This window comes from Gymnoscopelus microlampas (genome assembly GCF_963454915.1).
Source record: "Gymnoscopelus microlampas genome assembly, chromosome: 18".
Taxonomy (NCBI): domain Eukaryota; kingdom Metazoa; phylum Chordata; class Actinopteri; order Myctophiformes; family Myctophidae; genus Gymnoscopelus; species Gymnoscopelus microlampas.
Genome location: NC_139955.1, coordinates 4,024,053 through 4,096,141, shown reverse-complemented (window position 1 = coordinate 4,096,141; position 72,089 = coordinate 4,024,053). Strand labels below are relative to the sequence as shown.

Sequence of the window (72,089 nt, the reverse complement as noted above, 5' to 3'; positions counted from 1 at the left end):
ATGAGTTCGGGGACCAGTGCGTAATGTGGTTCAGCCCAGTTTGTGGTTTTTACAGTTTGATGATGTTTTTTATTGGACAAATGAGCTGATGGAAACAACGTTAAGCTTTTAGGAAGGAGCCATCATCCTCATAATCATCACCATTTGGTTTTAGTGGTTATTGCTTTATCAGAACCATTGCTTATGCTACTGCATTAACGAATCCCAAACCGAGGGCCGTGATTTCAAGTGGGCCCACTAATAATTGGCAAAACTAAGATTGTATTGCTAATGTAACATTAAAGGTAGGGTAAGTGATTTGCTTTGGTTAAAATAAGTGTTAAATAGCTCTATATTCTGATAGTACTCATTGCTATAGAGTGTTTGTTCAGTATTAGGAGTCTCTCCATGTCTCTCCACCTCTTTATAAAACAGAAAATACATTTTCGTTTAATTTCCATTTTTTTCCAACCAGGACAGAGAAATCAATCAGGATACAGATTAAACAAGTGAAATTGGAAGTGATGACACTAAGAAATGAGCTGACAAAATTTGAACTGGAACACTATACAAATTAAGCTTAAAAATGGGTACTTTCTCCTGATTGGCTGAGATTTTGACACCTACCGAAAAATGTATTTTCTGTTTATTAAAGAGCTGGAGAGACAGGGAGACTCCTGTTACCGCAAAAACACTCTATAGCAATGATTACTATCAGAATATAGTTTTTTAACCTTTTAACAAAATCCTTTTTGTTTTAACCAAAAAATATCACTTACCCTACCTTTAATATAATATATATTATTATTACTTTTTTTTGTCTTTCTTTTTTTAGGTGAAAGTGAAAGTTTCTGTCTGTGGATTTTATAAATATCAAACCAACTAATTATTAACAAGAGCTTGCAACTAAATAATAACAATGGATAATAAATGGATCCATTGGAACATTGGTCATTTTTTCCATTTCTTCTTTGGACATACAAGGTTTCCCCCCGACAGTGATAACATGCATGTAGTGGGATGGGAGGTAGATTCTTTTTTACAGTCAAAGCCTAAATCAAAGTCATTGTACTCAGAGCTACTGTAGGTGTGACGACACAGCTGTTGTGAATGGAACTAATCGATGACACACAGGATACATCAGTCATCACCACACACACTGATGCAGAGCCACTGTTACATCTGTTCTACCCTGGAACTCTAGCCTCATTTTGATCCAACTAGTACCTGTGGTTCTGTATAGCAGTGATTCTCAACCTTTTTAATTTCAAGGACCCCCAGTTTGATATGCATTAGGCCACGGACTCCCATTTAATACAATCTTTAAAAATCTACTTCGCAATCTACTCTATAAAATCTTCAGTGTTCATTTAACTCTGCCAGTTGGACCCATATCCATCTTGGTTCCATTTGTACACTCTCAAAGTTGCAGATCTGTAAGGATCAGTTTTTGGAGCCGTAGTGGTCCCCGGAACAGACGTTGAGATTGAGAACCAGTGCTGTACTGGTAAGAAATGGTACACAAACGGTCCCTTAAGTAGCCAGCCGTGGTTGCCTCTGGCTACGAACGTTATGTGGATGAAAGCATTGGTTGTGCGTCGCATGTTGTAATCAGAATGCATCAACCAAGCCTTATAGTGAATAAAGATAACAATAATAATTTTATTAAGCGAATAAACATTTTATTTAATTTTTAGCTTTTACATAATGGTTTCATGTGCTTTATTAAAATATTTAATATCTGTTGATCTGTTATGAAGAATATCATAGAGCATCTTGTGGGGACAGAAACATATCTTACCAGATCTCGCGAGAGTGCGTTGCTAGGATAGAGATAGGTCGATAATAAATGTTCTCCTAAATACCATTTTAGTGTCGGAATGTTCAGAAGATGTGTGGCTTGTGAGGGCTGGGTCCAATATTGTGTTCAGTGACCATGGGGGCTAAAGGGTGAGAAGTTGTGCTTGCGTTAGCCTCGGAAACCCAGCCTTTTTTTTTGTTTCAAAAGAAAAAAAGTCTGGGCGAACGGTGCAGGAACGATGGTCTTAGGACCTTGTTAACTCCTAACCAACCAGAGTGCAGAGGGGCGTCGCTCTAAATTTGGTGACGTCAGCCTGCTCCGTGCACAGACCGGGGGGGGGGGGGGGGGGGAGGGGAGGGGAGGCGGGGACATAGATTGGTGAAGCAATAGGAGGCGCCGCACTGCTCCGGGCGCCTGGGTTTGGATCCGCCCTTTGAGACCATGGATGGGGCTCGTTCTCTCAGTCTATGCTTGCGTTCACTTCTCCCATTGGAATTAATAGACTCACCACCTACAGTACTGATGGTCTCCTAAAGGGACAACTACATATATCACACAGATACAGGAAGGTTTCTGTTGTTTGTCTTGACTGCCAATCAGATAATAAAGCTAGAGGGGTCAATATCAGGTCATGTGTTTGTTATTTACCGTGTCGCACATGAGAATGTCTTATTGCAAGTATCATAAAAAGCAACCAATCCATTGTATGGGCTGCCGTAGACAACCATACCAAAAGGACAACAATAATAATAATAATTAAATAGTTTCCTGAAGGGGCTCAGAGTCAGACCTGTAATAATACTGGAAACTGAAGCAGGCAAAAGTAAATAAATAATAAAATAAATATCCAACGAGTCATTGTGTGTATTCCTTTTTCACATGCAGAGGTTCTAATGGAAGCAACTCTTTGCTCTCTTTGGCTTGTTGCAGAGGACAGTATAGTGGAGCCAGGAATCAGTCAGCCACAGCGCCTTCCGCAGGTAAACGGAGAAGGTTGTTGGCAGGGACGGAGCAGCATGTTGTGGCTCCGTCAGAGCTAGAGGATTCACCTGAAGCCCTGCTGTGTCCTGGACAAACACTGAGGCCTGCGAGAACAGGACCTCCATTAAGACCAGTGCCCACACCAGTCCGCAGCCGAGCTGGGCAAAGTGAGACGTCCGGAGCCCGCGGGTCTGCAGGGGCCAGTGACATACGAGGGTGGCCTCCAAGCCCAGGAGCCCCAGCAGAAGCAATGAGGCCAGATGGTGAGCATCTAGGAGCCACTGACACAACACATACACACTCTGACATGCTGACATCTCTGTGGTCTTCACTGGGCCCACGTCCATCCAGGCGCACACTGTGGCCCCCAGCCTGAGGGCCCCGTACAGCAGCAGCAGAGAGTCGGTGAGGGCCAGCTGTCTCAGCAGGACATTGGAGGGTTTGGTGGAGATGAGAGGCGAGCGGAGCCATGACAGAGCCTGCAGACTGTATATCGCTCCCGCCACCAGGGGCAGCACTGCCCCCTGAGGAAGCAGCAGCACTGTCGCCAACTTCAGCAGCAGAAAGCGTCGGAGCAGGACCCTGGGGGAGGAAAATGACCTTCAGTGGTGTAAAGTAACTACGTACATTTACGTAAGTACAGTTTCAAAGTATTTTAAATTAACTTGAGTATTTCCATTTCTTGATACTTTTTACTATTCTACAATATCTCAGAAGTGAATGTACTTTTTCTAATTTATTTGACAGGTTTAAGCTACGATAGCTATAACTTAAACTTTGAATAGGTCTCAAAACTCAATTGGATGGCAGCGTCCACACCACAACTATAATGACAACTACAGTATAGTTATGCATGATATCATTTGGATCACTCCCTGAGCGATTTTATGAAAGATAGAAGTATTGACACTAGCTGGCATTACCTCAGGTACAACTATCTCGCCTCCTTGTAATTCATCATCAGAGTCAGATTATCCATATATCCTATTTATGCTTCTTTAAGCAATGGATGGAGATCTCTCTCTAGTCTCTGCCTCTCTATACCGCCCCCCCCCCCCACCTATAGAGAGGTCCAGTGTGAAGCATGTTTGTTTGTGTGCTGATTAAGTTTAAAACGAGTATTACGCCGTCTGGACGGCATCTGGAATTAGATTCAAAACGGAATAGCTCTGTAATTAAAATCAGCCTCTGTAATTAAAATCAGGTGTGTTTGGAGGAACATGCAGCTATGGGAATCACACAGGTGAATGAAATCAAGATTCATATTTATTCATAAGGGTCTGTATGTGAAATGAAATGAGCAGCAATGTTGAAAGTACTTTAAAGGTGCTACATTGATTCTACATTCTGATAGTAATCATTGCTATAGTATGTTTGTTCAGTAACAGTGGTCTCACCGTCTCTCTCTAGTTCTTTACTAAAGAGAAAATTCATTTTCTGGTCAGATACCGGTTTTATCCAATCAGGAGAGAGAACTCATACGGGAGACAGGATAAACAAGTGAAATTGGAAGTGACGACACAAAGAAATTAGCAGACAAAATTAGAAGTGAAACAATATAAAATTATCTTCTGATTGGATGAAATTCCCACCGTAAACTGTATTTTCTGTTTAATAAAGACCTGGAGAGAAGGGTAGACCCCTGTTACTGAACAAAATATAGCAGTTCTATCAGAACATTTGAACTTAAACAGTTTAACATAAAACTTTACACTATACAGGACCTTTAAACTAGTACTAGTTGTTGACACATTGTTCTTATTGTCAGACAGACCAATCAATAGTTTTATATATCAAGTGACAGTGTTGCTATAATACTCTGTCTGGTGTGTGTGTGTGTGTGTGTGTGTGTGTGTGTGTGTGTGTGTGTGTGTGTGTGTGTGTGTGTGTGTGTGTGTGTGTGTGCGTGTGCGTGCGCGCGCACACACGTCTCCGCAGTGTTATGCTACAATTAAACTGCTCAGGCATAAGCCTAGGCAAGCAAAACAAGTATCTATAAATTCTTTTTACTTTTACTGCTGCTATTTAACATAACAGAATGCACCTCAGATAGAACTCTTGCACAGCACATCCTCAGTGTTAATTTAACTCTGAGAGTGTGGAAATGGACGCAAATGGACCCACAAGGTTCCATAAGATCTTACTGTACAGATTCATATAATGAGTCAATTTCAGCAGAATAAAGCAGTCCCAGTAATCACATTTTATAGCAGGATGAGTTGACTGCTCAAAAACACGTAATAATCTTGGGGTACAGTTAATCAAATTATTGGTTATATTAATTGGTTAATCGATTTGGGGGGACTGAAATTTCTCTTTTTTTATAAAACAAATGCCGTAAATGTAGCAAATATACAAGCTCACACACTCACAGTGTGTTTTATCATAGTGAGATTATAGATTGTCTATTTTTGCAGCGTTATGCAACATTTTTGTATGACATGTACAAAAGTAGGGCTTAAGTGGTTAATCATATTGATCGACTTGTTCGATCTTGTCAGTTCATTCACATATATAAAAAAAACTAACAGATTATTACAAAATATATATGCTTCACAAATATTCGATTGCTTCACTAAAAAGTAATCGATAGAATAATCACTATACAAAATTAGTCGATAGCAGCTCTATAATAGCGATCATGTAAGTAAACAGTAGTTTGACCAACCATGAACAACACTCACCTGTGTGAAAGTATCATCTTCTGTTGTCCCAACGAGGCTGCTGTTCTACCCTGTCTGGTTGGGCTGAGACTGTCAAACTGGCTTTTCTGTCTTCTGGTAAAGGTTTATAAGCCCGACTGCTACCAGTACCTGCCTGTTGCTGTGATGTCATCACGTCTGCTCCCCACTACCTGCCTGTAGGTGTGATGTCTTCACGTCTGCTGTAGAGAGAGAGAGAGAGTGACACAGTCTGACTCACATGGATCAGGAGATTGTCCTGTAGGACATGACATGAACACAATGCTGAACCAATGTCCACACTTCCTAGAAAAGATAATGTGGGTATTATGCAATACCTGTTGTACTGAATAACAAAATAAAATAGACTTAGATTCTAAAATGAGTCATCTGTACTGGGTCTGAATGAAGGAACATAATGTACACTATCAATAAATATAAGTATACATGTATGTACAGTCTATCAGCAGTGAATCATGCATGATATGCATCTATGGCCATTGCCTACTTTGAGAGCTATGTGCATAGGTGCCGTTCAGACGGTCCCGAATGTCCCCCCATTAGCAATCAACTTGTCGATCTCACCGACCACTGGTCTATTTTTTTTATTTTTTATTACCCGACCGCTGGTCCTGCACCCCACCGTTCTAATTGTGTTGCGCAATCGTCGTTGTGTATTGGCTGCATGCTCGCCTCTCGCCGCAATGACCATTATGTTAGGCTACTGGCGTGCAGTTGCTCTGTCAACTCGACCAACTAGGTGTCAGACAAGCTAATACACAACAAATAGTTGTTCTTTGTAAACTGGCTGTGGGCGTGAAATAAGGGGGTCTCGGGCTGCAAGAATCAAGTGTTGCTATGATAGACTGACTGACCAGGGATCAGATTACTGCAGCGCAATATAGGTTAAAGTGAGATCCGAAAGGGCACGCACAAACTATACCTCTGTGGAATCAAAGTGCACCGTGGCATGTGTGATCATGGATTAGCCTACTTATTCATCGAGGTAAAAACATGCAATTTAATGTCATTGTCTATTATAGCTGACATCTCGCCTATACTGTGGTAGATCAGCATTTTACGTTTGTCAGGTCCATGCTATACATTTGTATAGCCTACACTTCGGAGCTACACCAAAACTGACAGTGAACGCCAGTGTGACGTAATCTCACGACAGCATGACATCACATCCTACCTATAAATAGGTAGGATGCACCAGTTCGACGGCTTCCATCCTCAACACAACCCACGCCGACGACCCTTTACACAAATAAACTGCTAACTTCATCTCCTGCGATTTCAACTATCTTTTCACATTGTACACCACTGCACACTCCCCACAGGTCTGCCATACCAGGTCTGAGTAATCACAAAGTGGGTTTTGGTCATTGGAGAGGTGATGTAGCCTGGTAAACCCTCCCTCCGGAAATCTCATATCCATTTGATTTCAGAAAGGAGTCTGGTCTGAAACGCCTTTCTCCAATAATCGCTCTGCTCGCCGAGCCGACGAGCCTATCAGCGTCGTCGCTCATTGTTCTGTGATTGACAGCGACAGTTGGCCAATCAGGTGGCGAGTTCGAGTGAGCCCGAATGAACCCGAGTGCAGCCTGAGATCCGCCGACAAAAGACGAACGGCAGCCATTGTTGTTTGTGCGAGTGCCTTCACTTCTTACTTTCAGTTTTATAACGCTTTCAAACTTCTTTTTTGAGGCACGGAATTTACTTATAAGATATCGTTTGGATAGAATTTAGTTGTTTAACTTCATATATGTGGTCAATTAATCATGACAGAGCCTATTTAAAAATATAAATTTAGAGAACCGGCAGGGGCGGGGAGTGACACGCATGTATCCCAATAAGGCAACCTATTTTCGGCATGGCCGTCCCAAAAGTCCCGTTGCGTCACATAGTCTGGAGCTCGTCAAAATGAACTGCTCATTGGCTGAAGGGGGAAAACGATCATTGGTTGAAGGGGTTGTCAGTCAACGGTATTACTCCCGCCCAACTCCAGCCCACAGCGATTATTGCAGAAAGGCGTTTCAGACCAGACTCCTTTCTGAAATCAAATGGAAATGAGATTTCCGGAGGGAGGGTTTACCAGGCTAGAGGTGATGCACGTCACCTCTTTCTGAAGTGGGTACTTTCAAAGCCTGCCGTGGATTTAGGAGAGCACAAAACTCTCTCTCACACTGTGAGGTGCCTGTAAGGTGGCACTGCAAAGTGAACGACGCGTCACGCTAGACGTTCGGGCCACGTAGCGGCCCGAACTTCTAGTGCTATACATTTGTATAGCCTACACTTCGGAGCTACACCAAAACTGACAGTGAACGTCATGACGTCACCGTGTAACCCAACCTCCCCCCCACACACACTAATAGTGCAGGAGATAACCAAAACAATCGTTCAGTTTGTGATACAAGCATGAAATTTGGTACACATATAGCCAAAGGCATTACAAAAATAATTGGAGATGGAGCCATCAAGAATTTTCAACATGGCGCCCATGGCAGCCATTTTTTAAAATGGATGCCAGAAACAACTCTTTTCATATGACTTAGGGACATACTATGATATTTTAGACATATTTACCATATATTAGTACTTGGTAAATGTCTGTTGGATAATTGAAAAGTTGTCATTTAATATTCAAGATGGCCGCCATTTTTTAAGATGGCAGCCATCATTTGTGTGACTGTCTGATATGGATGATCTTGGTGTCTAATGAGTCATTATTTATGATGCAGAAATCAAATTTGAAACATTGGAATTGGCCAGAAGCTTCCTTCTACCTCAAAACTGGATGGACAACTGTTTCTTTCATGATAGCAGCCACATTGGCCAAAATAAAATGTATAATTGCGTGAAAATAGATCTATTATACATTAAAAAAAAATCGTTGGATAATCGACTGGTTCTTTAGAACCGGACTCAAGAGCCACTTTGAAGGCCTAGCTGGGTTGTAAGGCCAGCTAGTCGTCCTGAAAAAATGCAATCTGTGATTAACTGGGTTGTAAGGCCAGCCAATCTCCTGGTACTCGGGAGAGAGTTAAGATGTCTCTCGGAATCGCTCTGGAATGTGTCTATCTGAGAGGTTTCGAGCCTCTTCTTATAATGCCGGCTTGAGGTCCTGACATCACTATGATGATGTCAGATAGTGTCAGACGTCTCCATATATGGAGCTGCCGATGTTAGTTATAGCCAAATATGGGATCAAGACTTCAGCCCTGGACGTGATGGCTATGTCTATACATGGAGTTTCGGGGTAGGGTTCGCTGATGTCAGACTCCGTACATATGGCACGTTTGGGTCTCTATGACGACTTTGCAGGTCTATTATTTCCATCTATGGGGATCTCCATATATAGGCTATTGCTGGCAACTATGCCCTGAATGTTTCCTAAGTATGCCCTGAATGTTCGTAACAGCCGCCCCACGGTTTTACCATGGAAAAACGTAAACATTTCAAGAACATTCCTGGCATACGCCGCCCCACGGATTTCTGGTGGAAATACGTAAACATTCCAGGATGTTCCCTAGCATCCGCTTCTTTCTCCTATTCCTCCCCCTCTTTTTTTTTCTTTTTCTTTCTCTCTCTTCCTTTCCTCCTTTCGGTCTGCCATCTCGGTCTGCCATTTCGGCCGTACTTGGAGGTTTGATCGGTAATACCTCCAGAAATGTTTCCAGAACTGGTCGGCGAGGATTTGGCTGTGTCTCTATCTTCGTCTGCTCATCATTTCTGACTCATCATACAGTACTTGCAGTAGAGATGCGTCCCGCCGCCCCATGAGGAGGATATTTTGCCGCCCCGTGCAGAACTTGGAGCTCCCTCACAGTTCTGAGATTTCATACCTCAGGCTGTCCAGACAAAAACCCATCCTCTGGGAGAGTGGTCCACGTACAGGAACCCATCTGTGGTATGCATGATCTTGGTGACAGGTCGTGATCCGTCGTTGGTTGATTGTCACGGCTCTCGACCTGCGGTTGTCTCTAGACCTGCGGGTGTTCATCCTCTCCAGGCCCCTGTCCTTCTTCCGTCCATTCTCGAGATTGTACGTCATGGAGAATGTCCAGATGGGTTAGGTTGCATTGTGAGCATTTCTTGAGTAGGTCGCAATCCCTGGCCCGGTGAGATCTACCACACCTCCAGCACATCCCTTCCTTCATGATCCAGCGCCGTTTCTGAACTGTAGTTAGCTGCTTGAACCCCGCACAGGAGTTCAATGTGTGATAATCCTGTTTACAGTACGGGCAATACCCTTGGAACCTCTTGTCTCTGTTCTTCCTTCTAGACTGTGCAAAGTTCGTAGTTGTGGTATTCATCATTATGTTCACAGGTCTCTTATACAGCTGGGCGGCTCTCTGTGGACTTCGTATCCTATGTCTCTCCGGCTGCCGAACGGCCCATCGGGGCCCAGGGACGCTCGTCGTCCTGTCCAGGTCGCGCGTCGGGCTCTGTTCTTGATAACCCATCTGCTCTCCCCTACGTCGCATCTTTGTTTCAAACAAGAGCCATTCTGCCAAGTCCGGTAATGACGGGTTCCGAATCCGTTTTGTATGGGCGGACTTTTCGAATGTTACCCTTAAATCCGACGGCAGCCTGGCTAGGAGCTGAATGACATAGGTTCCACATTTCAGCTCCGCTCTCCCTGCTCTCCCGGATTTTGATAGTAAAGCAACCAACCCTCGGACCTTCAGAGCAAAGGTTCGGAATGCCTTGGTGTCTACATTCCTAATTCTGGGTCCCTGAATGAGCTCCACCATACCCTGCATCGCCACTTGATGAGGCTGCCCGAATTGCTCCGATAGGGCTACCATGGTCTTCGAGTAGGGCCGCGATGAGTCTACGTAGGTCTCTGCCACCAGGAGGGCTTCTTCCAGCTTCAGATGGTCGCATAAAATGCGGAACCTGAATCGTTCTGAGGTGTTGGGAGGGAATGCATCATCCAATGCTCCCTTTAATCTTGCAAATCCTCTAGAATCCGGATAGGCAAACACCGGTATGATGGGTACCGGTCCCCGATAGAGAGTCTCCCCTGGAGGGCCATGTCGCCGCTCAACTGGAGTTCTCGACCGGTGCCTCCTTGCCAAACCCCGATTGAAAGTTTCCCCAACTGAGATACCTCAAGAGGTATAATGGCCACAATTGAGAGGTTTGTTATTCTTCTCTATGACCGAACCAGCACATGTACAGAAATAAATAAGGCAAGGAGGAAGTTGTTTGCAAAGAAGCACAACCCAGAATCAATCCCACCGACCAAGGCTGCCCTGGAAGAGCATGTCAAAAGAGCTGTACTCCAAGGAAGCCACGTGTGGGGTCAGGTGCTGGTGTCAACACCAGAACTACCTTCACCGTGCAAATGGGGTTGGTCAAAGACCAAATCAGAGGGAGACTATGAGCCCTTCTGGACATGCCTACCAGATGCAGGCAAGTCAAGTCAAGTCATGTACTTGTCTCTTGTCAATGTAAGAAGGGTTGTGTTGGGAAGTGCAAGTGCAAAAAAGCTCAGTTAGAGTGCACTGCCCTCTGTTTCTGTGAAGGTGAGTGTGAATAGTCTTCCTTGTGAATGGTTAGACCCAAGGTTTGGCCTCACTTATTGTAAGATATAACAAATCAGCTTAGAAATTCTACAGTTATTCAAATTCTGCAGAAAAAATGTATAATTTGACACAGAGATCATCCATATCTAACCAGGCTGGAAAAAATGGCGGCCATTTTGAATTGTTGATGAATTATCCCAAAAATACATTACCAAGCACATGTGGTCAATTAATTCAACACGTTCTGTCTACAGTAGTAGACTCATAGACTCTAGTAGACTCATTAGAAAACAGTTGTTTCTGGCGTCCATTTTGAAAAATGGCTGCCATGGGCGCCATGTTGAAAATTCTCGATGGCTCCATCTCCAATTATTTTTGTAATGCCTTTGGCTATATGTGTACCAAATTTCATGCTTGTATCACAAACTGAACGATTCTTATACATTTTATAGCTAAACAGCTGGACTATAATGTCCCTCCACTTTTTCCCTCATGCCGGCGCGCTTGGCCTGTGAGTAGAGACATGCTGGAACATGGTGGAACAGGAACTACTTTAGCATCGTTGAGCTGGGCTTCTGAAGAACTGCCTCATGCTATTTTTAGAAATGCTGACTGTAATAACCACTGGAAATACAAGCACAGAAGTCCTGCCACAAGTATGAAGATCAAGGAGGAATTTGTTTTTGGCACTCGGTTCAAAGACATCCCCATTAGTGACTAACACAGCCACAATATACACTAGCACTACTAACAGTGGTTGCCAAACTGGATCAGGGCCCACTTGATTTTTTTTTACGCGTTTGTGGCCAGTACGTGCTTTACAGTCTATGGGCCACTGGTCAGATGAGATCAAAGATAACATATTAAGCGAGGACAATACTCACAGCTGACAAACGTCATGTCACTAAAACAGTTTTGGGAGCGTGCCATGGTGACATGGAGTGTTTTTATACAGTGTAGAGCATCAATTCTCAACCTGTGGGCCGGGGACCACTGGTGGGCCATGAGCATATTGCAAGTGGGGCCCCTAATAATTAGCAAAACACTAAGATTTTAATAATACAATATTCATAATAAATAAATCAAAAATTAATAAAAAACATGTGTGAACAATGCATTTTCGTTCTGATAAACTGGGATTTAGACTACACTATACGTTAGTTCCATTGATTGTGTTCTGGCCCGGAACACAATCAAACGATTGATCACTAAAATAAACATGCTCTGAAAATGCGTGCGAACGCTTGCCATTGTTTCAAGTGGGCCCTGTTCCAGAAAAGGTTGGGAATGCTGATGTAGAGAGCGCATGAGGACTACAGTATGAGGTCACGTGAAGTGTCTGTGTGTTCAGGCATGTTGCTGTGTCCATGGTAACGTGGGTGTTGTCTCCTTGACAACGCGGGTGTTGTATGATAATTATCGTTTCCTGAAGTGACTCATTTCACTTTCAGTGTGATTGACAGGACAGGTGCTTTTTGACTCATTGTTTGTTTCATGAGTGTGTGTGTGTGTGTGTGTGTGTGTGTGTGTGTGTGTGTGTGTGTGTGTGTGTGTGTGTGTGTGTGTGTGTGTGTGTGTGTGTGTGTGTGTGTGTGTGTGTGTGTGTGTGTGTGTGTGTGTGTGTGTGTGCATGCATGTTTGTGTACGTGCGTATGAGAATATATCTTGTGTGTGTCTGCCTACACACATGCATGTGTCTATAAAAGAGAGGGGGAGGTGTGTGTGTGTGTGTGTGTGTGTGTGTGTGTGTGTGTGTGTGTGTGTGTGTGTGTGTGTGTGTGTGTGTGTGTGTGTGTGTGTGTGTGTGTGTGTGTGTGTGTGTGTGTGTGTGTGTGTGTGTGTGTGTGTGTGTGTGTGTGTGTGCGCGTGCAATGCCATGTGTGTGTGAGAATATATGTTGTGTGTGCCTGCCTGTGCAAGTGTGACTATAAATGCATGCGTGACAGATTAGGTTACTTTTAGAGATGATTCATTCAGTTTGTGGGGTAAATACCAGACTCCAACATGTATCTGCATGGGACCAGTGGTGGAACAAGTACTCTGATTTATTCACTACTATTATGCACTACACAACACTATTGTCACACTACTGTGTGATTGTGTTGTATGACAATTTTAACCACTTAAACCCTACATATACCCCTGTATATGGTTGACCGGAGTCCCCCAGGGCTCTATACTAGTGTCCTTTCTGTTATTGTGGGGAAAGCTTTCGCTGAAAATAGCAGATCGACAAGCTCACAACGCGGGGGTTAAGTGGTTAAAATCTATTGATGTTTTTTTTTCTATTGGTACATGCTTCTCGTTTTTTCGATGAATCGAAAACGTAATCGATAGAATAATCGCTTGATACTTGCAGCCCTACACATGCTCACCCAAGCAAATGCGAGCAAGAACTGCTGTACCAGTATTTAACAAGGAACAATTCTGAATTTCTGAAGAAAATGTCTTGATAGACTACTACTTCCTTGGAAATATGTTTGTAATCAAATTTGTGTGGGAGGTTATGTAAACATGGCTGAGGCAGGCAGGCCCACAGCCTGACAGCCACATTCATCTGATGTTAGTCTGCTAAAACAATTGCTGTACACCACCCAATATGGCAGCAAAACTACCTGGTGACCACCAGTACACCAGGCGTTTACAATCTTTTTTTCCTTGGAGCCCCCCCTTCTTCATCTGACTCGAGCTGAGACCCCCCACACAACACATGCATGCACGCACATAAACACACAGACACACTCGTGGAAAATTAGAGACTATTTTTGACAATATAATGACCCAAAAATGTAAGTTATGAAAATGCTGACTACCTCCAAACAGACAAGACCACACATGTGTGAACTAAGTTACTTTGCCTCACTGGATGTGATGTGAGGATGTCAGATAAGATCGTGTGTGGTTTTATGAACAGCTAACGTAGACAGTGTGAGACATGATGACCTGATTGACATTATTGGACAACGTGATTTGCTAGAAACAAGTAGAGCAAAGATTGACTGGTAGATTGAGAGCTTCGGCTTCTGGCTCACAGTTTGTCACAATGTTGCACTTCAGCAAACGCAATAACACTCCTGCTGCTCCAATTCTCTGGGTGATCTTCTGCTCCATGCTCCCCTCACTCATGAACAAGACCCTGAGATGCTTGAGCTCTTTCACTTGGAGTAAGGTCTCATTCCCTGTCTGGAATGAATCGATCTGCTTTCGTGCTGATAAGTGGTGTCCATCAGTGGTGAAATGTTTTGTTAGGACTCTCTCCTCTGCTGGATGAGGTCTGCAACATGTGTTTGCAGAGACTCCTTGTTCATAACATCAATTTGAATAAGCTAGACCGATGCCCGAAGGGCCAAGCAAGTCAGGAAAGATGCAAGTTAGCCATACCTCAGGAACGATGCAAGTAGGGAACGTTGCAAGCTCTGGATAAGAGTGTCTTCTACATGTAATTGATTGTTGGGAATTCATATCCCACTCATTTATGCAATACCCGTTGTACATGCTGTACTTGTTGTCAGAGTACCCGTTGTACCCACTGTCAGAGTACCCAGTGTGGTGCCCACTACCATACGACCGTTTAACCAAATATGGAGTTACAGGAAATCAATAACTGCTGACGTCGTGTTGATGATATACATGGGAGACAGACAAGACAGATTGTGTGCATTGCTCTGTAACAGAATTGAGTTCTATTGTGTTCCCGCTACCACTTATGGTATAGCAGCGGCACAAAGCTTGGCCAATCTGTGAGGCCGATGGATTGGTTTGGCCAATCCGAGAAGCCCAGGACAGACGCACAGACAGACACATCACTGCAGGGCTTTCCACACAAATTATGAAGGAAAGAAAACACTGATTGTTCCTTATATCACACACACTGCTCGCACACACACACACACACACAAGCGCACGCGCAACTGAGAGTCGAAATTAATGATTATCAGTGGGTAATCCAGATGCAGATTGCAGAACAACAATTACGCTGTGGTCAATTATTTAATTTGGATAAATGTATTGTTCAATAACAAAGCCTCTAAGCTTCTCCTGTCACCTCTTACATAAATGACCTCAACAAATAAATCATCTTAATGGTTTATGGTTTGTTGTTATGTCAACATGTGCCCCCTCCCAAACTATTCCCCTGCATTCTGTCATTTGTGAAAATGATGCAGATTGCAGATTGTGGCGTAGAGCAGTGTTTCCTAAACATTGGGTCGGGACCAATTTTTGGGTCGCGGACCCATTTCTATGGCTCACGGGTAAATAACCCTTCTTTTTTTCTTTTTATTATGATTTCAAAACATTTCCAAAAAAACGTGTTGGGTTTCCTGTTGCTATGTACACTATATATATATGTACACTAAATTATTTTTTGTAATTTTTTAATACTTATTTGAAGTTTTTCAGAAAACTTGGATCAGGATTTAGAAGGCGTTTTTAGAATCGGCCTCAGGTCTAAATGGGTTAAGAGCCACCCGAACATAATTATTGCTTTCATAAGCAGTGAAATCAGTTCAAAGGCTTGTGTTGTTATTTCCCCGTTAACTAACAGGAAATAATTATAAGTTTAATTGAGAGCACATCGTCACTACAGGTTGTTGTTGTAGTAAATAAAGCACTCATACAACCCCTGGTAAGTGAAATGTGACACCGCTGTGCTCCGCTGTGTGTGTCCGTTGCAGCTGTTTAGATGATAGAGCCCATATTGTGAGAGGATGTGTCAATGGCTGGCCTCTAACCGGCCAGCCAATGAGGAGAAAGTGATGAGAAAGTGACCACTAGTTGCAGCCGGTCTGAACACTGATGTGCTACCTCTGACGAGCTGATAAAAGAAATGTGAAAATAGCACATATACAAGCTCAGGTGTTGCAATGTAGATGTCCTTATAGTGACGTTTTTGTCAGTGCACCAACTGACTAAATGATAGATTTAGATTTAAGGAGTGAGGGGGTGTTCCCCCAATGTTGAAATAGTCTTGAATTCCCAATGTTTCAAAAAAAGAATAATAAACTAAAAACAAATTAAAATGCATTGTGAGGTTGTAGATCAGTTACTTTCGCCACATGGCACTGTTGTGTGAAGTATAAAACATGGTTAATGTGGTTAATACCCTAAGATTTCAGCTATGAGCCTGCCTGGAAAGCAGAAGGCCCCCGGTTCAATTCCCGGCGCTGACGATGTGCCGAAGTGTCCTTAACCCATTTACACCTGAGGCCGATTCTAAAAACGCCTTCTAAATCCTGACCTAAGTTTTCTGAAAAACTTAAAATATTTATTCAAAGATTACAACAAATGTATGTTGCTATATACTGTACATAGCAAGAACCCCAAAAGGGGTTCCCGTCCTGAAAGGTATAGTAGTACAAATAGGGGTTTCCGCCCAAAATGGGTTAAGTAAGAAACCTAACCCTTAACTGCCCTCCCCCCTCCTCTCCTCTGTGGGTAGCTCTCAGCTGGGTGAAACTGAAAATAGATTTTACCCCATGTGATGAAATGTCTAATTATTTATAAATTATTAGTTTCAGGGCCCCCACCCAAATGAGGAGCAGTTTAATGTCACTATAATCCAACTGAAATTCAATTGAAATCATTGTAAAACCAAAATGTACATGTAACTGTTTGAATAATATTTTTTTAATACAGCTATGAGTTTGCAATTTTAAAATGTATTTCTCATGCACAATTAAGACATTCAGACTATTTAATTTAAAACAGAACACTTTTCCATATCAGGGTCTAATCTTACCTAATGAGCGTCCGTTTTTATCCTCATGCTGAGTCAAGGTGAGGGTCTGTAACAGGGAACCAAAACAAACTGTCCTAAATTGATTTTGAAAGGCTGTTGTTTATTTCAGTACCATTTCCCGTTGTCTCTTCTTAATGAGTTGCATATATCGTACTTAGCAAATGGAGTGCGGATACTGCGTTGGAAAATGGACCAGTCATTTAGAAGATTTGAGGGCTGTTCAGTTTTTTATCATAACTCACTAAGTGTCTGTGAAGAAGATGGAGTCGACCACACACTGCTTTAGGCCTACACCACTTCACTTGATAGCTCATAAAGTGCTTCATGAAACAGTTGTGAGGACAGCTTAATGGCTCAGTCATAGTTTTGATCCTTGTTTTAAGTCATGGGTTATTAAACATTGCTTTCTAGACAATTTTGATCATATGGTAAATGTGTTTGCATTTACATAGCACATATCCAGCACTCAAAGCACTTTACAAAGTACTGTATGCCTCACATCCACACACCAACGATGCTGCTCATCAGGAGCAGATTCAGTGGCTTCTCACACCAACGATCAGTGTTGGGAAAGTTCACTTAAAATATGAACTAGTTCAAAGTTCAGTTCACAAATTTTAAAATGAACTAGTTCAAAGTTCAGTTCATAATTCAAAATTTTGAACTAAAGTTCATGGTTCAAAAAATGAACTAGTTCAGTTCTTTTTCGTTCTTTTTTTTCCAATATATATTAGTGCGATTAATCGCATATTAATCGCATATTTTTTATTGGCTCAAACTTGAATGATGAACTGAAAAGCAGTGCATTGTATTGTATATGGAGCAGGATGCATCCAAATATATTATTTATTATTATTACTATACTTCTATTATTTATCCAATTCATTATAAAACCAATGTTATTTATTTAATTTTCTTATACATTATATCCTCTCTGGTGTACATACACAAAGCACCCTATATTTATTATTTCCAGTGGTGTAAAGTAACTAAGCACATTTATTCAAGTACTGTACTTTATTTTTAATTATTTCAAAACTTGAGTTACTAGTTACTTTGTAGATTTTACAAATACATGAATCACTTCAGCCCTATTTAGGTTTTGGCTATTGGAAAGTAGCCGATCTACAAGCTCACAACAGGAGCTTGTAGATCTGCTATTTTCTAAAGATTTTCATTCATCTTGGGGGCGGGCTGGGGGCTTGTCAAAGTGAGTGTATGACACTGTTAACATCAAAAGCCAGATGCAGAAGTCCACTTTTAATGCCAAAATAAAGTCGGGTCGGACGTCCAGACTACAATATGACGGTCATTCAGAGGTTCGGGGGCCGGGGCTACCGTCCTAAAGTCGGCTGTGCTACGACGCATCAGCCACGTTGTTGTTGTGATATCCCAAACTCATCTCGCCGTTCCGCGGTGTTTACTTATTAATTCAGCCCAGCTTCAAGTTAATTTTGTCGGCAGTGAAGCCAAGGAAACAACACCGATACTTTGGAAGAGACACAAGTCAACTTCCAAATGCTTGTGGCCGGGAAATGAGCTTCGCAGAGCGGATAAAGTGTCAGCCCTTCGCCCTGGCCGAGTGACCGTAACTGTCTGTGCTGCTCGGACTCCGCGCTCGGCGCGCTGCGCAGATGAATGTTAGACACAGCCTTGCTTTTCTTTTTTTGGGCTGATGGTGCGTTCAGGACGCCTCGGAAACACAGAATAGGATGAAATACAACATGACAAACCGATGTAACCATGGAAATTTGGGACACTCTTGAACGAAGTTGAACGAAGAGAGAACGCCGTTCACAAACGCCAGAATGAACGCGTTCACAATAACGTTCATCTAGCGGATATACAGTACGTTCAGTTCACGTTCGCCCAAAATATGAACGAGTTCATGAACGATCGTTCATTGAACGCGTTCAGGCACAACACTGCCAACGATGCTGCTCATCAGGAGCAGATTCAGTGGCTTCAGTGTGTTGCTCAAGAGGGGACCGTACCTATGTTCCCCGGGTCCTATGTTCCCCCTAACCCTAACCTTAGTGGGGGAACATAGAACCCGGGGAACATAGGGATGACCCAACGGGAACCTCCCAGTTCCCAGAAGACCGCTCCACTTGCTGCATGGCGCCTCTCTCTACTAAGTAATAATGCTCGATGTAATGAAGCAGCAGGTATACTGTATATATAATGTGTCTTTAGCAGCGGTGCTGTCAAAAGTGCAGAGAAGCGAGAGGCACACACACTCCCTTATCCTGTCTACTGTATTTACCTCTGTTGTTGACTCACAGCTCCAATTACATTTATATTGTTTGGATAAGTTGCTGTATTGACTTGTCAAACAATACTGTCTTGTTAATTATGTTACTGTCAGGGTCATGGGCGTAGGGTTAAGCACAGGCACATCCTCATATGTGTTTCCACAATGAACAATAAAACAATGGTTTGATCAGTGTGATTGAAACGTTGCACAGCAATAATCAAGGGGAACTGATAACCAGTGTGCAGTCAGACTATTCTTATAGGGATAAAAGCGATAACACAAGTGATAAGAACGTGTTATAGAGGCTAGCTACTATACTATGTTGCACGGATACTGTATACAGTGCCTTGAGATTGTGAATTGTCAAAATCTTTGAGATGCACTGATGATTCACTGTACTTGAGTAAAATATTTAGGTATTTTTGACGAATGTTCTCCCCAGAACAGGATCATTTTTAGTTGCAACAAAAAGTGTTAAAAAGTTAAAGCTGGTAAACATTGCTATAGAGTGTTTGTTCAGTACCAGGGGTCTCCCTGTCTCTCCAGCTCCAGGTGGGTCGTGTGGTATCTTTAAAACCACAGACTTACAGGTTTTACTGCACTATTGTTGCCAACAACGCCATATTGTAGTTAGTTGATGTTCCAGAGATGTGAATGAATGGTGAAGAATTAATTGAGGCATCACTCAGTCAGTGAGGTTTCTTGGCTTAGTTCCCATTTATTGCAGTACAAACAGCAGCTTCCCATGGACCCTAAGGTCCACCCCTCGGTCCTTCGGCCTCGGACTAGCACACCCCACACAGTTACAAAACACCCCATCTTATAGCAGTGGCCACATACAAAAAAAGAGGAGGTACATTTGAAATGTTAATGTCTGTATCTGGAGAGGTGATTGCATCAGTCTTTGATCCACTTGCTAATCTACAATTCGGGTGTGCCAGGAAAGAAGACATGGAGACAGTGTCCTGTGGCTTTGTTGTTCCCTGTGCTTCCCAGGTGAAACAAAAGGCAATGCTAATTTAGCCTACCCCCACCCAGCCAGGCTGGAGCCCACAAATGGTCTGAATCCACTCTTCTGTCTGCAGCCCAAAGTAGACCTGTAATCCTATAGTAATTCTAACATATGGCTTAAATGTGTACATTATGTTAGGAAATATACAACAGACCCCCCACGGGAGACACTAAACGTCTTCCGCAAAAACGTATATTTCCAAAAGAAACACAAAGAACCGCCCCCCACGGCAACTGACTGGAACACAACCAGGGCAAAAATAAAACATTCAGGAACACTAAATAGCAAACAACATCCAATACAGAATAATGCACATACAATAACCAAGATTACATAGTACAGTGACAAGGTGATTTACAAATAGACAGAAAACTCATTCCCTGATTCCACTAAGCGCGCAGGATCCTTCTGTTAGTCCTTTAAACTCCAGGATGAAATATTACACAGCCAAGCTGACAGCATACAGTTGAATCATCACTCACCAACCGATAACACCACCCTCCAGGTCACCGCCCCCCCCGCCGAGCCACCAAACTATACTCAAAGATAGCCTAATACTTATCCCTAAGCTTACACCGTACCATTCGAGTACAAATGACTGCTACCAACGGAAGTGCCCACAGTGAAAAGACAAGGCGGTGTACCCCCAATGAAATAACAAAACACAAAGTAAGCTCACATTAAATACCAGAGACCAGAAAGTAAAAAAATATCCTCACAAACACTTTCGCCATGGCAGCCATCGCTCCACAGTTTAAACCCCCATCATCACAAAAACATAACCCCCGGTCCCAGACGTGCAGTGTCCCACTCGATAATGTTCCTCTGTAGTCTCCCTCAATGTCATTTTCTCACCCCAGCCGCGTTGCCCAGTGCAGACTCCAGATTGTCCAACAGATAGCCGCATTTTACAACAGCACGTTCTACTTGCGAGCGCAGAAAATGTTAACACACTCCCCACGAAGAACCCCTCATCGCCGGTTCTACGTTCTGCTGGCACCCGCTGTCTCCCGTCCATCCTCACAACATTACCCGCCACGAGAGAACCCCTTCCATACACAGGTTCCCCGCTCTGCCGTCAGCACCGCAGTGCGCTCCTTTAGCGATCGCAGAAGATAATTTGTGCAGCCAGATGAGTCGTACAGCCATCCTAGATCTGGTCATGAGGGCCTCTCCCCGTAGATCCTCGAAAAGTTGTCGTCAAGTCGTGCCGATGTCCATAAGTCACCTTTGCAGTGGTCCCCCCACGTCGCAGGAAGATAGCTTGATCCTTCCATCCACTGCAAGGCCAAAAGTCAGACGCCCCGTCCGCGCATGTCCTTTCGCCGCCTGGCTCAGCCTTCCTGGAGAGTAGCGTCCCACTCCCCAAATAACCAAACCAACGCGACTGCCGACTTAAACGCCATATGTGGTATCTTTAAAACCACAGACTTACAGGTTTTACTGCACTATTGTTGCCAACAACGCCATATTGTAGTTAGTTTGATGTTCCAGAGATGTGAATGAATGGTGAAGAATTAATTGAGGCATCACTCAGTCAGTGAGGTTTCTTGGCTTAGTTCCCATTTATTGCAGTACAAACAGCAGCTTCCCATGGACCCTAAGGTCCACCCCTCGGCCCTTCGGCCTCGTACTAGCACACCCCACACAGTTGCAAAACACCCCATCTTATAGCAGTGGCCACATACAAAAAAGAGGAGGTACATTTGAAATGTTAATGTCTGTATCTGGAGAGGTGATTGCATCAGTCTTTGATCCACTTGCTAATCTACAATTCGGGTGTGCCAGGAAAGAAGACATGGAGACAGTGTCCTGTGGCTTTGTTGTTCCCTGTGCTTCCAAGGTGAAACAAAAGGCAATGCTAATTTAGCCTACCCCCACCCAGCCAGGCTGGAGCCCACAATTGGTCTGAATCCACTCTTCTGTCTGCAGCCCAAAGTAGACCTGTAATCCTATAGTAATTCTAACATATGGCTTAAATGTGTACATTATGTTAGGAAATATACAACAGTCACCAATTTCATTCAATCAGGAGACAGAACCCATTTATCAACTTCAATTTCATAGTGTTCTAATTTAGTTTCAATTCTGTCTGCTCATGTATTTGTTTCATCACATGTTTATGCTGTATCCTATGAGTTATCTCTCCTGATTGGATCAATTTGGTATCCCAAACATTTTTTTGTTTTTGTTTACTAAAGAGCTGGAGAGGCTGATCAAACACTATATAGCAATGATTACCATCAGAATACACTTATCCTACTATAAATGTGCAAAAAATAATAATTGGCGAGTATATTGCTGAGGACCTGAGGGAGTGCGGTTCCAGGATCGAGTCGGTTGGATAGGCGGCTGTACAGAACTGCCAATACAACTGATATGCCTATGTCTGTCTGTCTGTCTGTCTGTCTGTCTGTCTGTCTGTCTGTCTGTCTGTCTGTCTGTCTGTCTGTCTGTCTGTCTGTCTGTCTGTCTGTCGAGAGAGAGAGATAGTATATAGATGGATGGATGGATGGATGAATAGATAGATATGGACATAAAAGGGACATGGACGGACAGGTACAGAAATATTCATGTATGGGGTACAACGGGTATCGCATAACTGGGTGGGGCATGCATTCCCAACTTGCATTGTTCCTGACTTTGCATCTTTCCCGAGAATGGTCTCGTTTTAACAATAACATAGATAATGTGACGCAGTCAGTCCCTGTCAGAACGCAGATAAACCGGGTGCAGTACGTTAATCCGACAGCGCATTCCTCCGACAGCGCAGCACTCCGACGTTAACCCGCACCCTAACCCTAACTGCACGCGGATGCCGCATAGTCGGAGAAAAGGTCTGTCGGATTAACGCATGCCTCCCGATAAACCAGTCAGACGGGCACAGTCATGCTGGGTAGTACACTAGTAGCCTACAGTGTGTACATATTGAATCCAGTTTTCTGCTGGAGTTAATCCAGAAGGCTCATCTTGACAGAGCAGTGGTAAGTGATCAAGATTATTCTTTTATTTATTTAACCACTTACATTATGTACTTGACCAGAGTCCCTCAAGGCTCTGCTAGAGACCCTTGTGCTTTCACTCTACAATTTAACTTATTGTACAGAATGTTCGCCCCAGAATAGGTATGCTAGTGTTCATGTGGTTGAGATGATCGATAAACGTGTGTCATTATTGTGTTGCAGTTGCTTTATTGTGACGTTTTGTTGTGAAACGGAGGCTGGTTGTCGGGCCAGTGGCGCCGGAATAGGGGGGCCAGGGGACTTTTGGTACTGCCTTGTGTCTTGTGCACAGCGAGGCAGAGAGAGGCATTTAAAACAAGCATGTTTAGCTGTAGCGTGTCCGTAATGAGAATCAGATGTGGAGGAACATTGAGCTACAGAATGGGAATCACACAGGTGAATAAAATCATGAACAATAACATATTCATAGGGGCTTGCAGATTTAATCATGCATTACATTTGTGTTTGATGGGAAACGATTTGGATTGGACTTTTGCCTTAAAATTACAACAAAGAACACCCCCCCCCCCCCCCCCCCACAAAAATGTAAAGGTACAGTAAAACATTTGGGCTAAAAGGCTAAAGCAACCATTGTGGTCCTATGAATTCAATTCATCAACAGAGCATTGAATATAAACACATTAATACTTAGCTGTATTTACAGAGGAGAAAAAGGAAAAACGGCAGCAGTTTATGATCCCTCATTTCAATGGGATTTAATATCTATCTCCACTTGTAGATTCCTGACAGTTGCTTTTTCAGGCCAGTTTTGAAGGATGCCAGTGATTCACATCCTTTAATGGAAGGACAGGGCATTCCACATTATGGTGGCAGAGTAGTAGAATGAATATCTTCCCATGTTTGTGCTAAATTTGGGGGGTACATGTATTTCTCCTGTGGGATTAATAAAGGTCTGTCTGTCTGTCTGTCTGTCTGTCTGTCTGTCTGTCTGTCTGTCTCTGTCTATCTATGTCTCTGTCTATCTATCCATCCTATCTAAGGATATCTAAGAATCAAGAACAGAAAAGAATACTCTACAATCTGATACTTCTACTTTCTAACGCTTTATCAACCACCTGCTCCTGCTGCTGCCGTTCTCAGCCACACACTCACATGCACGCACGCACGCACGTGCACACACATGCACACACGCACACACACAGCGGATACACCCTCTTTGAAAAGCATCCTGCCTGCCCTCTCCCTGCCCTTTCCTTTCCTGACTCACACAGAGCAACATCGTGATGCTGCACATGAACGGTAAGAAACTTGTTGCATTCTTTTTTTCTTTCATGATTATTGCTTAAATTATGCAAAATAATTAATTTATGTGACATGCAACACCATTGAAGGACAAAGTGTAAATCAGGCTTGCACAGCCAAACGAGATGATATTTTTACATGAATTGAAAATGTTTCTAAAATGCATCACCAAGGCAAAGCAAACAGTTCAGCGTGTCAAATATTTGTTGGAGATTATTCATTGATTATTAATTATGTTGTTTAACATGTAATTAAGTAGTCTATATAAGTTAACGAGCCTATCTAACTAACAGATTACAATGGAAGTGACAAATGCAAGTTTTGGATCTCAGCCATGCTGAGCTGGAATGTTGACATTGACATGTTGCAAGAGTGCTCTCTTGCACAAACCGGATTTTGTATGTTAAATGGAACAATGAAATTGAAAGAAGAGGCTCTTGACATCTTTCATTTTCATGCCTCTGCACCGTGGTCAGAATCTCTGCAATGTTGGTGTGTGCCGTTCCTGCTTGGTTTTCTAAAGCCAATGAACCAACCACAAATACTGTATTTGTAGCTAGCTGAGCACATGATGTTCTAAAAGAATAGTAAGGAAATTATAAAGAGAAAATAAGAATTAAATAAACCATCAACATTCACTAGCAATAAAAATGTAGGCGTGCATTCAGAAGATCTACACTAATATGGATTAACCACTTATGCCCTATACACAATCAGATCTATTTGCTATTGTCGCTATTTTTGAATACCTTTTGAATATTTGAGATGCTGGGAAAATATAAAATACAATTTGGCCAAAATATGTACGCCAGAGTTAATGTGGTTAAAACCAGATGGATCATGACATAATCCTTATGTCATGATCCATCTATTAATCCATCTATTTTACTGCGTTTGCATGATTTTGCCGGTCCATTAGGTTCCATTTGCACACAGCCACACACTCAGAGTTAAATAAACACTGTAGATTGGGTAGTAGATTGGGGTCCCCGGAGATAAATAAGATATGGTCCATTTGGTTCCATTTGTATATCGAGTTATAGACCTGCCCATTTGGCGGTAAGAAGTGCAGCTAAACACCACAAATTCAAGTATGACTCGCACAGGATGTAGAATTTTGAAACAGGAAATTAAGAATCTTTCTTTCTGATGGTCATAACCGACACATGGTTTCCTGTTTTTAGTGAATCATGTCATCAAATATGTTTCTGGGTTACAGGGCTCGGTTTCAGATAAGCAGATAAGCTCAGGAGGTGGTACTAACCCTGACTTCTGGAAACACAGAACTCACAATTTATGCTTTCAAAATCTTTCTAAAATTATGAAAATACAGTGCAGATCTACAAGCCCACAACGCGTCGTGTTGCGATGCATTGTGAGCTTGTAGATCTCTTTTTTTCCCTATTTTAAACTTTAAACTAGGGCTTAAGTGGTTAGTCAGACAAACGGATTCAGTTGATTAAATTATTTTGCATTGATTTGATGTACTTTTAAAAAAAAAGATCAATAGTTGCAGCCCTAATTGGCACCCACTTTTCTCAGTTAAAAAACAGTTAAATGCCAATTACACACACAACAAAAATGGTGGTTCTTCAGCTTATTGTAGGCACCTCTAATTTAAACATGTTGCACAAAATCATAACTTGCTTTCATCCATTGTCTGCCTGTATGTTCTCAATGTGATATCAGTCAAAAATTTCATGCAGAATCTATAATCTTATCCTACATTATCAATGTTATCATTGTGAAGCACAGTGATAATATTGTAGAAAAACTTTAACCACTTTCAACCTGGCATCACTATTTTGGGCACGGCTTTATATTGTCAAAAATATAATAGTTTCAAAATGTTTCAAAACGTTGCAATGTAATCAAAATCCTTTTTTACATTCAAATTGCCTTTTTGAACAATTAAAAAAAAGCAGATGGCAGCCTTGCCTCGTTTAAAATGCTGTCTGAGAAGTTTATCTTACCACCATCTCACTTCTTCAGGCTACAGACTATTAACAATCTCATCTACCCACAAACACCTAATCACGGCCAGCATTTATAAGTTCCTCGTAAAAAACGCATGTGAAAGGAAATAGAATAAGGAACCAGTTTCATTTATGGATCCAATGTAGTTATTATTTAGTCACAAGCTGGTTAATACTTTTCATTGGTTCAATGCAGTATAAGTATATATAAGCCCACAGGTAGACTTAACATAAAAAAGAAGAAAACAAAATAGCAGATCTACAAGCTTGTAGAGGTACAAGCTTGCACAACATAAAATGTTTCTGCCCAACAGCAATGAAATCTTATCTCATAGTTGACTTGACAAACCCAAACAAAGATCAAAATATAATGGAAGCGGAACTTTGATCAGCCCCTATCTGACTGTGTGTGGGATAACATCCTCAAACAAGTTCATTCCAAACAAGTTCATTCCAAGTCCATTCCTCTCCCATCTGTGCTCGCCATTCCTTACTTCATTCCTTACTTCAATTTAAAGTTGTTCATAGCTCTTTACAATCAGGCGTCTTTCCTGACTCACTGAAAACGGCTGTAGTCAGGCCATTACTCAAGAAACACAACCTTGATCACTCTGTGCTTGGTAATTATAGACCAATTTCTAACCTGCCTTTTCTGGGCAAGGTCTTAGAAAAAAATATCTTTCATCAACTGGATTATGTGTATTATTATATAGCTTATATTATTTCTAAATTAAAATGATCTAGAATCGGAGCTTAGCTCTAATTGAGACAAATGCACGACTCCTAACACTTCACTAATACATAATGTTCTGGCTGTGTCCAAATCTTGTGAAATTCTGGAACGGTGTATTTCAAACCTTATCCCAGACTAGACCATGTTAGCATTATTTGGGATTAGTGAAACAGAAGGACTCTTGAGGGATGTGCTGTCTTTGGTGTCCCTCCTCGCACATCAGTTTTATTCAAAATAAATGTTTGAGCCGCTACGCTCAAACCTTTTAAATTTTATTCAAACTATAGATTCGAGCCGCTACGCAGCTCTCATATGTAGAGTTCGTGCCACATGCCGCTACAGTACAGTACGTCGCACTGCCGATCCGACCAATATGTCTGAGAGTCATAGTGTTGGGGGCTTTGTCAGAGTCCCCGTTTGTGTGTGTCCCTTTTGTGCCCATAAATGGGGATGTCTGTTTCTGTCTACCTGTGTCCCTTGTATGCCCATATATGAAGATATCTGTAACTGTCAGTCAATGTCCCTTTCATGCCCATATATGGAGATCCCTGATGTAATCAGTATCAGACCCGTAGAGAGAGATTGTTCTGACACTAGCGTTCACTTCTTAGGGCCAGGTCTTCTACATAGCCGTCTATTGGCGAATAGTGACAAAGCGGTTCTGGACAACTGGATATCCGAACTACTCGACGGCGGGCACCGCACTCCCTCGAGTCCTTGCTGCTGTTGCGCGCGCATAAGCATCTAAATAAATGTAAATACACAGCAAGAAGTGATACAAGGAATATGGGGTGCAAGGGTTGAGGTGGAGTCTGAAGAGGTGTGATTTCAGACTGCAGTTGTCAGGGGGGAAATCAAGCTCTCCAGTCCTGACTAAATATTAATGAGACTTTTATTAAAAAGCAGAAACGATAATACACAAAGGCATCTCATAGTCTGTATCAGAGCCAGATGGAAAGTCAAGAGTATCATTTAACACAGCTCGTCATTACGCTCATTAGCCTCCACTTGTCCCTGCCCAAAAGAATTAAATCAACATTCCATTAAACACATCCCAACATCCCACACATGGAGTGAGTCTGCAGACAGGACAGAGGCTATTGTATAGGAGCCAGGAGGGAGATGAGTCCTGGTGGCTTGCAGCATTGTCCTGTGTGGTAGGGAAGGGATGGACAGACAGACAGACAGACAGACAGACAGACAGACAGACAGACAGACAGGTGGCTTGCAGCGTTGGCCTGTGTGGTAGGGAAGGGATGGACAGACAGACAGACAGACAGACAGACAGACAGACAGACAGACAGACAGACAGACAGACAGACAGACAGACAGACAGACAGACAGACAGACAGACAGACAGGTGGCTTGCAACGTTGGCCTGTGTGGTAGGGAAGGGAGGGAGGGACAGACAGACAGACAGACAGACAGACAGACACAGACACAGACACAGACACAGACAGACAGACAGACAGACAGACAGACAGACAGGTGGCTTGCAGCGTTGGCCTGTGTGGTAGGGAAGGGAGGGACAGATGTCCTGTGTTAACTGATGGGATTGTGCAGGAAAGGGTGTAGGGGTGGTTCATGTCCTGCAGGTATCACTGCAGGCATCACCAGTGTTTTGAATTTAATAAAAGCAACAACCTGGGCCTGTCACGATTGGCATTGAACGTTGGAACCTATAAATACATGTTTTATTTCTGTTTGCCCTTAAAGTACTTAACATGACTTCACCCATTTTCAACCTATCTTCATATAATTGGTCCTCATTATAATATGTAATTTTTTTGGTCTATTCACTCTGTGTCTCAGAGGAGGGCTGTGGATAGTTCAGAAACCCACCCACCAGTGACATCATCGATGTCCAAGCTAATAGGTAATAGAAACTGCAGGCTTTCTATTCGTGGAAATTTAGCATGCTATGATGGAAGCCAATGTTCTCACGTTAATAAAAATCGAAATAAAAAATGTGAAATCTTGTTAAAAAAAATCATCTGCCTATCGATGATGTCACTGGTAGGCGGTTTCTGAAGTGTCCACAGCCCTCCTATGAGACACAGACCAAGTTGAAAAAAAAAGTACCATATTATCATAAGCATTAGTGAGGACCAATTATATGAAGATATGTTGAAAATGGGTGAAGTCGTCCTTTTTAAACAAAAAAGCTGCACGGGATAGATATGACAAATGACATTTAATATTCACTGGAATGACTGACAATTAAAGTACCAATAATGAAAATGCATAATGCACTAATAGCACTCTGGCCAAAATTGGATTTTTTTTTTTTTTAAATAGTGGAAAAACCTGAAAGGGCAGCTCACGTACCGCAACCCGACGTGTTGTGAACTTGTTGATCTGCTGTTTCCTATTTCCTACTTTTGAGATTGTTTGGGACAAAAAAGTTACCACTTAATTCCTTAAAAAAATAGTGGATCTACATTCTACAATCTCACAATGCATCACACAACACGATGCGTTGTGAGCTTGTAGATCACTTACAGTAACATCCTTTTGCCCAAAAACATCTTATGTACAATCCATAACAAAATGACTTTCAAAAAACACATCAAGAGATACCTTGCAAGTAACTTGTCAAGTATGTAACTGTTAATTGTGTTTTTGTTTAATTTGACTGGATTGTTGGATTTGATTTTAAAATGCTAATTTGTCTTTGTGTATTCATTTTTATTTTGATTGTTTATTTTTTTATTTTTTTTACTATTATTTGTATTTTTAGTTGTACATTTGTATTGTATTTGCTTTGTTCAGGTCCAGAAAAGGAGTAGGTCTAGGTCTAATACATAGCAGAGATGAGGAGATGGCCAATGGAGACAGAACAGTAATAACACATGCTCTTATTGGCCATAGCCCCAATGACATTTTACTGCTTGTACCTATAAGTACCCTGAATCTTGAGATCTGCACTCAGCTTCTCCAATCACATTTGTGTGTGTGTGTGTGTGTGTGTGTGTGTGTGTGTGTGTGTGTGTGTGTGTGTGTGTGTGTGTGTGTGTGTGTGTGTGTGTGTGTGTGTGTGTGTGTGTGTGTGTGTGTGTGTGTGTGTGTGTGTAAATCTCAAAACCAATGTCAGTGTAAATAAGATTGTGGTTTTACATGCATGGAGCAACAGCATTTCACATTGACTTTCACTTCAGCAGGCATTTCCTGGTATTCCAAGTATTGCTGTGTTTAGATAAAGGGGTGTAGAGAGAGGGAAGGACAAGCAACACATGGCTCCAGCTGCAATCAAACCAGAGAGGTTGCAACTACAATATCGTCTCTGTTGGGTGGAAACCTTGTATGTCCAGAACTGTTACTTTTCAGGATTCAGCAGCGTTCGCAGTTTCGTACGGCGAGATTGTAATCTCTGCAGAAACCTCAAATGGGTACGCCTCCAATCTGGCTGTGTGATATTATCTCCAGAGCCCAGTACTTTCAGAAACACAAACTAGCTGTTTTCTATGAGCACTTTATAGCAGATATGTTAGCAGTACAGTGAGAGAAAAGGGTTGTGAGCTCAAATCTCACTGTGATCAGGGAGAGTGAAGAATATCTGCTGACAGAGGACATTTTAAAGAGCAAATTAGGAATGGCAAATAGTCCGCAAATATTAATAACATAATTATTAAATATATCAGTATGTAATGATTTTAGAAACAAAAGTTACCCCCCCCCTTCTTACATGCACACACTTGTATGTTATCACATTGAGTGGATGAAAGCAAGTCATTATTTTGTTTAAAATGTCAGACAACCTCCACACAGACAAGGCTGCAACTCCCCCACCCTGCTGTGGTCAAGGGCACCTACTGACCCCCAACCTATGATGTGTCTCCTCTCTCTTCTCCTCTGTTCTGCTCTCCTCGCTCCTCCTCATCTCCAGGTTCCGCAGGTATTCCAGGCATGGCAGAGAACGACTCCATACCGTGTGAATCCATCGACGACTTCCGTAACTCCGTCTATTCCACGGTCTACTCCATCATCACCATAGTCGGTCTGTCTGGGAACGGCTTTGCCCTGGTGGTCCTGATCCGGACCTATCGGCAGAGCTCTCCCTTCCACATCTACATGCTGAACCTGGCTGTGTCGGACCTGCTTTGCGTCAGCACGCTGCCACTGCGCGTCATCTACTACGTCAACAAGGGACAGTGGAACCTGGGCGACTTCCTCTGTCGGATCAGGTGAGTGTACTACTGTGATAGTGCCGGGGTACCAGGGTGTGTCTGGGGTGTGCCTGGGCCTGTGCCACAGGTTCTCCGTTTCTCCAGGTCGCGCCATACTTGGCGCAAACACTGTTTAGGGGTCTGCCATGACAATGGTCACACCAGGCACACTGATGCTCCAATCTGCACCAACATTGGCACAAACACTGTTCAGGTGTCTGCCATGAGAATAGTCACACCAAACACCTCAAATGGCCATAATCAGTGACCATTGCTGTGATCAGTGCAATATGGGACTAGATTCAAGGGCCTTCAAATCTAGTTAATATAAACGGTTCTTTAACCCGTTAAACCCGTCTGTATTTCTTTCGATTTATTTAGCTAAGCTCCTAGCGTGTCACTTACAGTAGTGCCGCTTTGAACATTTTTTTAAAATCATGAAGATAAGTACAATTTTTTGAATATATCGTTTTTAAAACTCAAATCTTTGCTTCTGTGCGGTCTCTGGAACAAAATATTGAGATGGGGTCCGCGGCCAAATACATATCATTTTGGGGGTCCCTGACATGAAAAAGTGTGTGCACCAGTGATATAGCAACGCACGATTTTCAGAAAACTGGCAACAGCATTTGTAGAATCGACCTCAGGTCTTAATGGGTTAAAGAACCTTGGTCTGAAAGATTCTTTCTGGAACCAAAAATGGTTCCTCTCTGAACTAAGAACACATTTTGGTTCCAGTTGGCACCTTAATGTTTCTGTGTGTATATCTACGTAGCTCCTACGCCCTCTACGTCAACCTCTACTGCAGCATCTTCTTCATGGCCGCCATGTCCGTCACACGCTTCGTGGCCATCGTGTTCCCCGTGCAGAACATGCATCTGGTGACGCAGTGCCGTGCGCGCCTTGTGTGCGTGGGCATCTGGGTGTTCATCTGTGTCACCTCCTCGCCCTTCCTGATGACAGGACAACACGTGGACCCCAAAACCAACAAAACCAAGTGCTTCGAGCCGCCCGAACAGGACCGCCAGATCAACAAGCTGGTAACTGATTGATTAATTGATTGGTTGATTGATATTTGTATTGACAAAAAAATGTATATCGTCGATGTCGGGTGGAAAGCTTGTATGTCCATAACCATTGCTTTTCAGGAAATGGAAAAAAGATCCTGTTTCCACTGGATCTAATGTAGTTATTATTTAGTTTCAAACTCATGTTAATACTTGTCATTGGTTCAATATTTATGAAACCCACAGACACACTTAACCACTTTCACTTTGAAAATTATTAACAAATAGCAAAAAAAAGCGATCTGCGATGTGAGGCGTTGTGAGCTTGTAGATCGGCTATTTTTGGCAAAAAGGTAGGAAAACGTTGAAGACCCCTGATCTAGGTCTGTGTCAGGCATATGTCATGATTCTGAGGGGAACATTTGCCAAAATATTTTATAAGAGTGTACGAAGAACAGTTGCAACTCAGTTCCGTTTCACTAAGAATAGAGAGTTTAAGTGGTCAAGATCAACCTAATCAAGTTTATTGTATGCAGGTGATGCTGAACTACTTCTCTCTGGTGGTGGGCTTCATCCTTCCGTTCCTGGTCATCTTGCTGTGCTATGCAGGCATCATCCGCACGCTGCTGTCCCGCAGCGTCACGGGGGGCAGGCAGAGCAGCGCCGGCACCAAGGCCATCCGCATGATCGTCATCGTCACGCTGGCCTTCCTGATCAGCTTTATGCCTTACCACATCCAGCGCAGCGTTCACATACACTTCCTCCCGGCGTGGGCCGGCGCCAGCTGTGCTGAGAAGGTAGAACTATCGGAAAGCAAATCAAGTACAATACAATACAGTACAGTACTGAGTACTGTCCTTAAGTACAATTTTGAGGCGTTTTTTTTGTTTCTTGAGTATTTGTTTCAATATTATATAGTCAGAGGCAAATATTGTACTATTTACTCCACTACAATTACTTGAAAACTTTAGTTACAATGTTTGTGCTACATATTCGAAAATAGTCGATCTACAAACATGTCGTATTGCGACGTGTGATCTTGTAGCCAAAGATGTAGACACATTAAAAAAAAAAAAAAAACTAAATGTGACATTCTGCATGAATGAGTAATTTTACTTTCGGTATTTTGATGCCAGTAAGGTTGTATTCTTACTCAAGTAAAATTGTTGAATACAGGCCTGCTACTTGTAACAGAGTATTTCTACATTGTGGTAAAGCACTTCTTCCTCAATCTGGCAGGTGGCTATGCAGAAGAAGGTGGTGGTGACGATGTGCCTGGCCGCGGCCAACTCCTGCTTCGACCCGCTGCTCTACTTCTTCTCCGGGGAAGGGTTCCGCACTCGCTTGTCCTCCATGCGCCACTCCAGCAGAGCTCGGCACAGCGCGGATGCAACGCAGCGTTCAGTCTCACAAGAACAAGAACAGCTGAAGGCCTGAGACCAATGCAAGGGCGGGGGGGGGGGGGGGGGGGGGGGGTGCTTCCTTCTTTTGGCACGTACAGTTCGCGTTATCGCCCAACTGAGGCACAGTACATGTGAAAGGAGCGCAACAAGCCGCTGGCTTTATTGCGTTGCATGGTATAAGCATAATACAGTTATATACATTGGAATAGATTGTGCACACTTCATCTGTCTCAAAAGCTAAGCATAGTTCTTTTGTCTCCGTGCATGCCTGAATGCAGGGACTGATATAAATTACTGTGATGACAAAGATGATTGTTTAAAATATCTATTGTATTTATATGAATATGATGTAATTCAGGCATACCTCAACTCAGTCATTGGAAAAGCAGCAGTGCCGTGTTGCGGGACTGTCGGGCGGGGCAAGAACGGAAACTACGAGCAAAAAGAGGGACGCGTCTATGGTCATGCAGAGACATTTCAGCATCACTTTTACAGTGCTAGAAGAAGACAGGGAGCAGGAAGTAAGTAGGTCATAGTTCAGGGGCCCCAACGTGATGGAACAGCCAAATATTTGTTTTTCTGAGCCACAGAAAAGGAGACAAAATCACGTAAGATTCATCTTTGTTTGCACCTCCAACACACTCAGGTGACATCGATTCCTTTTCCCTATTCACACATACTAGTGTAGCAGAGTGGCTCAGAGCCAGTGGTGGAAAAAGTACTCAAATTCTTTACTTAAGTAAAATTACCAATACTGCACTATAGAAATACTCTGTTACAAGTAAAAGTCCAGAATTCAAAATCGACTTGAGTAAAAATACAAAAGTATTGGCATCAAAATGTACTTTAAGTACCAAAAGTAAAAGTACTAAAATGTTTGAAAATAGCAGATCTACAAGCTCACAACGCGTCGCGATGTGACGCGTTGTGAGCTTGAAAATCGGCTATTTTCAAATAGCCTATGTATAAAGTAGGGCTAAAGTGGTTAATGTATGTTGTATATTGTAATAATTTATACCTGCAAAGTAATTAGTAACTAAAGTTTTCAAATAATTGTAGTGGAGTAAAAGTACTGTGGTATCTTTAAGACCACAGACTTACAGGTTTTACTGCACTATTGAAGTTGCCAACAACGCCATATTGTAAAGATAGTTTGATGTTCCAGAGATGTGTAAGAATGGTTTGAAGAATGGATTTGAGACATCACTCCAGCAGTGAGGTTCGTTGCTTCGGATTTATTTCATGGAACACACAGAGTACAAACAGTTTTCCTAGGGAGCCTCAGCTCCCCTCCTCGGCCCTTCGGCCTCTGAGACACACACTAAGTTAGTTACATTTCAGTCAGTCTTTTATAGCAGTGGTCACATTTGAGATCTAAGAGGAGGTACATGTTGGGTGTGTCAGCCCTGTAAGGTGGGACCCCACCTTCTCTGGCTCTCCACATTTGCAACTGTAAAGAGCCAGGAAAGGAAAGGTGTCAGCCTTGATGACAAATGGATAGACGCACTGTCTCCAAGATAAAACAATAGAAAATGCTAAGTACCCACACCCAGGCTGGAGCCAACAAATGGTCTTAATCCACTCTTCTGTCTGCAGCCCAAAGTAGACTTGTAATCCTATAGTAATTCTAACATGTGGAAATATACAACAGTACAATATTTGCCTCTTGTAAAAGTACAATATTTGAAGGCCTACCAGGGCCTTGAACGTGCAACCTTGGCAGAGGATACCAGATCATTGTTTGGGCTGACACATGAGGATGAGGATGAAGAAGACACCCACAAAGACTGTCTTCCATCACGAATAAAAAGAGGTCATACTGATGCCATTCAACTTGTTCAACAGTTCCAGAGATACCACGTCTTCCAACAGCAGAATGTGTATGATCTAGTGTCTCTGACAACTGGTGATGTTGCTTCAGAAGATATACTGAAGGACCTTGGAAATGCTGCAGAGTCTGGCAAGCAAATTATCACTGAGTTTGTTAAAAACCGACTGGTCACAAAGAACAAAGACTTTATGAGAGGTCTGTTACAGTGACCGAGTTTGCACACCATTTCCCCCACCTGTTTTCTTCCAGTTCTTTGTGAAGTAGGATTGAAGTCCTACTTCACTTTAATCCCACTGAGTCAGGTCCGTGGATTCTGTTGATTTCAAGCTGTCATTGTTTATAGCTTTTATTGATGTTGAAACATATCTTTATTTATTTATTTAGTTGCATTGTAATGTAATTTTACTGTTTTAATTTGATATAGCAATTCTATTTTTGTGCTTTTTCTGTCTGCATTGCCACTGAAAACAAGTGAATAAATAAATGATGATGATGATGATGATGATGATGACATAGAAGGCTGTGCAGTGTGCACTGTCTAAAAGTTACACCATACTATCATGCAATAATAATGGTTAAATGTGTGTGAAATGTGTTTGCAATGAGCAGTGGTGGAAGAAGTGTAAGTAATCCGATGTTTTACTTAGTAGCTATCCCACTTATAAGTAAATAAGGCCTGTATTTAAAAAGAATACTTAAAATTGTAAAATTGCATTTGTAAAAGTGCAAAATAAAAAACATTTGCAGACTCCGGCTGTCACTCTCAGACTCCGTTGCATCCACGCTTTCATCACCTCCCGTCTGGATTTACTGTAATGGTGTCCTATTCGGGCTCCCTAACAAAGCCCTTTTGATCCCGCCCCCTTGGAAAAAAAACGTCCTCATAGAAGCACCAGACTCATATCCACACAGTGATATAGTCTGTCTACGCCAGGCTATACTGGAATATTCCAGATGCTTTGAAATAAGTCTGTAACCACTTCCATTCTGATGCAGAGCAACAGTCAGGTTGTGAATGCCCTGACAGAGCCCTTTGCTTTTACCCATTATGATGTTTGTGTGACTGCTTGGTACCAAAAAGTCCCTTTTTATAGCCCATCAATTTGGACTAACCCAGCTGATGTTGATGTGCACAGATAGGTAGAAACACTAATTACTTTCGTATTTCAAATGGTGCCTTGCCTTTCCTATTTTCGACTAATGTTATCACACAAAGATTTGGCTGCCACCCACTTTGGGAATGGCATGCATTCCCAACTTGCATCGTTCCTGACATCATTCCGAGTTGACCGGAGTCCAATGGTCTAATTTTCACAAGAACTTAAATAATGTGAAGCAGTCAGTCTCTATCAGATGCAGGCCCGGATTGGACGGTCTGGCACTTCTGGCAGATGCCAGAAGGGCCGGGCAGTCTGGGGCCACGGCCAACCCTAAAACCAAAATAAAGTCACCAAAAACCTAAAAGACACTAACATAATCCGCCAATTAACCGCAATTTTTCGGCGACCCCCGCGCTATGGGCCGGTGAAGATCACAAATGCCAGGGCCGATTTTCTGTGCCAGTCCGTGCCTGATCAGACGGCAGGTAAACCAGTCAGACAGGCATAGATGCTGGGTAGTACACTAGTACAGTGTGTACATATGTATACAGTTTTCTGCTGGAGTTAATCCAGAAGGCTCATCTTGACAGAGCAGTGGTATGTGATCAAACTTATTATTTTATTTATTTAACCACTTCAATTTTGTCCCTCAAGGCTCTGCTAGAGACCCTTATGCTTTCACTCTATAACTTATTGTACCGAATGTTTTCCCCATAGGTATGCTAGAGTTCATGTGATTGAGATGATCTATTTGATAAACGTTTGTCATTATTGTGTTGCAGTTGCTTTATTGTGACGTTTTCTTGTGAAACGGAGGCTGGTTGTCGGGCCAGTGACGCCGTAATAGGGGGGCCAGGGGACTTTTGGTACTGCCTTGTGTCTTGTGCACAGCAAGGCAGAGAGAGGCATTTAAAACAAGAACATATAATCACATAATCCCAGTGAGCCATATTCGGCTATTATATCTCCGTCTAAAACGGGGTTATAATTGGTCTTATAGTGAAAGTTTTTTAGATGTCTAGGCTTAGCCTAGGCGTTGATTAGCTGTTTTTTAAGCGTCTATATATAGACGTCTATATCATAGACGTCATCTCAACGGCTATAATATAGACGGTCTATAAATAGACGCTTACATAAATACTGTAAACACACACGCACACACACACACACACACACGCACACGCACACGCACACACACACACGCACACGCACACACACACACACACACACACACACACACACACACACACACACACACACACACACACACTCGCAGCGGATCCACCCTCTTTGAAAAGCATCCTGCCTGCCCTGTCTTTCCTTTCCTGACTCACACAGAGCAACATCATGATGCTGCACATGAATGGTAAGAAACTTGTTGCATTCTTTTTTTCTTTTTTCTTTCTTTCATGGAACCATGAAAATGAAAGAAGAGGTTCTTGACATCTTTCATTTTCATGCCTCTGCACCGTGGTCAGCATCTCTGCAATGTTGGTGTGTGCCCTTCCTGCTTGGTTTTGTAAAGCCAATGAACCAACCACAAATACTTTATTTGTAGCTAGCTGAGCACATGATGTTCTAAAAGAATAGCAAGGAAATTATAAACAGAAAAAAATAAATTAAAATAAACATTCACTAGCAATAAAAATGTAGTCATGCATTTAGAAGATCTACACTAATATGGAGTAACCACTTATGCCCTATACAAAATCAGATCTATCTGCTATTGTCGCTATTTTTGAATACCTTTTGAAATTTTGAAATGTATGGGAAAATATAAAATACAATTTGGCCAAAATATGTACGCCAGGGTTAATGTGGTTAAAACCAGATGGATCATGACATAATCCTTATGTCATGATCCATCTATTAATCCATCTATTTTACTGCGTTTGCATGATTTTACTGGTCTATAGACAGGTTTCCTGTTAGTAAACATTGAGAGGAATATGACCGCGCAGCTGCGGGGGGAAGCCTATGGGTGCGTTTGGAAATTACGCACCGGAGCACACTCGCCTATTAGTTTGTATTGGCCAGTGCGCTCACTGCCGCTCAGGGCTGTATTTTCGAACGCGCCTTCCACCCCCAGGCATGCGCAGATTGCGCATTCTGCTCTGTGATGACGTCGCTCGGAAACCCGTCTATTAGGTTCCATTTGCACACACTCAGAGTTAAGTAAACACTGAGGATTTGACAGTGTTGATTGGGGGTTCCAGAGATAAATATGGTATGGTCCATTTGTAAGGGTCCATTTGGTTCCATTTGTATACTGAGTTAAAGACCTGTCAATTTGGCGGTGCAGCTAAACACCACAAAGAATGGCTCGCACAGGATGTAGAATTCTGAAACAGGAAATTAAGAATCTTTCTATCTGATGGTCATACTTTCTATCTGATGGAAACCACACGGTTTCCTGTTTTCAGTGAACCGTGTCATCAAATAGGTTTCTGGGTTACACTAGGGCTTGGTTTCAGATAAAATTATCAGAACCTAATTTCGGCCCTTCTCAGGACGTGGTACTAACCCTGATTTCTGGAAACACAGAACTCACAATTTATGCTGTCAAAATCTTTCTAAAATAATAAAAATATAGTGCAGATCTACAAGCCCACAACGCGTCATGTTGCGATGCATTGTGAGCTTTCTATTTTTGCATGACATTTTTAAACTAGGGCTTAAGTGGTTAATCAGACAAACGGATTCAGTTGATAAAAAAAAAACATTCGCATTTTTTGCATTGATTCGTTGATTTAAAAAATCAATAGTTGCAGACTTAATTGGCACCCACTCTTCTCAGGTAAATCAGTTAGATGACAATTACACACAAAAAAATGGTGGTTCTTCAGCTTATTATAGGCACCTCTAATTTAAACATGTTGCACAAAATCATAACTTGCTTTCATCCACTGTCTGCCTGTATGTTCTCAATGTGATATCAGTCCAAATTTTCATGCAGAATCTATAATCTTATCCTACATTATTAATGTTATCATTGTGAAGCACAGTGATAACATTGTAGAAAAACTTTAACCACTTTCAACCTGGCATCACTATTTTGGGCATAGCTTTATATTGTTAAAAATATAATAGTTTCAAAATGTTTCAAACGTCACAATGTGTCACGTTGCAATGCATTCGCTATTTGTTTTACGAATGTGTGTGTGCATATGTACGGGGGTCAAAATCATTTTTTCATTCAAATTGCCTTTTTAAACAATTTTATAGATGGCAGCCTTGCCTTGTTTAAAATACTGTCTGAGAAGTTTATCTCACCACCATCTCACTTCTTCAGGCTACATACTATTAACAATCTCATCTACCCACAAACACCTAATCACAGCCCCCATTTATAAGTTCCTCTTGTAAAAAACGGTTGTGAAAGGAAATGGAATAAAGAACCAGTTCCATTTATGGATCCAATGTAGTTATTATTTAGTCACAAGCTGGTTAATAATTTTCACTGGTTCAATACAGTATAAGTATAAGCCCACAGGCAGACTTAAAGGTAGGGTAAGTGATATCTTTTGGTTAAAACAAAAAGTATTTTGTTAAAAGGTTAAAGCACTATATTCTGATAGTAATCATTGCTATAGAGTGTTTGTTCAGTAACAGGAGTCTCCATGTCTCTCCAGCTCTTTAATAAACATAAAATACATTTTTCGGTAGGTGTCAAAATCTCAGCCAATCAGGAGAAAGTACCCATTTTTAAGCTTCATTTTTATAGTGTTCCAGTTCCAATTTTGTCTGCTCATTTCTTAGTGTCATCACTTCCAATTCCACTTGTTTAATCTATATCCTGATTGAGTTCTCTATCCTGATTGGATAAAATTGGAAATGAAACTGAAACTGAAACGAAAATGCATTTTCTGTTTTATAAAGAGCTGGAGAGACAAGGAGACTCCTTTTACCAAACAAACACTCTATAGCAATGAGTACTATCAGAATATAGAGCTATTTAACACTTATTTTAACCAAAGAAAATCACTTACCCTACCTTTAACATAAAAAAATGAAAACAAAATAGCAGATCTACAAGCTTGTAGAGGTACAAGCATGCACAACATAAAATGTTTCTGCCCAACAGCAATGAAATCTTATCTCATAGTTGACAAACACTCCACTAACAAAGATCAAAATATAATGGAAGCAGGACTTGGATCAGCCCCTATCTGGCTGTGTGTGGGATAACATCCTCAAACAAGTTCATTCCTCTCCCATCTGTGCTCGCCATTCCTTACTTCAATTTAAAGTTGTTAGAGCTTATATTACTAGATTAAAATGATCTAGAATCGGAGCTTAGCTCTAATTGAGACAAATACACTTCACTAATACATAATGTTCTGGCTGTGTCCAAATCTTGTGAAATTCTGGAACGGTGTATTTCATACCTTATCCCAGACTAGACCATGTTAGCATTATTTGGGATCAGTGAAACAGAAGGACTCTTGAGGGATGTGCTGTCTTTGGCGTCCCTCCTCGCACGTCAGTTTTATTCAAACTAAAGGTTTGAGCCGATACGCTCAAACCTTTCAATTTTATTCAAACTAGTACTACAGTACGTCGCACTGCCGATCCGACCAATATAGTTATAGTGTTGGGGGGCTTTGTACAAGATCACTTGTATTTCATTTTGAGAGAACTGATCCCCCAAAAATCATGTTTTTGCATCAAGCGGTTACATTTCGCGCATTTTTGGCGCCCCCTATGGATCAAGGTGGAAATGCTTTTGGGTATTTGTTGAGTAAACCCTCGACATGTGATTCAAATTTGGGATTGACCTGACGTTTCGTTCGTGATTTTTGGCATTTTTGGTAAAACGGGCCCCTTCCACTAACTTTGGAAGCCAATTATGGACGAACCGTGAGGACTATCAAAATTCTGCTTGGAGGTGTTTATCGCATGGGTCCAGAGATCATGTGTACCGATTTTTGTGAGATTTGGACAAAATATGTGGGAAAAGGAGCTAAAAGTGTGTTTTGAAGAAAATTCTAAATGGCGGAAAATCTATCCAGACGTGGCCCAGATAGGCGTGTCCTATATAGGGAGTTGCGTCATGACCCAAGGAATCTAGGGGGAAAAAGATTTTTAGCGGTGCCAGCCGCTCTACATTTGACCGCGTGTGTGTGTCCGTTTGACCGCGTGTGTGTGTCCGTTTGAGCACGGTGTGTCCGTTTCAGCACGGCAACTTTAAACAGCCATAACTCCAGTTTGCAGCATGCTATGGAGTACACATTTTGTACATGGAATAAAACCACCAATAGGGACGAACTGTAATTACTTAAAGCCCCGCCCCCTCTGTCTGCCCGTTGGCTTGGCTTTAAACAGCCATTCTTCCAGTTTGCAGCATGCTACCAAATACAAATTTGGCATCTGGACTTAGACCACCAATAGGGACAAGCTTTAATTGCTGAAGCCCCGACCCCTCTGTATTCTTATTGGCTGGGCTATAAACAGCCATAACTCCAGTTTGCAGCATGCCACCAAGTCCAAATTTGGTTTGTGGACTTAGACCACCAATAGGGACGAGCTGTCTTACTTAAGCCCCGCCCCTCCAGTGGCGCTGTTCAGTAGCCTTGAAATGAATTTACAGGGATTTAAAGATGGAGTGCCATGATATTTTTCAACCCTAAAACCTGATCATAAGGTATTATTATTATGTAAGGATTTTTTTCCAAAAAAAAAGTGTACAGAAATTGTTAAAAAAAATGTTAGTATGTGGACACGCCTCCAATTCATTAAGTATGCCTGGTTCTCACCTTAGCACCTCCTCCACCACCTTAGCACCACCCACCTGTCCTAGTCCCTCCTCCTCCTCATGCCCACACCTGTTGTGTTATGATAATGAGGGGGAGGGTATGTTTTTTGGGGGCTCTGTGATGTCACTATGCCCCTGTTTTTGGATTGGCACGTTTGACTCTCAAGGTTTCAGCCTCCAGGAAAAAAACTCCAAATAGTCAGAGAAGACATGAAACACCATAAAACCACCAGCGGGGGCCTTAATGAAGTTCTATCAACCTCATAGACACATGAAAAACAGAAAAAGTGCAAAACCATGGCACCACCTCTTTAACATTGTTTCTCTAGTTCATATATAGCCCAATTAAATAAACTCATCAAAGGCACCGCTTCCTTCACACAGGGTGTGATTTTTATTCTACGACCTACGTTTCAGTGGTATAGGCCAAAACGTAAAGTGGGCTTTTATAGCGCCACCATGTGGCCGAATGATATATTTTTTTTTTTATAATTTCATACTAAATTATGAACCTCCCCTCCAAGTCTTGTAACTCTAGCCCTTACGGTTTCTGAGAAAAAAATACTTGAATTTGAGTTTTTTAATTTTCCCATTAAAGTGGATGGGGACATTTAATGCACTAATAAATCAATATCAATTCAACTATGTAACCAATGTCTTAGCAAAGTACAAGCACAGGATTCCCGATGAAGCCGGTCATTTTGACATATGGCACAAAATTGGGGGGAAAAAACTGTGGGAGTAGTACGTAAAAATAAAGTTTATCTATAAGAACGAAATAAAGAAAGTAGAGTACTAGTCTGCCCTGCCAAGGCAGAGTGCAGTACAGTAACTACGAAAACAAAAATCACTGAAAAATGGGTACAATTGTACATCTGTTCTTGAGGTAATTGTTTATCCCCCAACATCACAAAGGCTAATTTTACCTTTGGGATGCCCAAATAAGTCGGTGTGTCCAAAAACGTATTTACTGCTTTTTGGCTTGGCAGGGTAGTCTGGTTGCCCTATTCGGGCAACCACACTAATAACACATGCTGTGATTGGCCATAGCCCCAATGACATTTTACTGCTTGTACCTAGGTACTGCTGAATCTTGAGATCTTTACTCAGCTTGTCCAATCACATTCAAGAGCTCTGGGTCCAGATGAAATGGATAAGAGCGAGAATAGAGAGGGAGGGAGAGAGAGAATGGAATTACAGAAGTACGTAACAAAGTGTGTGTCTCTCAAACGGGAATGGAACGGTAGGCCAAAGACATCATGTGTTTTTTTGTCTTGCAAGTGTGTGTGTGTGTGTGTGTGTGTGTGTGTGTGCGCGTGCGTGCGTGCGTGCGTGCGTGCGTGCGTGCGTGCGTGCGTGCGTGCGCTCTCGTGCATGCACTCATGTGTTATACCTTACCTTCTTTGTCTCATTTTCTCTCTCTCTCTCTCTCTCTCTCTCTCTCTCTCTCTCTCTCTCTCTCTCTCAGTACGTTTTAACAGCGGGCGACTCTCGGGCGATCGCCGGGCGACATCGTCCAAAAGATAAAGAAAATCCATCTTTCATCGCCCCCCCCGCCCACTTCGCCCGATCGCCAGTAGTTGCCGGCTCTCATAGACTTTCTTTATCTTTTGGACGATGTCGCCCGCGATCGCCCGAGAGTTGCCCGCTGTTAAAACGCACTGTCTCTCTCTCGCTCTCTCTCGCTCGCTCGCTCGCTCTCTCTCTCTCTCTCTCTCTCTCTCTCTCTCTCTCTCTCTCTCTCTCTCTCTCTCTCTCTCTCTCTCTCTCTCTCTCTCTCTCTCTCTCTCTCTCTCTCTCTGGGCATGTTGTCTACTGTGATGATAGTCTCCTTGGGTCAAATGGAAATAGCAATTTTTATAAATGCTTCACCTATGAAATATAAAAGTGCATCTCAAAACCAATGTCAGTGTAAATAAGATTGTGGTTTTACATGCATGGAGCAACAGCATTTCACATTGACTTCCACTTCAGCAGGCATTTCCTGGTATTCCAAGTATTGCTGTGTTTAGATAAAGGGGTGTAGAGAGAGGGAAGGACAAGCAACACATGACTCCACTTGGATTTGAACCAGTAACCTTCTGGTTGCAAGTGCTGTATCTAAACCAATGCACCACAGAGGTTCTCACTTGTTCTGTTAACTTAGCCTGCCAAAGTTTGTACTTTTTTCCCTTTAAATTGAGCACCGAAGTCCTGACGTCACTGACAGTAGAGGGCGCATTCCGCAGGTTCATGGCTTTACTTTTAGTATTGATATCCTCATTGGGGAATCTTAGATCGCTTCATATAAGAACTGTATTCCAAAAATAAACACACCACCCTGGCGTTTTTACTCATATAGATATGATGCATCGACTGAAGGTGTAAATGTACACATTTACCCAAAGAGTAACACAATATAAACACTAGAAATGAGTCAAACAACCCAAAGACTACATTTCCCATGAACGCGGCTGCTGTGGGGACAGTGATTTCAGACCCGGAAGTAGTAGTAGTTGTGTCCACAGTAAGATGAATTATAAAAAGTGTGAATGGAGTTTCTAGGTGAAAGCGTTGTTTGAGGTGCCTAAAAACAAATCTTTGAAATGTTTCATAGGTTTAGAAATGTACTCCTCTAAAAGTTTTGGCACCTCAAACAACGCTTTCACCTAGAAACTCCATTCACACTTTTTATAATTCATCTTACTGTGGACACAAATGCTTGAACCTTTTACTTTAAAATGTTTTGTAGTTTTTGAGATATTTAACTTTAAGCGCCCAATGCATTGTCAATGGCAATGGATATAGAGCACCGAAGTCTGATGTCACTGCCAGTAAAGGGCCAGTAGAGGGCGCTGTTCCAGGGTTCTATATCCATTGCCATAAACGATGCAGAGCCACCCCCCTGACAAAAACGCCAGGGTGGTGTGTTTATTTTTGGAACACAGTTCTTATATGAAGCGATCTAAGATTCCCCAATGAGGATATCAACACAATAAGTAAAGCCATGAACCTGCGTAATGCGCCCTCTACTGGCAGTGACGTCAGGACTTCGGTGCTGTTTTTAAAGGGAAAAAAGTACAAAAATTTGGCAGGCTAAGTTAACAGAACAAGTGAGAACCTCTGTGGTGCATTGGTTTAGATACAGCACTTGCAACCAGAAGGTTACCGGTTCAGATCCAACCAGGACAGTTTTCCAACTTTTACCTGACTCTTGCACCTTTATCTGATCTTTCACTGAAGAGCGTGCAAGAGACCAGAGAAAGTATGTACCATGGTGGAGCAGTGGTTAAGATTCAGGCCTTGCATACTGAAGGTCCTGAGTTCAAATCTCGCAAGGACATCTTTCTAACTTTTACCTGGGGCTTTTACCTTTATCTAATCTTTTTTCGTTTCGGTAAAATTTTACCGAAACGAAAATTACCAATCAACTCTAAATTGCCTGAAACGTACTCCTAACAGGTTTTTGGGGGGATGATTTTGGCCTCCACACTTAGTGATTTTTTCGGATTTAATTTTCGTTTCGGTAGTGACAAACTTTCGTTTCGGTAGTGACACAATGGTGAAAAAATAAATGTATTTGTCTTGTTTGTTGCTCAAGTCAAGCCACCAGGAAGGCTGTATTTCTTGGCCAACAGTTAGCTCAATGGGTTGAGACGCAGTATTCATGATCCAGAGGCCATGAGTTCAAATCCCACTGGTGTCATTACTGTGATGCTTCCCTTTGCAGACTAACTTCTAGAAAAACAAGTTAAAACCACCAGGAAACCTGTAACTCTCAGCCAACAGCTTAGCTCAACTGGTAGAGCGTCTGTCCAATAACATGACTTGACTTGAGTGGGTTCGATTCCCACTCGAGTCAGGTGTCTCCGGTAACTTGGGGCAACGGATAAATTGACTGATATCCTTAGTGATGCTTCCCTTTGCAGACTAACTTCTAGAAAAACAAGTTAAAACCACCAGGAAACCTGTAACTCTCAGCCAACAGCTTAGCTCAACTGGTAGAGCGTCTGTCCAATAACATGACTTGACTTGACTTGAGTGGGTTCGATTCCCACTCGAGTCAATTGTCCCCGGTAACTTGGGGCAACGGATAAATTGACTGATATCCTTAGTGATGCTTCCCTTTGCAGACTAACTTCTAGAAAAACAAGTTAAAACCACCAGGAAACCTGTAACTCTCAGCCAACAGCTTAGCTCAACTGGTAGAGCGTCTGTCCAATAACATGACTTGAGTGGGTTCGATTCCCACTCGAGTCAAGTGTCCCCGGTAACTTGGGGCAACGGAAAAAATTGACTGATATCCTTAGTGATGCTTCCCTTTGCAGACTAACTTCTAGAAAAACAAGTTAAAACCACCAGGAAACCTGTAACACTCAACCAACAGCATAGCTCAACTGGTAGAGCGTCTGTCCAATAACATGACTTGACTTGACTTGAGTGGGTTCGATTCCCACTCGAGTCAAGTGTCCCCGGTAACTTGGGGCAACGGATAAATTGACTGATATCCGTAGAATAACTTGTAGGAGTGTGCTGGTTCAAATCCAGTTCAACACAGGACCGAGCGGTCCTGGGTTCGATTCCCACTAACGTCAAGTCCCCGGTAAATTGGGGCAGCGCATAAATTGACTGATATCCGTAGAATAACTTGTAGGAGTGTCCTGGTTCAAATCCAGTCACCAACTTAGTAACTGAAACCGAATCTGGCCCTACTCCTCGTCCTACTCCGGGCCCTACTCCTCGTCCTACTCCGGGCCCTACTCCTCGTCCTACTCCGGGCCCTACTCCTCGTCCTACTTCGGGCCCTACTCCTCGTCCTACTCCTCGTCCTACTCTGGGCCCTACTCCTCCCCCTACTCTGGGCCCTACTCCTACATCTCCCACTACATCTCCCCCTACTCTGTGCCCTATTCCTACTCCTCCCCCTAGTCCTAGTCCTCCCACTACTCCCCGACTATATTCCCTCTTTTCTCTACCCCTACTCTACTCTGCCCACTACTCTACACACCCTCTATCTATCTCAGTAACTGAGACCGAATTGGCCAGATTTGGTTTCAGTTACTAAGGTGGTGACTGGATTTGAACCAGGACACTCCTACAAGTTATTCTACGGATATCAGTCAATTTATGCGCTGCCCCAATTTACCGGCGACTTGACGTTAGTGGGAATCGAACCCAGGACCGCTCGGTCCTGTGTTGCACTGGATTTGAACCAGCACACTCCTACAAGTTATTCTACAGATATCAGTCAATTTATCCGTTGCCCCAAGTTACCGGGGACACTTGACTCGAGTGGGAATCGAACCCACTCAAGTCAAGTCAAGTCATGTTATTGGACAGACGCTCTACCAGTTGAGCTATGCTGTTGGCTGAGAGTTACAGGTTTCCTGGTGGTTTTAACTTGTTTTTCTAGAAGTTAGTCTGCAAAGGGAAGCATCACTAAGGATATCAGTCAATTTATCCATTGCCCCAAGTTACCGGGGACACTTGACTCGAGTGGGAATCGAACCCACTCAAGTCAAGTCAAGTCATGTTATTGGACAGACGCTCTACCAGTTGAGCTATGCTGTTGGCTGACAGTTACAGGTTTCCTGGTGGTTTTAACTTGTTTTTCTAGAAGTTAGTCTGGAAAGGGAAGCATCACTAAGGATATCAGTCAATTTATCCGTTGCCCCAAGTTACCGGGGACACTTGACTCGAGTGGGAATCGAACCCACTCAAGTCAAGTCATGTTATTGGACAGACGCTCTACCAGTTGAGCTATGCTGTTGGCTGACAGTTACAGGTTTCCTGGTGGTTTTAACTTGTTTTTCTAGAAGTTAGTCTGCAAAGGGAAGCATCACTAAGGATATCAGTCAATTTATCCGTTGCCCCAAGTTACCGGGGACACTTGACTCGAGTGGGAATCGAACCCACTCAAGTCAAGTCAAGTCATGTTATTGGACAGACGCTCTACCAGTTGAGCTATGCTGTTGGCTGAGAGTTACAGGTTTCCTGGTGGTTTTAACTTGTTTTTCTAGACGTTAGTCTGCAAAGGGAAGCATCACTAAGGATATCAGTCAATTTATCCGTTGCCCCAAGTTACCGGGGACACTTGACTCGAGTGGGAATCGAACCCACTCAAGTCAAGTCATGTTATTGGACAGACGCTCTACCAGTTGAGCTAAGCTGATGGCTGAGTGTTACAGGTTTCCTGATGGTTTTAACTTGTTTTTCTAGAAGTTGGTCTGCAAAGGGAAGCATCACAGTAAAGACACCAGTGGGATTTGAACTCATGGCCTCTGGATCATGAACAATGCGTCTCAACCCATTGAGCTAACTGTTGGCCAAGAAATACAGCCTTCCTGGTGCTTTGACTTGAGCAACAAAGAAGACAAATACATTTATTTTTTCACCATTGTGTCACTACCGAAACGAAAGTTTGTCACTACCGAAACGAAAATTAAATCCGAAAAAATCACTTTAAAAATCATTTAACTTTCTTTTCGGTAAAATACATTTTACCGAAACGAAAATTACCAATCAACTCTAAATTGCCTGAAACGTACTCCTAACAGGTTTTTGGGGGGACGATTTTGGCCTCCACACTAAGTGATTTTTTCGGATTTAACTTTCGTTTCGGTAAAATAAATTTTACCGAAACGAAAATTACCAATCAACTCTAAATTGCCTGAAACGTACTCCTAACAGGTTTTTGGGGGGACGATTTTGGCCTCCACAATTAGTGATTTTTTCTGATTTAACTTTCGTTTCGGTAGTGACAAACTTTCGTTTCGGTATTGACACAATGGTGAAAAAATAAATTTACTAAGTCCAGAGCTCGATGAATGTTAGGGACCAAAATAAGTCACTACAAAGTACTACCAATCAACTCTAAATTGCCTGAAACGTACTCCTAACAGGTTTTTGGGGGGACGATTTTGGCCTCCACACTTAGTGATTTTTTCGCATTTAACTTTCGTTTCGCTAAAATACATTTTACTAGGGATGTCCGATATTATCGTCCTCCCGATATTATCGGCCTCCCGATATTATCGGCCGATATTAGCATAAAAATTGATATCGGGAAAATAAATAAATGATTTTTTTTTTTTTTTTTTTTTTGGCTTTATAAATAAGTTACAGGAGTTCTTACTGTATATGGTGTGTGTGACATGAAATTTGAGCTTACCCTAATCACAATAATCCCCGCATATATCGGTATCGGTTGATATCGGTATCGGTAATTAAGAGTTGGACAATATCGGTATATCGGTTATCGGTAAAAAAGCCAATATTGGACAACCCTACATTTTACCGAAACGAAAATTACCAATCAACTCTAAATTGCCTGAAACGTACTCCTAACAGGTTTTTGGGGGGACGATTTTGGCCTCCACACTTAGTGATTTTTTCGGATTTAACTTTCGTTTCGGTAAAATACATTTTACCGAAACTAAAATTACCAATCAACTCTAAATTGCCTGAAACGTACTCCTAATAGGTTTTTGGGGGGGCGGTTTTGGCCTCCACACTTAGTGATTTTTTCGGATTTAACTTTCGTTATGGTAAAATAAATTTACCAATCAACTCTAAATTGCCTGAAACGTACTCCTAACAGGTTTTTGGGGGGACGATTTTGGCCTCCACAATTAGTGATTTTTTCGGATTTAACTTTCGTTTCGGTAGTGACAAACTTTCGTTTCGGTAGTGAAAAACTTTCGTTTCGGTAGTGACACAATGGTGAAAAAATAAATTTATTAAGTCCAGAGCTCGATGAATGTTAGGGACCAAAAAAAGTCACTACAAAGTACTACCAATCAACTCTAAATTGCCTGAAACGTACTCCTAACAGGTTTTTGGGGGGACGATTTTGGCCTCCACACTTAGTGATTTTTTCGGATTTAACTTTCGTTTCGGTAAAATACATTTTACCGAAACGAAAATTACCAATCAACTCTAAATTGCCTGAAACGTACTCCTAACAGGTTTTTGGGGGGACGATTTTGGCCTCCACACTTAGTGATTTTTTCGGATTTAACTTTCGTTTCGGTAAAATACATTTTACCGAAACGAAAATTACCAATCAACTCTAAATTGCCTGAAACGTACTCCTAACAGGTTTTTGGGGGGACGATTTTGGCCTCCACACTTAGTGATTTTTTCGCATTTAACTTTCGTTTCGGTAAAATACATTTTACTAGGGATGTCCGATATTATCGGCCTCCCGATATTATCGGCCGATATTAGCATAAAAATTGATATCGGGAAAATATCGGTATCGGTTTTTGAAAAAAAAAAACTTTTTTTTTTTTTTTTTTTTTTGGCTTTATAAATAAGTTACAGGAGTTCTTACTGTATATGGTGTGTGTGATATGAAATTTGAGCTTACCCTAATCACAATAATCCCCGCATATATCGGTATCGGTTGATATCGGTATCGGTAATTAAAAGTTGGACAATATCGGTATATCGGTTATCGGTAAAAAAGCCAATATCGGACAACCTTACATTTTACCGAAACGAAAATTACCAATCAACTCTAAATTGCCTGAAACGTACTCCTAACAGGTTTTTGGGGGGACGATTTTGGCCTCCACACTTAGTGATTTTTTCGGATTTAACTTTCGTTTCGGTAAAATACATTTTACCGAAACTAAAATTACCAATCAACTCTAAATTGCCTGAAACGTACTCCTAATAGGTTTTTTGGGGGACGGTTTTGGCCTCCACACTTAGTGATTTTTTCGGATTTAACTTTCGTTATGGTAAAATAAATTTACCAATCAACTCTAAATTGCCTGAAACGTACTCCTAACAGGTTTTTGGGGGGACGATTTTGGCCTCCACAATTAGTGATTTTTTCGGATTTAACTTTCGTTTCGGTAAAATAAATTTTACCGAAACGAAAATTACCAATCAACTCTAAATTGCCTGAAACGTACTCCTAACAGGTTTTTGGGGGGACGATTTTGGCCTCCACAATTAGTGATTTTTTTGGATTTAATTTTCGTTTCGGTAGTGACAAACTTTCGTTTCGGTATTGACACAATGGTGAAAAAATAAATTTACTAAGTCCAGAGCTCGATGAATGTTAGGGACCAAAAAAAGTCACTACAAAGTACTACCAATCAACTCTAAATTGCCTGAAACGTACTCCTAACAGGTTTTTGGGGGGACGATTTTGGCCTCGTGATTTTTTCGGATTTAACTTTCGTTTCGGTAAAATAAATTTTACCGAAACGAAAATTACCAATCAACTCTAAATTGCCTGAAACGTACTCCTAACAGGTTTTTGGGGGGACGATTTTGGCCTCCACACTTAGTGATTTTTTCGCATTTAACTTTCGTTTCAGTAAAATACATTTTACCGAAACGAAAATTACCAATCAACTCTAAATTGCCTGAAACGTACTCCTAACAGGTTTTTGGGGGGACGATTTTGGCCTCCACACTTAGTGATTTTTTCGGATTTAACTTTCGTTTCGGTAAAATACATTTTACCGAAACTAAAATTACCAATCAACTCTAAATTGCCTGAAACGTACTCCTAATAGGTTTTTGGGGGGACGGTTTTGGCCTGCACACTTAGTGATTTTTTCGGATTTAACTTTCGTTATGGTAAAATAAATTTACCAATCAACTCTAAATTGTCTGAAACGTACTCCTAACAGGTTTTTGGGGGGACGATTTTGGCCTCCACAATTAGTGATTTTTTCGGATTTAACTTTCGTTTCGGTAGTGACAAACTTTCGTTTCGGTAGTGACAAACTTTCGTTTCGGTAGTGACACAATGGTGAAAAAATAAATTTACTAAGTCCAGAGCTCGATGAATGTTAGGGACCAAAAAAAGTCACTACAAAGTACTACCAATCAACTCTAAATTGCCTGAAACGTACTCCTAACAGGTTTTTGGGGGGACGATTTTGGCCTCCACACTTAGTGATTTTTTCGCATTTAACTTTCGTTTCGGTAAAATAAATTTTACCGAAACGAAAATTACCAATCAACTCTAAATTGCCTGAAACGTACTCCTAACAGGTTTTTGGGGGGACGATTTTGGCCTCCACACTTAGTGATTTTTTCGGATTTAACTTTCGTTATGGTAAAATAAATTTACCAATCAACTCTAAATTGCCTGAAACGTACTCCTAACAGGTTTTTGGGGGGACGATTTTGGCCTCCACAATTAGTGATTTTTTCGGATTTAACTTTCGTTTCGGTAAAATAAATTTTACCGAAACGAAAATTACCAATCAACTCTAAATTGCCTGAAACGTACTCCTAACAGGTTTTTGGGGGGACGATTTTGGCCTCCACACTTAGTGATTTTTTCGGATTTAACTTTCGTTTCGGTAAAAAAAAAATTACCGAAACGAAAATTACCAATCAACTCTAAATTGCCTGAAACGTACTCCTAACAGGTTTTTGGGGGGACGATTTTGGCCTCCACACTTAGTGATTTTTTCGGATTTAACTTTCGTTTCGGTAAAATAAATTTTACCGAAACGAAACATTTTCCTGATTTTTTTGGGTAGTCTAGAAAATTGGAAAAATGCAAAGACATTCTTTGATTTTTATTATGGGATGAAAGATTTGAAAAAAAAAACTATTTTGAGCTTTTCTCAGTGTCAGTCCCAAATCAAAAGAAGCAAAAATACTAAGGAGAATATCAGAAAAATGGAGCATTTTCCAGATTTTTTGGTGGGATAGAAAATTGAAAAAATGAAGCAATACGATACGATACGATACGATACAACTTTATTGTCAGCTTTCACCGAAATTTGCTTTGTGTCCATGACGTCACCGTTCAAGATACAGGCAGGACATACACAATACATTACACAAAGTACATTACAGGACATACATCACAGAAGCAGACAGAAACAAGCAATGTTTTATTTAGGTTCTGAAACGAAAATCAGTAAGATAGACTTGAGAAGTGAATTCGAATTGAATCTCAGATTATACTAAGATACCTTCACAGGCCTATGGGATTTTAGTATAATCTGAGCTTCAAATTGGAAGTGAATATTTGAACAATTGAGCAATATATAATTTGGGGTCTGAAAGGAAAATCAGTAAAATAATTGTTTAAAAAGTGAATTGGAATAGAATGTGAGATTATACTAAGATCCCCTGACCCTACTAGTCCTACATACTTACGCCTAGAAACCCCATTCAAACTTTAAAATGTTCATCTTACTGTGAACAATGTTTGCCTGAAAACAAATCTTTGAAATGTTTCATAGGTTTAGAAATACTCCTCTAAAAGTTTTGACACCTCAAACAACGCTTTCACCAAAAACTCCATTCACACTTTTTATAATTCATCTTACTGTGGACACAAATGCTTGAACTTTTTACTTTGAAATGTTTTGTAGTTTTTGAGATATTTAACTTTAAGCGCCCAATGCATTGTCAATGGCAATGGATATAGAGCACCGAAGTGTGACGTCACTGCCAGTAGAGGGCCAGTAGAGGGCCCAAGACTCAAGACCCAAAAGAGTCTTGAGTCAAACCTGTATAATGTAAAGCAGGCTAAAATAATTATGTCAACAAGGCAGGGATGTTAGCTGGTATTATTATTATTATTATTATTATTATTATTACCCTTATTAATATCACTGATATGCAGCCACAGCCATTCATGGCTAGTTCCTTGAGTTTTTGATATGCAAATCACAATGGCAGTATTTGATTGTTCTGTGAAGGTGGGGGGTTCTTTCTGAAAGAACTCTGTCTAGCTAACCTTTCACAGAAAGAAATTCAAAAGTGCTGGAGTATATTTAACTTTAAGCGACCAATGCATTGTCAATGGCAATGGATATAGAGCACCGAAGTCTGACGTCACTGCCAGTAGAGGGCCAGTAGAAGGCGGTGTTCCAGGGTTACTGTGGACATGTATGCTTGAGATTGACACAGTGGTTCTTACTTATCATGTTCACTTGCGTGCTATTCACTGAAAGATTAGATAAAGGTAAAAGCGCCAGGTAAAAGTTGGAAAGAAGATCTGGCTGGATTTGAACCGGGATCCTTCTGGTTGCAAGCCCTGTATCTAAACCACTGCACCACAATGGTTCATACTTATGCTGTGCACTTGCGTGATCTTCAGTGAAAGATTAGATAAAGGTAAAAGCCCCAGGTAAAAATTGGAAAGATGTCCCTGCAGGATTGGAGCTCAGGGCCTTCTGTATGTAAGGCCTGTATCTTAACCACTGCTCCACCATGGTTCATACTTTCTCTGGTCTCTTGCACGCTCTTTAGTGAAAGATCAAATAACGGTGCAAGAGTCAGGTAAAAGTTGGAAAACTATGCTGGTTGAATTTGAACTGGGAACCTTCTGGTTGCAAGTCCTGTATCTAAACCCTTGCACCACAGAGGTCCTCACCTGGTACATTGACTTGCGTGGAATTTTCTGAAAGATTAGATAAAGGTAAAAGCCCCAGGTAAAAGTTAGAAAGATGTCCTTGCGGGATTTGAACTCAGGACCTTCAGTATGCAAGGCCTGAATCTTAACCATTGCTCCACCATGGTACATACTTTCTGCGGTCTCTTGCACGTTCTTCAGTGAAAGATCAGATAAAGGTGCAAGGTAAAAGTTGGAAAAATGTCCTGGTTGGATTCAGGGGCGGACTGGCCATTTGGCGTACCGTGCAAATGCCCGGTGGGGCATTTGCATTTTAATGTTTTCGCTCCCGTTTTAGGATTATTACGGTCATTTCCGGGTCGCGCGGCCCAATTATTAGTTACGTTAATGTTTGGGCTGGGATGCTTTCCAGCAGGGGCCTCAGTGCGGCTGCAGAGTTCATGTGCAGGGCTGGGCTGAAACTGTGAAACGCCCCCGCCCCCCCCCGTTGACAAAACAGCCCGGGGGGTGGTGGGCCGGTTTGGACCAAAATGCAAGGGCTGAATTGTGGTCCCAGTCCGGCCCTGCTCCAGCTGCAATCAAACCAGAGAGGTTGCAACTACAATATCGTCTCTGTCGGGTGGAAACGTCCAAAACTGTTATTTTTCCGGATTCAAATTCAAAAATAGCAAAAGTAGCAGATCGACAATAATAATAATTTAGTACCCTTTAGTTGTTATTGAGTAGTTGACACTGTACACTGGAAAATATGCAGGTACATTTTTTTTTTTTTGAATTATGCTCTTCATGGTGTGTGCAGCGTTCGCAGTTTTGTACGGCGAGATTGTAATCTCTGCAGAAACCTCAAATGGGTACGCCTCCAATCTGGCTATGTGATTATTTTGTTTAAAATGTCAGACAACCTCCACACAGACAAGGCTGCAACTCCCCCCCCCCCCCTGCTTTGGTCAAGGGTACCTACTGACCCCCAACCTATGATGTGTCTCCTCTCTCTCCTCCTCTGTTCTCTCCTCGCTCCTCCTCATCTCCAGGTTCTGCAGGTATTCCAGGCATGGCAGAGAACGGCTCCGTACCGTGTGAATCCATCGACGACTTCCGTAACTACGTCTATTCCACGGTCTACTCCATCATCACCATAGTCGGTCTGCCTGCGAACGGCTTTGCCCTGGTGGTCCTGATCCGGACCTATCGGCAGAGCTCTCCCTTCCACATCTACATGCTGAACCTGGCCGTGTCGGACCTGCTGTGCGGCAGCACGCTGCCACTGCGCGTCATCTACTACGTCAACAAGGGACAGTGGAACCTGGGCGACTTCCTCTGTCGGTTCAGGTGAGTGTACTACTGTCATTGTGCCGGGGTACCAGGGTGTGCCTGGGGTGTGCCTGGGCCTGTACCACAGGTTCTCCGTTTCTCCAGGTCACGCCATACTTGGCCCAAACACTGTTTAGGGGTCTGCCATGACAATGGTCACACCAGGCGCACTGATGCTCCAATCTGCACCAAAATTGACACAAACACTGTTCAGGTGTCTGCCATGAGAATAGTCACACCAAAACTAAATTGTACATATAAGGTAGCCTGGGACCAGACGAATCTGCGAGTGCAAAAAAAAATTGCGCTCTGGGATATAGTAGCTACGCCAGGCTAAGGGGCACTACAGCAGTGTTACAGCAGTGTTTAACACTTTAATTGGCCATAATATATATACACTATATTCAAGGGCCTTCAAATCTAATAGTTAATATAAATGGTTCTTTAACCTGTTAAACCCGTTAAAACCTGTGTCATTTTCGATTTCTTTAGCTATTCAAAAATAGCAGATACACAAGCTCCTAGCGTGCCACTTCGTGCCGCACTATGAACTATATATATATGAGGTGGTGCCATGGTTTTGCACTTTTTCTGTTTTTCATGTGTCTATGAGGTTGATAGAACTTGTGTTTTATGTCTTCTCTGATTATTTTGAGTTTCTTCCTGGAGGCTGACACCTTGGGGGTCAAACGTGCCAATAGAAAAACAGCGCTTTAATGACGCAGTAGAAATATACCCTACCCCTCATTATCATAACACAACAGGTGTGGGCATGAGGAGGAGGAGGGACTAGGACAGGTGGGTGGTCTTGTAGGAGGATGTAGAGGGAGTGGTTCAGGTGGGAGGTGCTAAGATGAGAACCAGGTATACTTAATGAACTGGAGGCGTGTCCACATAAAAACATAATTTTAACACTTTCTGTACACTTTTTTGAAGAAAAAAAATCCTCTTTATGTAACCATAATACCTGATGATTATGTTTTGTGGGGGGGGGAAATCACTGAAAATCACGGCACCCCGTCTTTAAATATATAGAATATATCGTTTTTAAAACGAACATTTTTAACTAAAATCTTTGCTTCTGTGGGGTCTCTGGAACAAAATATTTTGAGATGGGGGTCCGCGGCCAAATACATATCATTTTGGGGGTCCTTGACATGAAAAAGTTTGTGCACCAGTGATATAGCAACATACGATTTTCAGAAAACTGGCAACAGCATTTGTAGAATCGACCTCAGGTCTTAATGGGTTAAAGAACCTTGGTCTGAAAGATTCTTTCTGGAACCAAAAATGGTTCCTCTCTGAACTAAGAACACATTTTGGTTCCAGTTGGCACCTTAATGTTTTTGTGTGTATCTCTACGTAGCTCCTACGCCCTCTACGTCAACCTCTACTGCAGCATCTTCTTCATGGCCGCCATGTCCGTCACACGCTTCGTGGCCATCGTGTTCCCTGTGCAGAGCATGCATCTGGTGACGCAGTGCCGTGCGCGCCTGGTGTGCGTGGGCATCTGGGTGTTCATCTGTGTCACCTCCTCGCCCTTCCTGATGACAGGACAATACGTGCACCTCAAAAACAACAAAACCAAGTGCTACGAGCCGCCCGAACAGGACGGCCACATCAGCAAGCTGGTAACTGATTGATTGATTGATTGATTGATTGATTGATTGATTGATTGATTGATTGATTTATTGATTGGTTGATTGATATTTGTATCGCCAAAAATGAAACCCACAGACACACTTAACCATTTTCACTTTAAAAAATATTAGCAAAAATGTCCGATCTGCGATGTGTTGCGATCTTGTAGGTTGCATATTTTCGCTACTTTTGCACAACACTCTTGTAGGATGAAATAGGGCATTCATTTAAATACAATTTGTATGGCAAAGTATAACTCGAGCTAAGGACTAGGGAGCTGTTCTCACATTAATTTCCTTTTCTAGCGCGAGTATATCAACAATCTGGCTGACTATGGTCGATAGGAATATTTTGGCAATTGGCATTTCGCACAAGTTTATGTCTTGAGATATTATGCTAGAAACAGATCTGCCAACTCCACCTGTTAACTCCATGTGATAATGATTTAGAGAGAGAATTAGAAAACAGCTGCTTATCCTCTGTTCTTTCTAAAGTTGTTAAAGTTACAATCTCGCATGCTTACAGTCACCTCTCGCGCGAGTGTAAATACTATACCGTTGGAAAATAAACAAATGAAAACAGTCACTTATCAGGCAATACCAGAACATTTGCTGCCAAGGAGAGCATGTGAAAACGGTCTCTCCCATTGCCATTTCAGCAAGTTATGCTAATTATTTTGCTGGGAAAATTCTAGCTCTGAAGTGAAAACACAGCTTAATACTCATTATGAGATGTCACCATTTCTGTCTACTAACTCTGTGTTGTTGTTTTTTTTTTTTTACTATTATTAATGCAAGACCAAAGTTTCTCTTTCAGCATGCTAACCTTCCAGAAAGAGAGAATTTGTAGTTTCTATTCGCTTGTTATCCCCATAGATGATGTCATGATTCTTGGGGGTTCAATGAGGAGATTGTGTGCACATCTAATACCTGTAGGCCAGGTGCTATATATCAAGACAGGAATCAAGCTAAAGGTTAAAAACACTGGGTTAAATCTCCCAAACACTTTTATTACTGGTGCAATGTTTCGACCATCTAGGACTTTGGCATATGTCATGATTCTGAGGGGAACATTTGCCAAAATATTTTAGTACAGTTGCAACTCAGTTCCGTTTCACTAAGAATAGAGGGTTTAACTCTTTAAGACCGGGAACGCGTGTCATTTTTAGATTTCGTTGGGCTATTCAAAAATAGCAAATACACAAGCTCATAGCGCGGCACAGAGTTATGTGCTTGTTGAAAAATCATGAAAAGCTGTGCAAATATTTGTTTTTTTTTGGCAGACATTTGTAACTCAAATCTTTGCTTCTGGGGGTTCCTGGAACTAAATATTTTACGAATGTTTGCTTAAAAAAATATATAATCCAAGATTTCACCACAAATGTTCATGATTTTTCAAAAATAGCAGATCTACAAGCTCATTGCACGCCATTCGGTGCCGCGCAATGAGCTTGTATATCTGCTGTTTTTGAATAGCCAAACGAAATCTAAAAATGATCCCGGTCTTAATGGGTTTAAGTGGTGAAAGATCGACCTAATCAAGTTTATTGTATGTAGGTGATTCTGAACTACTTCTCTCTGGTGGTGGGCTTCATCCTTCCGTTCCTGGTCATCCTGCTGTGCTACGCAGGCATCCTCCGCACGCTGCTGTCCCGCAGCGTCACGGGGCACGGGCAGAGCAGCGACGGCACCAAGGCCATCCGCATGATCGTCATCGTCATGCTGGTCTTCCTGGTCAACTTTACGCCTTACCACATCCAGCGCAGCGTTCACATCAACTGCCTCCCGGCATGGGCCGGCGCCAGCTGTGCCGAGAAGGTAGAACTAGCGGAGAATCAAGTACAACTGAGTACTGTCCTTAAGTAGTAATTTTGAGGTATTTTTTTGTTACTTGAGTATTTCCATGTTTCAATATTATAAAGTCAGAGGCAAATATTGTACTTTTTACTCCACTACAATTACTTGAAAACTTCAGTTACTTTTCAGATTTGGATTATTATTGCAAAACGTACAATAAGCATTTAAGGCTTTGTCAAAGTGGCGGCCCGCGTGCGTTTTGAGGCCCGCGGAAAGGTCCATGGTGGCCCGCAAAATACTTTTAAAAATAGTAAATTGATACTAGTAACTACATCTAACAGACATATAGTCGCTCAGTCGCAGTTTGCATTGCCTTGCTGTGCATCCACTCGCTGCTACTAGGCTGCAGCGAGTACCTCTGATGGCCCGCTGTAGAGAAGCATTGTCTCTCCCCAGCTGTGGAATGTTCTGGCTGATTGGCTCGTTAACAGTCTATTCAACTACTAGTCGAGTAGTAATGGCAGCTATACCCTCTGATCCTCACACAGGAGTCAGCCTAGCACGGACATGTATTATCTCTCTCTCTCTCTCTGTCTGTCTGTCTGTCTGTCTGTCTCACACGTACACACACGCACACACACGCACACGCACGCACGCACGCACGCACGCGCACGCACACGCACACGCACACGCACACACACACACACACACACACACACACACACACACACACACACACACACGTATAGTAGTGCAGTGTTATGGAAACAAGTACGACGCGCGAACGGGGGAAGCGAACGCAGCTTGAAAATGACATTGGCATGTTGGTTAAAGCAAAGAGATGTCAGGTGTCTGGAAGCAGCAAGTGATTTAGATGAAATTTCATGCTGGCTACACCATGTAAATTTGCCATTTTGGATATTTTTGAAAATATAATAATGGTAATAGGTAGTTAGAAGCATTAATTATGTGTTAAAAACGTATAAATGTATCAAAGCTGCTTCTTTTATTTCTCAGGAGCTTGCCCAGTGAAATCCTCAGTGTTAATTGAACTCAGAGCGTATTTAACCCATTCAATCCGGGAAAGCATCTGTGTCATTTTAAGATTTATTTGGCTATTTGGCTAAAAATAGCAGATCTACAAGCTCATAGTGCGGGACTCAGTGCTGCTGCCGCACTATGAGCTTGTATATCTGCTATTTTTGAAAAATCATGGAAATTTGTGCAAGTCTTTAGCCTACACATTTTCTAAATCCTAAGAGTTTTCTAAAACACTTATGTTGCTATAATATGTGGTTCTCTAACTTTTTTATGTCAATATTATATATATATATATATATATATATATATATATATATATATATATATATATATATATATATATATATATATATATATATACACAGTATGCGTTCCCGGTTTGAATGCTCCTTACAAATTGCATTTGGTTTTTAATGTCAATAATTAAAGTAGCTATTCTTCTTCATAATAACATGTTTTTAAAGGTGATATGCTGTATTTAGTAGCAGTGACTGAGACAACAGACTGAAAAACAATGCTGTATAACTGAATGCGTGTGAGCGCACATGCGCGTCCGCAACTGGTTTCGGCCCACATCAAGTCACCATTTGACCAATGTGGCCCGGACCCCAAAATGAGCTCGACACCCATGCCTTAAATTTTAAGCCATTGTTTATACTTCATACATATTCGAAAATAGTCGATCTACAAGCTCACAACATTTCGTATTGCGACGTGTGATCTTGTAGATCAGCTATGTTCCAAAGATGTAGACACATAAAATAAAAAAAAAGGAAAAGAAAAACCTAAATGTGACATTCTGCATGAATGAGTAATTTTACTTTCGGTATTTCAAGTATATTTTGATGCCAATAAGGTTGTATTTTTACTCAAGTAAAATTGTTGAATACAGGCCTGCTACTTGTAACAGATTATTTCTACATTGTGGTATTACATTTAAATTAAGTAAAAATTATAACAACAAAAAAAACACATCTAAAGCACTTCTTCCTCCATCTGGCAGGTGGCTATTAGTTTGGGGTGTATAACTTTAAATATCAATTTCACCACTTTTGCAGTAAAATATTTGTATACAACAATCCATTTCATGTATGGGAGGCCATAGAGATGAGGAAGAACAATGTTGTGTTTGGTCCTAACTCCGGGAGGGGTATCTCGAAAACTAAAGCCCTTTTTGGCTGTTTGTCACAGGCCTATATGCAGAAGACGGTGGTGGTGACGATGTGCCTGGCCGCGGCCAACACCTGCTTCGACCCGCTGCTCTACTTCTTCTCCGGGGAAGGGTTCCGCACTCGCTTGTCCTCCATGCAGTGATGTGTTCTACCGTGGTACGCTGTATACGCCAGAGGTGGGACAAAGTCCCTATGTTGCAAGTCCAAGTCGAGTCTCAAGTCTTTGCTCTCAAGTCCCGAGTCAAGTCCAAGTCAACACAGCCAAGTCCCAAGTCAAGTCCAAGTCCTCAGCTTTTTGTTTCGAGTCCCACACAAGTCCTTAGCATTTTGGTTCGAGTCCCACACAAGTCCTAACCTTTTGTTTCAAGTCCCAAACAAGTCCTAACCTTTTGTTTCGAGTCCCAAACAAGTCCTAACCTTTTGTTTCGAGTCCCAAACAAGTCAAAATGTTAATTCAAGATATGTAAATATTTACATAAATCATGAGCAGTTTTCACAATTTGCATTTGTTTTAAAACATGGGTTCTTCCAGGCCAACAGAACGCAGATACTGTACTTTTAATTTTCTCCTTGAGGACAGGGTTTAAAAGGGCCCTTTTTAAAGAATATAATGTAATTTTGTACAATCTGTATGGTAGAGTATGTTACTACAATATAACTTATACAATCAGGGTGGTTGTATTTTGTCTCCCTGCTCTTCTATTGAGACATTTAGATAATGTCAAAGGCCATGTCTCACCTAGACACAGGATCTGACACAAATTCAGTGTATCCTCTGATCAAGCAGGCAGGCTCTATTATCACGATGGTGAAATTTCAGCACTTGCACTGGAAACCGCGTTCAAATCCGGGGTAGAAGAGGAAATGTATATAGCGCTGAAGTGGTCAATGTATGTTTTGTATTAATAACCAAAATCTACAAAGTAATTGGTACCTAAAGTTTTCAAATAATTGTAGTGGAGTAAAAGTAGGCTAATATCTGCCTCTCATATGTAGTTGAGTAGAAGTAGGTAGCTGATATATTGCACTTTTACCTTAGCGCTAGGTATACTCTTGGTTGCTTGTTTTTTGCAGAAAATGCACTTAAGACTTCTGGTGATTAGTAGTTTCGTTCCCTACCTATGTTGAATGCACTTACTGTAAGTCGCTTTGGATAAAAGCGTCTGCTAAATAATGTAGAAGTAAAAGTACTGAAGATTGCAAATACTTCAGTAAAGTAAAAAATAAGTCAAAATTGTACTTAAGTAAAGTACTTGAATAAATGTACTTAGTTACTTTCCACCACTGGTTATAGTTTGCACTTAGCATGCAGTAATGTTAATGTGAAGTATAGGTCTTGCCTTGCATACTGCTTTTCTCGTCTTGTCTATCTTTAAAACCGAAAGCTATAACTGCTGGAGTTGACATTTTATTCCACCGGGCTTCAGTTCCAGGACGGCAGGAGTGAAGCCGGTGTGTTATTTGTTTGGTAACGTGCAACATGTGGGCCAGTGTTGCCAAGTATCGGGAGAGAAACAAGCGAACCGACTTCCAAAAACAAGCCAAAAACAAACCAAATTTTGTCCAAAGGTTAGGGTAAATAAGCAGCTTTGGCAACACTACACTAGGTGTCACTGACGGCCGGGATTTCTGACTAATAACATTATAGTTGATGCACACTTTTTAAACATTTTTGGCTTGCTTAAGTGACTTGAAAGTGACTTGAAAAGACTTGAAAAGACTTGAATTTTCAAGTCACGAGGGCTCAAGTCAAGTCAAGTCTCAAGTCTTTGGCATTCAAGTCAAGTCAAGTCTCAAGTCTTTGGCATTCAAGTCCCAAGCAAGTCCAAGTCTATTTTTGATTTGGTCAAGCAAGTCTAAAGTCATCAAAATCGGGACTTCAAGTCAAGTCGAGTCTCGAGTCTCGAGTCCAAGTCCCCACCTCTGGTATACGCAGTATGCCCTGAAGATTGTTTTCATCACCACCGTCTACATCCAAAAACTGTTCAAAACAACGTATCTGATACGTTGATACGGTCTGATAAGCTACTGCCCAGGAGTGGCTGGGGGGCAGCAAGAATGGGGCTAACTCTGAGTTGATGGCTTATCATGTGTGTAGCTATTGCTCTTGAGGTGATAAGTAATGGCTGAGACGGAATTCACACATTAACTCAACGACGCGAATACTAATGAAGTACTCTAATCAGGCAGTGATTAGAGTACTTCATTAGTATTCGCGTATGCGCGTCATAGCACAGCATAAAAGGCAATGAAATGTTGGTTTTAGTTCAGTCTGCTCCTGACTCTTGGAAACGAAGATGGGACCTAAAAGGCTAAAAGCAGCTCGGAAGTGGTTGATGTGACAGAGCAGCTTGAATAATTTACTAGTATTACACATTCATTGTATATGATGCTGTTTTGTATAACTTGTAGATTCTCAGTCCCACAGAAGGTGCACATTCTGTTGTGACATGAAATCTAATATACTTGTGTTTATCTGTTTATCAGATGCTGTAAAGGGGAAGCTGCCTTGAAGCCTGAGGAGCTGATTAATGCTACATGGGGAGCAGCCTGGGTGGATTTTGAATGCACGGGGTTGGTTGATTGTAGCCATGGGTGGGGTCTGTTAGACTATATAAAGGAGAGCTGAAGGAAAGCTAGTCAGTTGAGTGTGGGCTGCCATGGGGAGAGGCTGACATCTTACCTCTCTGTTAGTTATGTTCTGTTGAGTTTTGAGTTGTTTATTTCTTTTGTTATTTCACTTATTGTTGTCCAGGCCTGGAATAAATGATATTATTTTACCTGCAAGCCTGCCTCCTGGTCGATCTATGACATGTAAAGGGTTTTTCACTGACTAAAATGCCTATACACAATCCCACTTGGTAACAAATGGTGGCAGTGGTGGGATTGTAAAGCTTCCAAGGAGCAATAACAGTCAGTGGAAAAGCACCTAAAATGTCTCTACGAGGGCGTGGCCGACCGGGCAGACCTACCCGGCAAAACCCAGAGCCGTTCACCAAAAATGGTGAGGGACTAGTGGAGGAGAATGAGGAGGAGCCAGTCGCTGAGTCGGGGGAAGGAGGAGCCATGGCATCAGTGCTGACTGGTGAAGTCCAAGTAGTGGCGGACCAGCAGTTGAATCGAGAGCCAGAGGTTGAACAGCCTTCAGTAAGGCCGAAAGTGGCACCAGTGGAAATTCACGGCACAGCTGAGTTAAGTACTTCTCCTTACTCTTCACCGGAGACCCTTCCTTTTGGGCAACAATTTATGAATGAAATGAGAGAATTCATGTATAAGCAACAAAAACATGAGAAAATGCTGTTTGATGGGCTTGAAGATCTGAAATATGTTGTGTCTCAAAAATCCAAACAGGACTGGGTGACTGAAGAATCAGCCAGTCACCAGAGTCTGTTTGCCCTGCCCACTCCAGCTCAGCAACGTCAGCCGCCCAGCCATAGGACAACGCCGCAGCCTGCCCAGCCGGAGCAGCAGCAGCCCATCCACCGGTACGACAGAGCCAAGATTCCAAACTTCAGTGAGGGTGAAGACGTCGAAAGCTTCTTCATCCGCTTCGAGCGCATCGCCAGGACCTGGGGGTGGAATCATGACGAGTGGGCAGCTCGTGTCGTCACCCTCCTCACGGGCAAAGCTTTGGAGGCCTATGCCAGCATGGACGAGCAGCGGTCCCACCTCTATTCCGACATCAAAGCTGCTGTACTTGCCAAGTACGATGTGACAGAAGAGACCTACCGCCAACGATTCAGATCCAATACTCTACCAACAGGAGAGTCGACCAGGGAGACCTACAATAGGTTGAAGGGACTCTACCGAAGGTGAATGCGACCAGAGACCAAGACGAAGGAGCAGGTGGCCGAGACTTTGATCCTGGAACAGTACCTGCGTGTTCTCCGCCCAGATGTCCGAATGTGGGTGAAAGAGCATCAACCACAGACGGGGGAGGAAGCGGCAAAACTGGCTGAGAGGTATATGGCTGCACATCGGGAGCCACCTCGAGAGCCATTTCGACCCAACAAGGTGACTGTGGGGCACGTTAAATCAGAGGGGTCCAAAGGTGATGAGGTTCTACCCAAGCGGGATACAGGGGGTGGGACAAGGTCTAACTATGGCACTGGGGCTCTTATCTGTTTCTATTGTCATCAACCAGGGCACAAGGCAGCTTTGTGTCCACTTAAAAAACCTAAAGAGGCTAATATGTGCTATGTTCCTAGACCAGAGTTTCAGCCCACTATGCAGATTTCAAGGGCCAAATCCCGATATTTAACCTCAGTTCTTGTTAACGGGCAGGATGCTGAAGCACTGTTAGATACAGGTAGTTCCCAGACACTGGTGAAAGCCAAGTTTGTAGATAATGAGTCTTTGAACTTTGGGGAACTAGTAGGTTTGGGGTGTGTTCATGGGAAAGAACAAATGTATCCTACTGCTGTTGTGAATATTGTGATTGATGGTCAAGCCTACATGATGAGGGTGGGGGTGGTTGATCAACTGTCATATGATGTCATTTTGGGGGATGATCTACCAGTTCTAACTAACCTTGTTCAGTCTGTACCCAAGTTATGTGCTATGGTTACTAGGTCTCAGTCCAAAGGTTTGCAACCCCTTCCTGACATCCACCCAGGTCTTTTTGAAGGTGGCACAAAGGTTAGGAAGGATAAACGGCAGCGCCGCCATGACAAGCATGTGGGGAAAGCAAGGGTGCAGGATCCAGTATCGGTTGCTCCAGATCCTGAGACCACTCTGCTTGATCCACAGTGGCAAGTCCCTGACAACTTTAAGGAGCTGCAGAGATCAGATCCTTTGCTGCAACCTTTGTTTACTAAGGTATGTGAGGTAGATGGTGAACCTGTTAAAGGAGCTAATATCATTGGTGATAAATACATCCTCAAAGCTAACCTTTTGTACAATGCAGACAGTGAGGTACCTAGATTGGTTGTTCCTAAATCATTTCATCAGCTAATTCTAAATTTGGGACACCACATTCCGTGGGCAGGACATCTAGGCCAACAGAAAAGCTATGACAGAATCAGTCGGAGATTCTATTGGCCTAGACTCTATCAGGATGTTCAGGAGTACTGTAGGACATGTACAGAGTGTCAAAAAGTAGCACCAATTCGCAAATCAGATCGGGGACTGTTACAACCGTTACCAATCATTGGCACACCATTTGAGCGTATTGGTATGGACATAATTGGACCATTGGTTAAAAGTAGTTCTGGGCATCGATTCGCTCTTGTAATCTGTGATTATGCGACTAGATACCCAGAAGTATATCCATTACGCTCTACCCAAGTCAAACATGTGGTCCGATGTCTGATAGATCTGATTTCCCGAGTTGGTGTTCCTGCGGAAATTTTAACTGACCAGGGTGCTAATTTCATGTCAACTTTGATGAAAATGTTGTACAAGCAGCTAGGCATCACAGGCATTAGAACTACACCTTATCATCCCGAAACTGATGGGTTGGTTGAACGTTTTAATGGTACACTGAAAAGCATGCTAAAAAAGTTTGTGGATGAGACAGGTAGGGATTGGGATAAATGGATTCCTTTCCTCCTTTTTGCATACAGAGAGGTTCCACAGGCTTCGACTGGTTTTTCCCCTTTTGAGTTGGTTTATGGCAGACAGGTTAGGGGGCCCCTGGACGTACTCAAGGAAAGTTGGGTGGCTGGAGAGCCAGCCCAGTGCAGTGTTGCCTCCTACATCCTCCAAATGCGAGACAAGCTGGAAAAGATGAGACACCTGGCCCAAGAACACCTGAGAGAGGCCCAAACCAAGCAAAAGGTGTGGTATGACAAACATGCTAGAGAGAGAGAATTGAAACCTGGGCAGAAGGTATTGTTACTGCTTCCTTCCGGTACATCTAAGTTACTTGCTAAATGGCAAGGCCCTTATATTGTGTCTAGAAAAGTGGGACCAGTAACTTATGAAATCCTGTGCCCAGAAAGGAAACGCCCGAGGCAGATTTTGCATGTTAACCTGCTAAGAGTGTTCAAGGAGAGAGAGGTTATCCCAGCAGCAAAACCAGTGATGATGGTGCGGGTAGCAGAGGATGGAGATGATGATGAGTCTGACATGGAACCAGTTCGACCTCAAGGGGGTGCCATTGAGGCTCCTGAACATCTGAGTGAGGAGCAACAACAACAGCTGACTCAGGTGCAGAAGTCGTTCCTTCCGCTCTTCCAGGAGAGACCAGGACACACAGAGGTTATCAGTCATGACATTGTTCTGAAGGTTCCTACACCAATCCGGCAGAGGCCCTACCGTGTTCCTGAGAGAATGGTGGAGTCATTGAGGAAGGAGGTAGCAACCATGTTGGAAATGGGCATCATAGAGCCTTCAAAAAGTGAGTGGTCAAGTCCTGTTCTTTTGGTTCCGAAGAAAGATGGAAGTGTTCGATTCTGCACAGACTTTCGTAAATTGAACACTGTTTCCTGTTTTGACTCTTATCCAATGCCCAGAATCGACGAACTGCTTGAAAGGTTAGGCAAAGCTAAATACATGACCACATTAGACCTTTGTAAGGGATATTGGCAGGTCCCACTTACCACTGCTTGTCGACCATATACAGCTTTTCGTGCACCTACTGGCTTGTATCAGTATACTGTGATGCCTTTTGGTCTTCATGGGGCACCTGCTACATTTCAGAGACTCATGGACATTGTTTTATCTGATTGTGGACAATATGCAGCAGCATATCTTGATGATGTTATAATCTACAGTGAGTCATGGCAAGAGCATCTCCATCATCTTCAGCAGGTCCTTCAGAAGCTCCAGACGGCAGGGTTAACCATCAACCAAAAGAAATGCTCGTGGGCACAGGAGGAGGTGAAATACCTGGGGTACCGCATCGGGCATGGTCACATCAAGCCGCTGGTGGAGAAGTTGGAGACCATCCGAGGAATACCCAGACCGCAAACCAAGAGGCAAGTAAGGTCATTCCTTGGCCTAATTGGCTGGTATAGAAGATTCGTGCCTCATTTTGCCACATTGGCTACACCAATAACTAATCTCACTAAGAAGACTACTTCCTCCCATCTTCAGTGGACTGAAGAATGTGAGGAAGCCTTTAGAAAGTTAAAGGAATTGTTATGTCAAGATCCTGTCCTGAAGAGCCCTGATTTCAATAATAAGTTTCTTGTACAAGTGGATGCTTCTGATGTTGGCTTAGGTGCTGTTTTAGCCCAAGGAGAGCCTGGAGAAGAGAGGCCCATTCTGTTTCTGAGCAGGAAGCTCTTCGACAGAGAAAGAAAATACTCTACTATCGAGAAGGAGGGTCTCGCCATAAAGTGGGCAGTGGATTCCCTCAGATATTATCTGCTCGGACGGGAGTTCATGCTTCAAACCGACCATCGAGCCCTGAAGTGGATGCATTCCATGCAGAGTCAAAACTCAAGAATACTGCGCTGGTGTCTGGCTCTTCAGCCATACCGCTTTATTATTGAGTACTGTCCAGGTAGTAGAAACCTCATTGCTGACTATCTGTCACGTGTACCAGGTATGCACAACCCAGAAGGAGAGGGGGTAAGAAATGTGACAGAGCAGCTTGAATAATTTACTAGTATTACACATTCATTGTATATGATGCTGTTTTGTATAACTTGTAGATTCTCAGTCCCACAGAAGGTGCACATTCTGTTGTGACATGAAATCTAATATACTTGTGTTTATCTGTTTATCAGATGCTGTAAAGGGGAAGCTGCCTTGAAGCCTGAGGAGCTGATTAATGCTACATGGGGAGCAGCCTGGGTGGATTTTGAATGCACGGGGTTGGTTGATTGTAGCCATGGGTGGGGTCTGTTAGACTATATAAAGGAGAGCTGAAGGAAAGCTAGTCAGTTGAGTGTGGGCTGCCATGGGGAGAGGCTGACATCTTACCTCTCTGTTAGTTATGTTCTGTTGAGTTTTGAGTTGTTTATTTCTTTTGTTATTTCACTTATTGTTGTCCAGGCCTGGAATAAATGATATTATTTTACCTGCAAGCCTGCCTCCTGGTCGATCTATGACATGTAAAGGGTTTTTCACTGACTAAAATGCCTATACACAATCCCACTTGGTAACAGTTGAGTTCAGGTGAACATCAGAAACACTAGAAAATCAGTACAAAGCATATTGCGTGTGGGCCACACGCGCGCGCAAAGCATGCACATTTTTTACGTTTAGTTAATTATAGACACGCGCATGTGCGCATGCCGTGCGGGGAATAATCATAGTATACCCTCCCAAAAAATCTAGAACACACCACTGCCTCCATGCGCCACTCCAGCAGAGACATGGCAGCTCAGCACAGCGTGGATGCAACGCAGCGTTCAGTCTCACAAGAACAAGAACAGCTGAAGGCCTGAAACCAATGCGAGGGCGGGGGGGGGGTATATGGTGCTTTTGCTCGTACAGTTCACGTTATCGCCCCCTGAGGCACAGTAGCCTACATGTGAAAGGACCGCAACAATCCGCTGGCTTTATTGCGTTGTATGATATAACCATAATACAATTATATACATTGGAATGTATTGTGCACACTTCATCTGTCTCAAAAGCTAAGCATAGTTATTTTGTCTCTGTGCATGCCTGAATGCAGGGACTGATATAAATTACTGTGATGACAAAGATGATTGTTTAAAATATCTATTGTATTTATATGAATATGATGTAATTCAGGCATACCTCAACTCTGTCATTGGCAAAGCAGCTGTGCCAATGCAAAAAGAGGGATGCGTCTATGGTCATGCAGAGACATTTCGGCATCACTTTTACAGTGCTAGAAGAAGACAGGGAGCAGGAAGTAAGTAGGTCATAGTTCAGGGGCCCCAACGTGATGGAACAGCCAAATATTTGTTTTTCTGATCCACAGAAAAGGAGACAAATTCACGTAAGATTCACCTTTGTTTGCACCTCCAACACACTCAGGTGACATTGATTCCTTTTCCCTATTCACACATACTAGTGTAGCAGAGTGGCTCAGAGCCTCTGACGGAAGACCAAAATAATAATTTAATATCTCCCCTGAACAAGGGTGGGTTCCCCTTTAGGCTAGTGGATAAGATATTTGGCTTTAGTGTCCTTACCCGCACGGGAGACCTGGGTTAGAATCATGGGAGTTACATTATAGTCAGGGGGCCAAAGCTGATATGACATAAGATAACACCTCTGGGTAAAGCAGACAACATGTGACCGCGACGGGGGCCGTGACGGGACGCGCGACGGGACGCACGGAGAGGGGGGAGGTTGACGCGCAATAACCCCACATTTGCAAGACCACTTTGGTCGAGGTTTGGGTTGTGTAGTTACCTTGCCATCATGAAGTAACTCCAAAGGTGGACAAGAAATGTCAGACATTTTTTATAATATTAAAAAAAATCTGTAATATATTATCAAACATCTAACAACAATATGAACTATAGTGTTAACGTGACAATGACATATCACATATGAGTCATTGTGAAACAATTATGATTCATGGTCACACACTATTTCAGTAATATAATTAATTTGATTATATCTTATTGTATTTATTTCATTTTATTTGAATGCAGGGTCATTCAAATGAGTCCATACAAACACATGTGTTGAATTAACTGTGGACAAACTTGAAGAACAAAGGCACTGGATTAAGTAAGCTTGGCTGTTAGCCTGCTCCTGACCAGGCTAACTTCACAGCTAAATTGCCATGGTAACTAAGGTAGGCTTGCTTCAATTCTCTTTTGAGGAATCGGGTCATGGCTAAACTTAGCCAGGGTGAACTGGCTAAACTAATCTTCAAGATAATTCAGCTTTTGAGGAACCGATTCAGCCCTAATCCTGGCTAAATTAAGCCAGGATAGGTGGTAAAGCCAGGCTTTAGCTGTAATTCACCTTTCGAGGAACAGGCCCCTGGTTTGCTGCATTCATAGCAGACATGGAACTTCTGGCACAGACAGCACCAGAGGTCTACCGGGGCTTCCTAGATGGTGATCTTGTAGCCAAGGAGACACAGTTTCAATGAAGTTCCTTTTGACCTTTGCCTTTTCACCATTTTGTTTATATTAAAAACAAAACTGGATAGGTTGCTGGAGGGCTTATAGAAATGAGACGTCTAGAAACCGTTCGTCCATCACCTATGAACGTGCAACCTTGGCAGAGGATACAAGTAAGACGCGCAAACGCGGGAGGCGAACGCAAAAAAAAAAATGAATGAAAAAAAATATATTTAAAAAAAAGTAACCAATATTTTTTTTTTTTTTAAATACAAAGAAATTCTGCGTTAAAAGGAGCATCTTAGAAAAATACAAATTCACAAAAAAAAAACTTTGAATGTTTTTGAACAATTCAACAAAGTGTTTGAGGTGCCTGTTTCACCCACTTCCGGGGGGCGGAGCCAAAATCCGAGCCCTATTTGTTCGTAGACCCCCACTTAGGGGTGGTAGAAAAAGTTTGGGAGCGATTCGGGCACTTTTCATTTAACATGGGGTTTCAATGGGGAGTTTTTAGGAGCCTTCTCCGGGGCGTGGCTTCCGGGGGAAGGGGTGGGCTTAAACACAACCTTGACAGGTGTGTTCAGTTTTCAAAGACCTTTCATTTGATGTATGGTACGTCTATATTGGAC

General features: G+C 42.3%; 3 protein-coding genes across 4 annotated transcripts; 2 read left to right on the top strand and 1 right to left on the bottom strand.

Moving 5' to 3' along the window:
• Positions 1-2,670: 2,670 nt before the first annotated feature.
• On the bottom strand, positions 2,671-5,502 carry LOC311065552 (uncharacterized protein; the record flags this gene model as incomplete). The annotated part of the gene is made up of 2 exons (XM_084085942.1): positions 5,446-5,502; positions 2,671-3,343 (listed from the first exon to the last, which is right to left on the bottom strand). Exons 1-2 carry the CDS (start codon positions 5,460-5,462, stop codon positions 2,671-2,673), a joined length of 690 nt encoding a protein of 229 aa, XP_083942068.1. The 5' UTR covers positions 5,463-5,502.
• A 17,377-nt stretch (positions 5,503-22,879) lies between these two features.
• Positions 22,880-35,868, top strand: LOC311065353 (cysteinyl leukotriene receptor 1-like). Of its 2 annotated transcripts, XM_084085655.1 has the most exons (6): positions 22,880-22,972; positions 23,992-24,250; positions 30,849-31,146; positions 31,904-32,168; positions 32,672-32,932; positions 33,375-35,868. In XM_084085655.1, exons 2-6 carry the CDS (start codon positions 24,235-24,237, stop codon positions 33,570-33,572), a joined length of 1,038 nt encoding a protein of 345 aa, XP_083941781.1. In that variant the 5' UTR covers positions 22,880-22,972; positions 23,992-24,234; the 3' UTR covers positions 33,573-35,868. The 2 variants fall into 2 exon arrangements, with proteins under 2 accessions (XP_083941781.1, XP_083941782.1); XM_084085656.1 differs by lacking the exon at positions 23,992-24,250 and having other exon boundaries at positions 22,916-22,972.
• A 1,850-nt stretch (positions 35,869-37,718) lies between these two features.
• Positions 37,719-61,655, top strand: LOC311065641 (cysteinyl leukotriene receptor 1-like; the record flags this gene model as incomplete). The annotated part of the gene is made up of 5 exons (XM_084086085.1): positions 37,719-37,835; positions 55,584-55,881; positions 57,230-57,494; positions 59,061-59,321; positions 61,533-61,655. Exons 1-5 carry the CDS (start codon positions 37,817-37,819, stop codon positions 61,653-61,655), a joined length of 966 nt encoding a protein of 321 aa, XP_083942211.1. The 5' UTR covers positions 37,719-37,816.
• Positions 61,656-72,089: the final 10,434 nt, after the last annotated feature.

What these genes read in the sequence shown, in the direction of transcription:
- LOC311065353 (XM_084085655.1), top strand. An exon ending in ACCGCCAGATCAACAAGCTG is followed by an intron (nt 32,169 to 32,671) that starts GTAACTGATTGA and finishes TATTGTATGCAG; the next exon opens with GTGATGCTGAACTACTTCTC. An exon ending in GCGCCAGCTGTGCTGAGAAG is followed by an intron (nt 32,933 to 33,374) that starts GTAGAACTATCG and finishes TCAATCTGGCAG; the next exon opens with GTGGCTATGCAGAAGAAGGT.